Below are 72,089 nucleotides of genomic sequence, written 5' to 3'. Positions count from 1 at the left end.
TCTTATTGCATTCTTTGAGGAAGTCACGAGACAGGTTGACGAGGGTCGAGCAGTGGATGCGGTGTACATGGACTTCAGCGAGGTATTTGATCAGGTTCCCCATGGCAGGCTCATTAATAAAGCCAGGAGGTATGGGATACAGGGTGATTTGGCTGTCTGGATTCAGAATTGGTTGGCTGACAGGAGGCAGAGAGTGGTTGTAGATGGTAAGTATTCTGCCTGGAGGTCAGTGCTGAGTGGTGTCCCGCAAGGCTCTGTTCTTGGGCCTCTGCTGATTGTAGTTTGTATGAATGACTTGGACGAGGAGGTTGAGGGGTGGGTTAGTATGTTTGCTGATGACACAAAGGTTGGAGGTGCCGTTGATAGTATTGAGGGCGATTGCAGGCTTCAGCGAGACATTGACAGTATGCAGAGGTGGGCTGAGAAATGGCAGATAGAGTTCAACCTGTATAAATGCGAAGTGATGCATTTTGGAAGGTTGAACTTAAATGCTGAATATAGGATTAAAGGCAGGATTCTCGGCGCTGTGGAGAAACAGTGGGATCTTGGTGTTCAAGTGCATAGCTCCCTCAAAGTTGCCACACAAGTGGATCAGGTTGTTAAGAAGGCATATGGTGTTTTGGCTTTCATTAACAGGGGGATCGAGTTTAAGAGCCGCGAGGTTATGCTGCAGCTGTACAAAACCCTGGTGAGACCACACTTGGATTATTGTGTCCAGTTCTGGTCGTCCTGTTATAGGAAAGATGTGGAGGCTTTGGAGAGGATGCAAAGGAGGCTTTCCAGGAGCTGCCTGGACTGGAGGGCTTGTCTTACGAGGAGAGGTTGACTGAGCTTGGACTTTGCTCTCTGGAGAGAAGGAGGAAGAGAGGTGACCTGATCACAAGATAATGAGAGGCATGGATAGAGTCGATAGGCAGAGACTTTTCCCCAGGCCAGGTTTGCCTGCCTTGAGGGGTCATAGTTTGAAGGTGGTCGGAGGAAGGTATAGAGGAGACGTCAGAGGGAGGTTCTTCACCCAGAGAGTTGTGAGCGCATGGAATAGTTTACCAGTGGTAGTCGTGGAAGCGGAGTCGGTAGTGACATTTAAGCAACTCCTGGACATGCACGTGGACAGCAGTGAATTGAGGGGAATGTAGGTTAGGTTATTTTATTTTTGGATTAGGAATATTCCACGGCACAACATCGTGGGCTGAAGGGCCTGCACTATGCTGTGCTTTTCTATGTTCTATGTAGTTATAATCAGAGGCAGTATAGTTAGGGGAATGAACACTGTTCGTTGTGACTAGGATCGAGAGTCTCGAAAGTAGTGTTGCCTGCCTGGTGCCCAGGTTCAGGGTATTCCATCTCAGCAACAAAGGAACATGAAGTGGGAGGAGTAGAAATCCAGCTATCGTGGTACACACATGTACCATTGATATGGAAGAAAGAGGAAAGAGGTTCTGCTGAGGGATTATGAGCACTGAGGTGAGAAAGCAGAACCCGAAAGGTTATAATCTCTGGATTCTTATCTGAGCAATTTGGCACGGTGTGAACAAAATTAAAGATGTAAATGCATTGTTCAAATGGTGGCATGGCAGAAATGTGTTTGAATTCATGGGACATTGGCATCGCTTTGGGGAAGGAGGAAGTTGTTCCGGTGGTACAGACTCGACCAGAATCATTTTGGGACAAGTGTCCTGGCAAAAGACATAGCTAGGTCTCGGGGTAGGGCATTAAAGTAAAAAGTGTGGAGTGGGTGAGTTCAGTTGCATGGAAAATTATGGAAAAAGTTAGAAGCTGGTAAGTGCTCAGCAAAGTTTCCAGAGCAAGTAATAGGACAAAAAGTATGGAAATGGTCAGGAGTCTCCTTTCAGGTGCAGCAAACAAGAAGAGTGTCCACCCTGGAAATGCCAGACTGAAGGTCTTGTATTTAATTGCAGGGAGTGTATGAAACAAAGTGAATGAGTTTGTGGTGCCGATTGAAATTGACAGATACATTGTTCTGGGTGTCACAGAGAGGTGGTTGTTAGGGGATACGTTTTGGCAACTAAATATCCAATGATACATGCCCTCTAGAAAGAACAGGCGAATGGACAGAGATGTCAGGGTTGGCTTGTCAGTAAGAAATGAGGTAGCGCTGAAGGAACCACAGCTCTTGAGCTTGTTTATTAATGACTTGGAGGAAAGAGGTGAATGTGCTGTGGCTAAATTAGTAGATGACTCAAAAATATTAGAAAGACAAGGCATGACACAGAAACAGAGATTTACCAGGATGTTACTTGGATTGGAATGTATGAGGTATAAGGAGGCTTTGGTGGAAATGTTGTATAATAATAAATGCAATGAGACCAACCATGATTTCACCGAATGGTGGAGGAAATTCAATGTGCCAAATGACATTTTTAGTGAGTCTTGTTGTTTGACAATGCATTGGTAAAGGTGTTTTTTTTTCTCTCTTGGATGAGATGTAAAAATGAAATGTGCACCCTTCCTTTTGATCTGGAAATAAATAATTGTTCTGAACGATTTCCATTGACTGGTAGCAATCTGACAAGCATGACGATGTAAAGAGATTCTTCGCTTCTTTTTAATTGTAAAGTTATACTTTGGAATTAATTAAGCATATATTAAATTCATCACTGCATCTCCAAAAGTGCTCTTGTATGATAACAACATTTGAAAGAACACTCTTCAATGGTGGTGATTTTCAGTTGCCATAACACACGTGAAATTACATTGTTGGCCAATCTGTCCATGATTATTTCATGATCTTACGTTTCAAACAGACAAGGAAATATTGGTGATGCAATGAAGAACTTGATGATAAAATATAATTGCTGTTAGAGTTTCCTCTTGCAAGAAATATTCGCAACAAATTGACTGGTCAAGGAAATGGGACACTGACTGAGTACTTTGAATGTTGAAGTGATTCCTAAAATGAAAATTATGACCTTGATGATTACTCTTGCATGCAGATTTGAAGAGAATATTTTAAAATATCCTCTAGGTTAGTGGTTCAGGCATAAAAGTGTCACATGTATATTTATGTATATACATGTACATGTGTAATCTGAAAAGAAAATGAATATAAATCACTTGTTACAAGGTGAGAATGAGCTATTCAGATAGTCAGAACTGCCAATGTTCGTGTCTGAGATAACACATTGTAGAGCTGGAGGAACACAACAGGGCAGGCAGCATCAGAAGCTCAAGAAAGTTGAGGGTTTGGGTTAGGACCCTTCCTCCAAAATGGAGGGTGGAAGGGAGCTCAGAAACAAATAGCGTGGAGAGGGAGGAGGTGCTGGGGAAGGTAGGTGGGATGGCGATAAGTGAGTACGATCCAGATTGGAACAGATTTCCCCCAGCAGGTATTGAATACAAATTCCAAATCACTGTCAAAATCTTGGTGACTGTGAACATTCATGTTTTTTGTCTGTGTGTTTCAGTAATTGCATGACAGTTTGAATGGTTCGGTGAGCGTGAGGAACCTATGGACTCTCACACACCAAGATGGAATTTAGTTCGAAGAGTGACTCCTCTTCAAAGTACTTACTTGCTTTTAAAATATTGACCATTTCTGCTGTCTAGTTGAACAAATTTAGCTTAATACTGCTTCAATAGGAATGAGTGTTTAATAGGAACATATTTGTGAAACTTACAGTTCCTCAAGTTTTAGCATAAACTGGTGGAGACTTTCCGTGCTTGCAAAAAGGCTCACCTCTCCAATAATACCGAAGGAAAATTGGAGTTTAAAAGTACACCCCCTCCACCCTCCTCCTCCTCCTCCCACCTCCCTCCTCCTCCTTTTCCCTCCACCCTCCTCCTCCTCCCCCACCCTCCTCCTCCTCCCCCACCCTCCTCCTCCTCTTCTCCCACCCTCCTCCTTCTTTACCCCCCACCCCCTGCTCCTTTCCTCCCCCACCCCCTGCTCCTTTCCTCCCCCACCCCCTGCTCCTTTCCTCCCCCACCCCCTGCTCCTTTCCTCCCCGACCCCCTGCTCCTTTGCTCCCCCGCCCCTTTCCCCCCGCCCCTTTCCCCCCGCCCCTTTCCCCCCGGCCCCTTTCCCCCCCGCCCCTTTCCCCCCCGCCCCTCCCCCCCGCCCCTTCCCCCCCGCCCCTTCCCCCCGCCCCTTCCCCCCGCCCGTTCCCCCCCGCCCGTTCCCCCCCGCCCGTTCCCCCCCGCCCGTTCCCCCCCGCCCCTTCCCCCCCGCCCGTTCCCCCCCGCCCCTTCCCCCCCGCCCCTTCCCCCCCGCCCCTTCCCCCCGCCCCTTCCCCCCGCCCCTTTCGCCCCCGCCCCTTTCGCCCCCGCCCCTTTCGCCCCCGCCCCTTTCGCCCCCGCCCCCTTTCCCCCCGCCCCCTTTCCCCCCGCCCCCTTTCCCCCCGCCCCCTTTCCCCCCGCCCCCTTTCCCCCCGCCCCCTTTCCCCCCCACCCCCTCCTCCATTCCCCCCCAGCCCCGTCCTCCTTTCCCCCCAGCCACCTCCTCCTTCCCCCCCCCACCCTCCTCCTTCTTTCCCCCGCCACCCTCCTCCTCCTCTCTCGCACCCTCCCCCTCTCTCGCACCCTCCCCCTCTCTCGCACCCTCCCCCTCTCTCGCACCCTCCCCCTCTCTCGCACCCTCCCGCTCTCTCGCACCCTCCCGCTCTCTCGCACCCTCCCGCTCTCTCGCACCCTCCCCCTCTCTCGCACCCTCCCCCTCTCTCGCACCCTCCCCCTCTCTCGAACCCTCCCCCTCTCTCGAACCCTCCCCCTCTCTCGCACCCTCATGCTCTCTCGCACCCTCTCCCTCTCTCGCACCCTCTCCCTCTCTCGCACCCTCCCCCTCTCTCGCACCCTCCCCCTCTCTCGCACCCTCCCCCTCTCTCGCACCCTCCCGCTCTCTCGCACCCTCCCGCTCTCTCGCACCCTCCCACAGGCAGGCAGAGACAGGGAGACTGGCAGGCAGAGACAGACAGAGGCTGGCAGAGACAGTCAGGCACAAGCAGGCGGACAGTCAGTCAGACGGGCAGAGACAGTCAGGCACAGGCAGGCAGACAGACAGACAGGCAGAGACAGGCAGGCAGAGACAGGCAGACAGGCAGACAGGCAGACAGGCAGGCAGAGACAGGCAGACCGGCAAAGGTAGGCAGAGACAGGCAGGCAGACAGAAACAGACGGAGGCAAGCAGGTGGAGACAGACAGAGGCCAGCAGAGACAGTCAGACACAAGCAGGCAGACAAACAGACAGAGACAGTCAGGCAGGCAGAGACAGACAAACCGGCAGAGACAGTCAGACAGAGACAGGCAGGCAGACAGAAGCAGACGGAGGCAGGCAGACAGACACACAGAGACAGGCAGATAGACAGAGACAGGCAGATAGACAGAGACAGGCAGATAGACAGAGACAGGCAGTCAGACACAGGCAGACTGTCAGACAGATACAGGAAGACAGAGACAGATGCAGGCAGAGACAGATGGAGGCAGAGGCAGATGGAGGCAGAGGCAGATGGAGGCAGAGGCAGATGCAGGCAGAGTCAGATGCAGGCAGAGTCAGATGCAGGCAGAGACAGATGCAGGCAGAGACAGATGCAGGCAGAGACAGATGCAGGCAGAGACAGAAGCAGGCAGAGACAGATGCAGGCAGAGACAGATGCAGGCAGAGACAGATGCAGCTAGAGACAGATGCAGTTAGAGACAGATGCAGACAGAGACAGACAGGCAGAGACAGATGCAGGCAGAGACAGATGCAGGCAGAGACAGTCAGGCAGAGACAGATGCAGGCAGAGGCAGATGCAGACAGAGGCAGATGCAGACAGAGGCAGACAGGCAGAGACAGATGCAGGCAGAGACAGTCAGGCAGACAGAGACCTTTTTAAAATTAACAAGAATATGTGATTAACACACTTAATAGCTGCGACCGAGTGTGATTTAAAAGAATGCTGATTACCAGAAGTTAAATAGGGGTTGTAAGATCCACTATTTGAAACGATTAAAGAGCCAATTCGATTGTACTTTGGATTTGGGTGCAATGAGAATGCACGTCGGTTGAAAGAGACTGATGTTTTAGTTTAAACTGTTCTGAGTCCTGCTTCATAAATATAAAGGAGGGCTTCATAACTTATAAAGCTGCTGTTCCTCCACCATTGTTCTGCAGAAATTACTGAATCAAACGACAGAGTATGACCAGCATCATAAGATAGGAGTAGAAGTAAGGCCATTCGGCCAATCAAGTCCACTCCGCCATTTAAATCATGGCTGATGGGCATTTCAACACCACTTCCCTCAACTCTCCCTGTAGCCCTTGACTCCTTTGGAGATCAAGAATTTGTTGATCTCTGCCTGGAAGGCATCCAACGTCCCGGCCTCCACTGCACTCTGCGGCAATGTATTCACAAGCCCACCACTCTCTGGCTGAAGACGTGTCATCTCATTTCAGTTTTAAATTTACCCCCTCTAATTTTAAGGCTGTGCCCACGGGTCCTAGTCTCCCCGCCTAACGGAAACAACTTCCTAGCGTCCACCCCTTCTAAACCATACATTATCACTGACGGTTCCCTAGTTAGATTTGACATATTGCATTTGAGAAGGAAATGGCCTGTTTCCATCATTCCAGAGCACTTTTCTTAATTATTGTATTTATTTGTCGGCCCAATAAAGGAATTAATTTTATTTGATAGCTCAATAAGTTGAAACTGTAATCGAAGTTAGTTTTCTTCCTCCTTTGTAGTGGATCTGTTGGAGTTGCACACAGCACAACACGTCTTTGATCGACACAAATTGACACAAAACGAGCAACTTCTAAATGTAACTGAAGTAATCAACTGTTTAACGTCCATTTATGATGGTTTGGAACAAAATCACAAAGACTAGGTCCATGTGTCACTCTGTGTCAACATGTGTCTGAACTGGCTGCTGAACGTCTTTGATACGTATGTATGATTTACACTTGAATGTAGTATGTTTAGATTGTCCTAAGGTGCATTAAACTGCATCCTACATTTTGGATTTTGATCAGTTAAGTAAATGTGAAGATTGTCAACTGATTAAAATCACTCCTAGTATTGTTGACATAAGGTTTCAGTATGTTCTAATTTCATTTCAGTGCAAGTGATAAAGTAGTTGAAAGTTTTAGCGACTTTTGTTTTAAATCATAAAATTGAAACTGATATAGAACATAGAACGTAGAACAGTACAGCACAGAACAGGCCCTTCAGCCCACGATGTTGTGCCGACCATATACTTTTGATTCCATTTGGTCAGATCTGTACAGGATCATGGAGACATCTTGACACTCTGATTGTAATGCTCTTCACGGTGACAAATGTTAGTGCTGGAGAAAGACGTGTATAAAGTACACAATATGAACATCATCCAGTTAATGTCAAGGAATAAACAGCCAGATGCAGAATAAGTTTTTATGTGACCCTCAATCTCGTAGAGTCATACAGCATAGAAACACCATGTCTATGCCTCCCAACAAACACCAAACTACACTAATCTCATTTATCTACACTTGGTCCATAGCCTACTTTGACCTAGCATTTTAAATGCTCATCCCAGATGCTTTTTAAATGTTGAGAATACCTGCCTCAACTACCCTCTCAGGCAGCGTGCTCCATATGTCCACTTTGCTGATGAAAAAGCTTTTCCTCAGACTTCCTCCAAAGCATTTAATCCTCACCTTAAACTTGTGCCATCTGGTCTTAGACACATGTGCCATGGTGAAAGGATTCTCACAATGTATTCTGCCAGGGCCTGTCATAATTTTTTCTGCCTCAATCAGATCCCAACCCCCACCTCAGCTTCCTCTGCTACAAGAAACACAAATCCAGCATACCAGTCTATCTCGTAACTGAGACTTTTTAATCTAGCCAGTATCTTGAAGAGCATTAACTTTGCCATTGTGGTATTTTCCAGACTAATTGTCGTTCAGCTTATCTCAGTCAGATTGTTTAGTCAACTCCATTTCGGAATAATGTGATGCACTTCACTTGGAAATGTATTAAGACTGTGACAGTATATTGGGGAATCCTTGCAAGCGGAGAGATTTTTATTTTCTTTCAGTCCAAGCTGGATATAATTCTAGGATTTGGAGATGAACGTCCAGGGTTAAACCTCCGGTGTCCTTCTATCCACCCCAAATCACCTCCAATTTTCCATTTATATAAAATTGAGCTTTGTTTGCATGAGGTGTGTTCCAATATTAAATTGTTATTGCGACTGTAAATTTTGACATTCTTCATTAGGTACGTACCCTTCATATTGATAGCGGCTCAAGGTGCTTCAGGGTGTCAAAACCAAAATGTTGCATTTTCCAGTGAAATTGTAGACATTGAGCTGAAATTCTCGCGAGGGAGCACTGAACGGCATGCATTATTTCTGAGTACCGCCCTCATTAATACTTATTCCATTTTTGTACCTGCCAGACAGAAACTAGACGCTCAGAATTAGCGAAATGAAATTCTGAGTGGGTGTGTGATGCTTGCACATTGCTCAATGCTCCTCTGGACCTCCAGCTTGGGCAGTAGTCACCAGCATCTGCAGCCACACCCATCAGTAGCACCCCATGTCCACAGTTTTGACATGTGGCATGTTCCAGCCTCAGCACATCATGGCACATCTCAGATCTGCTTTCAGTACTCTTCTGTACTTCATTGCTGCATTTTGGATTGCAGCAGCCCCCCTCATTGCAGTGCTACTGCCAGGGCACTTTTATATGCAGGGACAGGCACCCATTCGTGTATTGGGTCACGTTACACATCAGGACACCTTGCTTGAGCTCTCCACTCTCATTTTGTCCCTGCATGAATGCTAACAGCTCCTCTGCCTTGTCTTCATTTGCTTTGTCTTTTTATGGGTTGCCCCCTCCGCCACATCTCTCAGACTCATAACACTAGTATGTTGATTAACCTTTTGGCATCGAGACAAAGCCAGACAGCTTGTCATGTTTGTCAACAGTCATCAATCAAAGGAGTGGGTGTGTTGCCGTTCAGCACCGTGATATGTTGATCTCACACCTGCAGCATGTGCCAGCTGCAGAAGCACAGAACGCGTTGCATTGTCTCCAACCACATGGTCGTTCTTCAGGTTCTGAGGGGAATGGTCTGTAGTCAAGGGAGGCAGTTCCAGGCAGCAGATCGAGGTAACTCCAGGGCATTGTCTGATATCACTCGAGGGGCTTGGATGCAATCAGTTGGCTGCTCAGGATGATCATGGTCAGGACACTGCCCTCATAGGTTGTGAGAAGTCAAACGTTAGACACCTCACTACCTGTGTTGGCTCTTTCTGCCCTACGGTGGGCTGTTTTTCCTGGAATGAAACAAAGGGAGTGATTGAGTGAGATGAAATGAGCTGGTGCATTTGTTAGTGCTCATGTATGTTTGGGAAGGGAGGTGAGGTCTCCTGGGTGAGAGCAAGAGGCACAGAGAACATAGAGGATTAATAGCCTTGGGCCCTCAAGTAGGCGAGAGCAAGTGAAGACAGACATTGAATGCTTTGGTGAGAATGGTATTACATGAGCTGTGCTGAAGGGTGGTGCAGAATTAGAGAGAGTGTGAACGTGAGGTAGCACAGACCAATGATACCAGTCACGGTTGGACGTAGAGCAGTTTTTCCGCCGTCTTCGCCTCCATGCCTACTTCTTCAACCGGGAACCTAACCCTCCTTCCACTGACCCCTTTACCCGCTTCCAACACAAGTCCTCCTCCTGGACACCACCCCCAGGCCTCCTACCCTCCCTCGACCTCTTCATCTCCAACTGCCATCGAGACGTTAACTGCCTCAACCTCTCCACCCCTCTCACCCACTCCAACCTCTCCCCCGCAGAACGGGCAGCCCTCCGCTCCCTCCGCTCCAACCCCAACCTCACCATCAAACCAGCAGACAAGGGTGGCGCAGTGGTAGTATGGCGCACTGACCTCTACATCGCCGAGGCCAGACGCCAACTCTCCGACACCACCTCCTACCGTCCCCTCGATCATGACCCCACACCCACATGACCAAACCATCATCTCCAACACCATTCACGACCTCATCACCTCAGGGGACCTCCCACCCACATCCTCCAACCTCATTGTTCCCCAACCCCGCACGGCCCGTTTCTATCTCCTTCCCAAAATCCACAAACCTGCCTGCCCTGGTCGACCCATCGTCTCAGCCTGTTCCTGCCCCACCGAACTCATCTCCACCTATCTGGACTCCATTTTCTCCCCTTTGGTCCAGGAACTCCCCACCTACGTCCGTGACACCACCCACGCCCTCCACCTCCTCCAGGACTTCCAATTCCCTGGCCCCCAACACCTCATATTCACCATGGACGTCCAGTCCCTGTACACCTGCATTCCGCATGCAGATGGCATCAAAGCCCTCTGCTTCTTCCTGTCCCGCAGGCCCGACCAGTCCCCCTCCACCGACGCTCTCATCCGCCTAGCTGAACTCGTCCTCACCCTCAACAACTTCTCTTTTGACTCCTCCCACTTCCTACAGACTAAGGGGGTGGCCATGGGCACCCGCATGGGCCCCAGCTATGCCTGCCTCTTTGTAGGTTACGTGGAACAGTCCCTCTTCCGTACCTACACAGGCCCCAAACCGCACCTCTTCCTCCGGTACATTGATGACTGTATCGGCGCCGCCTCTTGCTCCCCAGAGGAGCTCGAACAGTTCATCCACTTCACCAACACCTTCCACCGCAACCTTCAGTTCACCTGGGCCATCTCCAGCACATCCCTCACCTTCCTGGACCTCTGTCTCCATCTCAGGCAACCAGCTTGTAACTGATGTCCGTTTCAAGCCCACCGACTCCCACAGCTACCTAGAATACACCTCCTCCCACCCACCCTCCTGCAAAAATTCCATTCCCTATTCTCAATTCCTCCGCCTCCGCCGCATCTGCTCCCACGATAAGACATTCCACTCCCGCACATCCCAGATGTCCAAGTTCTTCTAGGACAGCAACTTTCCCCCCACAGTGATCGAGAACGCCCTTGACCGCGTCTCCCGTATTTCCCGCAGCACATCCCTCACACCCCGCCCCCGCCACAACCGCCCTAAGAGGATCCCCCTCGTTCTCACACACCACCCTCCCAACCTCCGGATACAACGCATCATCCTCCGACACTTTCGCCATTTACAATCCGACCGCACCACCCAAGACATTTTTCCATCCCCACCCCTGTCTGCTTTCCGGAGAGACCACTCTCTCCGTGACTCCCTTGTTCGCTCCACACTGCCCACCAACCCCACCACACCCGGCCCCTTCCCCTGCAACCGCAGGAAATGCTACACTTGCCCCCACACCTCCTCCCTCACCCCTATCCCAGGCCCCAAGATGACATTCCACATCAAGCAGAGGTTCACCTGCACATCTGCCAATGTGATATACTGCATCCACTGTACCCGGTGCGGCTTCCTCTACATTGGGGAAACCAAGCGGAGGCTTGGAGACCGCTTTGCAGAACACCTCCGCTCAGTTCGGAACAAACAACTGCACCTCCCAGTCGCAAACCATTTCCACTCCCCCTCCCATTCTCTAGATGACATGTCCATCATGGGCCTCCTGCACTGCCACAATGATGCCACCCGAAGGTTGCAGGAACAGCAACTCATATTCTGCCTGGCAACCCTGCAGCCTAATGGTATCAATGTGGACTTCACCAGTTTCAAAATCTCCCCTTCCCCTACTGCATCCCTAAACCAGCCCAGTTCGTCCCCTCCCCCCACTGCACCACACAACCAGCCCAGCTCTTGCCCCCCACCCACTGCATCCCAAAACCAGTCCAACCTGTCTCTGCCTCCCTGACCAGTTCTTCCTCTCACCCATCCCTTCCTCCCACCCCAAGCCGCACCCCCATCTACCTACTAATCTCATCCCACCTCCTTGACCTGTCCGTCTTCCCTGGACTGACCTATCCCCTCCCTACCTCCCCACCTATATTCTCTCCACCTACCTTCTTTACTCTCCATCTTCGGTCCGCCTCCCCCTCTCTCCCTTTTTATTCCAGTTCCCTCTCCCCATACCCCTCTCCGATGAAGGGTCTAGGCCCAAAACGTCAGCTTTTGTGCTCCTGAGATGCTGCTTGGCCTGCTGTGTTCATCCAGCCTCACATTTTATTATCTTGGAATTCTCCAGCATCTGCAGTTCCCATTACCTCCAATGAGGCTCCTCTTCTGTTGGAGCAGAGGTCACTGATCTTGCAGCACTGCTGTATGGCTCTTTTGGTGGTTGAGACTGCATTGACACTGGACAGACTCAGATGAGTCTGGCCGAGTCTTGTGTCGTGGCCTCCTGTGCTTGTCTTTGGGAAAGAGGACAGTCCTCCACTGCACCAATCCATCCACCAGGATTTCCAGGTCTCCAACTGTAAAGTAAGGTGCTAATTTCCCCTTTCCTGCCCTGTCTGGGACAAATGCTATGAACTGTATAAGGCAGTTCTGGATTCTGGGCATTTAACTGGTTCACAATAGCCTTTAAACATGGCACTAGTGCCAGTAATACCAGGATGTTTCATTGGTGGCAAACACTTGCAGTTACGATGAGTGGAAAACTAACGAGCCTCAGCTGAGAGAGGCACAACAGGAGCATTGTTGCTGGTTATTGAAAAGGTTTGCAACAACAGAGTGAGAAAATTTGTTAGGTGTTTTGGAGAGATACTGTCCTTGCAGTGCAATAAAAATAACACTGAACTGATTCACTCCAGTGTTTTGGACCTTCAGATTTCAGAACAGAATTAGACCATTCAGCCCATTGAGTGGGATCTATCATTCTCAACCTCCTGTGTCCTTACTAAGCAAGAACATGTCTATCTATGCCTGAAATCAACTCTGACTTGGCTTCCACAGCTTTCTGCATCAATGAGTTCCACAGATTCACAACTTTCTGACTGAAGAAATTCTTCCTCAACTCCATCCTGAAGGGTGGTCCCTTTGACTCTGAGGCTGTGCCCTCAGGTCCTGGTCTCTCCTACTTGTGGAAACATCATCTCCATGTCCACTCTATCCAGGCCTGAATTACCTTCAGTGTGACCCCCTTCATCCTTCTGAACTCCATCAAGTACAGGCCCAGAGTTCTCAGCCACTCCTCACTTCATCCCCAGGATAATGTTTGAGAACCTCATCTAGACCCTGACAAAGGCCAGCACATCCTTCCTTAGATAGATGGCCAAAAACTGCTCTTAATATTCCAAATGCAATATGACCAGAGCCTTACACAGCCTCAGCAATACATCTCTGCTCTTGTATTTTTGCCGTCTTGAAATGAATGCTGACATTGCGTTTGCCTTCCCAACTGCCAACTGAAACTGCATGTTAAAAGAATCCTGAATTGGGTCATCTTTGTGCTTCAGATTTCTGAAGCCTTTCCCAATTTAGAACATAGTCTATGCCTGTACTTCCACTTCTCCACAGACTCTCTGTGACCTCCCCACTTCCTCAACACTACTTGCCTCTCCACCTATCATAGAACATAGAACACAGAAAATAGAACAGTACAGCACAGAACAGGCCCTTCAGCCCACGATGTTGTGCCGACCATTGATCCTCATGTATGCACCCTCAAATTTCTGTGACCATATGCATGTCCAGCAGTCTCTTAAATGACCCCAATGACCTTGCTTCCACAACTGCTGCTGGCAACGCATTCCATGTCCTCACAACTCTGTGTAAAGAACCCACCTCTGACATCCCCTCTCTACTTTCCTCCAACCAGCTTAAAACTATGGCCCCTCGTGTTAACCTTTTCTGCCCTGGAAAATAGTCTCTGGCTATCAACGCTATCTATGCCTCTCATTATCTTGTATACCTCAATTAGGTCCCCTCTCCTCCTCCTTTTCTCCAATGAAAAGAGACCGAGCTCAGTCAACCTCTCTTCATAAGATTAGCCCTCCAAGCCAGGCAGCATCCTGGTAAACCTCTTCTGAACCCTCTCCAAAGCATCCACATCTTTCCTATAATAGGGCGACCATAACTGGACGCAGTATTCGAAGTGCGGTCTAACCAAAGTTTTATAGAGCTGCAACAAGATCTCACGACTCTTCAACTCAATCCCCCTGTTAATGAAAGCCAAAACACCATATGCTTTCTTAACAACCCTGTCCACTTGGGTGGCCATTTTAAGGGATCTCTGTATCTGCACATCAAGATCCCTCTGTTCCTCCACACTGCCAAGAATCCTATCCCTAATCCTGTACTCATCTTTCAAATTCGATCTTCCAAAATGCATCACCTTGCATTTATCCAGGTTGAACTCCATCTGCCACCTCTCAGCCCATCTCTGCATCCTGTCAATGTCCCGCTGCAGCCTACAACAGCCCTCTACACTGTCAACGACACCTCCGACCTTTGTGTCGTCTGCAAACTTGCTGACCCATCCTTCAATCCCCTCATCCAAGTCATGAATAAAAATTACAAACAGTAGAGGCCCAAGGACAGAGCCCTGTGGAACCCCACTCACCACTGACTTCCAGGCAGAATATTTTCCTTCTCCTTGTCTTTCTGTTATGCCCCGAGGGAAAAAGCAATGAAAGTGCCGCTAATTTTTTGCACGGCGAGCTGCTGAATATTAACCAGTCTCTCACCATTGCCATCACCTTGCCCTTGTGAAGACAGACATGGATAAAGTTCTCAAAGCTGATAGAAAATTGAAAGCCCTCACATCCTGTGACGATGGTAAGTTTCCTTTGTTGAAAAAAAAATGCTTGCAGTTTAATTGGCATAATAAAGACCACAGTGGCTCTGGTTAACACTGCTGCCTCACGGCACCAGCAACTTGGGTTCACTTCCACCCTTTGGTGTGTGTGGAGTTTGCACGTTCTCCATGTGTCTGCATGGGTTTTCTCCGGGTGCTCCAGTTTCCTCCCACAGTCAAAAGATGTGCAACATAGGTGGATTGGTCATGCTAAATTTCCCAAGGTGTTCAGTGATGTGTATGTTAGATGAGTTATAGGTGGATGGGTCTGGGTGGGATGCTGTGAGGGGCAGTGTGGACATGTTGGGCTGACGGACGTGTTTCCACGCTGTAAGGATTCTCTGATTCATGATTCTATGATCTTACTGAGCGCAAAGGTACAATATTGGCTGGTCATATTTGTCTCACCTCTTCACACATGGACAGTAAAGCTTTAATTTCAGTTTCTATGTTTTTGCAACGTGTCTGCTGTCTATAACAAGGCTGACTATATCTCCTTCTCTAATGCGCATCTCCTGTCCCCTAACACCAGGAGGTGACACTTGCTTTTCACTTAGTACAATCAGTAAAACAATAGCCTCCATATCACATCCAGCGGCTTCTCTTAACGCTCACATACTGTTCTTTTTTAGCTCCAGGTATTGACTGCTCGTCATTTCTTATTCCTCATCTCATCTCTCTCTCACACACTGTCTCTCTCGCTCTCTGTCTGTATCTCTCCTCTCCCTATTCTCCCCCAACACTTGACTCAGGCACAAACAGAAGTTCACGGTCACACTATGTTGCACATGCATATCCTATCCCTCATGCACAAACGTACTATCCACACACAGACACAGACACACACACACAGAGGCACACACGCACGCACAGGCACACAGTCACATTCTCACTCATTCATAGTCCATACTGTCACATAATCATGCATGGTCTTGCACACATTCCGTGGCACACTTGCATGCCCTGTCGTAGGATCTTTTGCCAATGTTCATACTCTCAACACACAGACACACGCACACTCCCACAAAACTCTCCCTCACAAACTTCGGCTTACAAGTTCACTTCCTCTCAAGCTCACTCGCTCTCACAGACACACTCACTCCCTCATGCATGCTGCAACACTCCCTTTTGTGCTGACTCTCGTTTACACACTCTCGAGCACAGTCACTGGCGCACACATTCTGTCGTGCGCACGCTCACACTTTCATGCACTGTCTTTGCACTCTTGAACACAATCATATGCTCACCTCTCTCTTGCACACAGTCAATTTGATTTGAGTCATCATTATCACATGTGCCTAGGTACAGAGAAAAGTTTTGTTATGCACGCAGTATAGACAGATCATACCATACAAGGTGCATTAGTGAAATGGAACATAGTGACAGCTACAGAGAGCGAGATCAAAATTAGATTTAAAATTTTAAGTGTTCTACTCAGATGTGCAGGAACAGCGGTGAAGAAGCTGTTCTGGGATCTGTTCACACGTGAATACTAAGTTTTTGACATCTTCCCTTCAGAAAAGGGTAGAAGAGAGTGTAATTGGGGGGTGAGAAAGGCCTTTGATTATGTCAGTTGCTTTCCTGAGGCAGCGGTAAGTATAGGTGGATTCAATGAATGGAAGGCTGATTTGCATGGTGGACTATGTTATTTTCATGACTCTGGAGTTTGTTGTTTTCTTAGGAAGAGCAGCTGCCATACCATGCTGTGATATGCATCCAGATAGGATGCTTTCTCTGGTACATCAATGAAAGTTGCCCTTTATATTTGAATTGCCTTAGCCTCCTGGGAAGTAGACACATTGGTGTGCTTTTTTGCCCATTGCGACAATCTGGGTGGACCAGATTTTTCACAGTCATTGATGTGACTCCATTATGGCGTGTTAACCAGGTCAACCATGTCATTTAGCGTATCCTGAAGGAGGAGGACCGTAAGACACAGCTCAATGTACACATTGGTAAGATGAGTGATGAGGTCTTGCATCAAGCGTTCCGAGAGCTAGGCAGTGGGTTAAATAGCAGGACCTGTAAAGTTGTAATCTCTGGATTATTCCTGGTGCCACATGCTGAGAAGGCAAGAAAAAGGGGAAGAAAACAGATGAATGCTTGGCTCAAGTGTTTGTGTTTGGGGGGGGATTTAGACACTTGGATCTGAAGGACAATTTGTGGGGATGGTATATCCTCTACAAGTGGGCTAGTCTGCAGCTGAACCAGAAAGGAACCAAAATCCTTGCACGAGGGTTTGCTAATGTGGTGAGGAATTTAAGCGAGAGGCCTGCAAGCAGTGGGCAATGGAAGAGCAGGTAATTCACTGAGGGGTGAGAAACTAATAAAATAAAGATTATATTAGGGGATTTGAACTTCACAACATTAATTGAGATAACATAAAAGTTTGACTTGGGAAATAATTCTTTAAATACATTTGAGAGATGATTTAACATCAACATGTAGACGAGCTTGTAAGGGACAGTGCAATGCTGGACCTATTTCTGGGACACAAAGCCAGTGTTCAGGGTGACAGTGGCGAAGTGCATAAGTCCCTGTGACCATGACAACAGACTTTTCAACATGGGAGAGGAGATCTGTTTAAAAAAAATGTTTTTGGCTTAGGGTAAGGCATATTTTATTGAAACCAGGCAGGATCTGGGTAAAATATTTTGGGAAGTGACTTGCGGGCGAATCTACAGCTGTATAGTTGGATACGTCCAGAAAAGGAACTGGGAGAGTAAAGGCCAGTTATATTCCGTTTTGGGTGAAATTTATGATCAACAAGCCTGGAGAACCCTGGATCTTGAGGGATGTTCAGGACATGTTTATGACAAGTGCAAAGGGAGCAAATGAATGGATGACTAGTGACGTATAAAAATGAAGCATGAAGAAACGGTGGTGGCCAAGATTGGAAAGAATATCAAGATATTCTACAGGCATATCAAGCAGGAGAATAACCAGGGAAAGAGTAGGGCCAATTAGAAACCGTGGTGTACGAGGGGTGATGGGGCAATCTGTGTTTGGAAGTGAAGGGCATTGATACAGTAGACAAGTGCCTCCCATCTGTCCTCCCTTCAAGGAGGAGCATTGAATTGTATAAAGCAGGAAGATGCAGTGTGAAATTGAAATTATTGGCTGGTTTAAAAGTGAACAAATCCCCAGTTGTTTCCAAGACTGCTGTGGGAGAAGAGAAAGAAAATCTCTTCAGAGATAGTAGGAACTGCAGAGGTAGCACAGAACAATGAGGCTCTTCCTCTGTTGGAGCAGAGGTCATTGATCTTGCAGCACTGCTGGATGGTTCTTTCGGTGGTTGAGACTGCATTGACACTGGACAGCCTCAGATCAGTCTGGCCGAGTCTTGTGTCGTGGTCTCCTGTGCTTGTCCTTGGGAAAGAGGACAGTCCTCCACTGCACCAATCCATCCACCAGGACCTCCAGGTCCCTAGCTGTAAAATAAGTTGCTAATTTCCCCTTTCCTGCCCTGTCTCATACAGTTCATAGCATTTGTCTAAGGCAGTTCTGGATTCTGAGCATTTTACTGGTTCACAATATCCATTAAACGTGGCACCAGTGACAGTAATACCGGGATGGTCCAGTTACGATGAGTGGGAGAACTAACTAGCGTCGGCTGAGAGAGGCACAACAGGAGCATTGTTGCTAGTTATTGAATAGGTTTGCCACAACAGAGTGAGAAAATTTGTTAGGTGTTTTGGAGAGATACTGTCCTTGCAGTGCAATAAAAATGACACTGAACTGATTCATTCCAGTGTTTTAGATCTGAAGATTGAAGAACAGAATTAGACCATTCAGCCCATTGAGTGGGATCTATCATTCTCAATCCCATTCTCCTTTGTCCATACTAAGCAAGAACATATCTATCTATGCCTGAAATCAACTCTGACTTGGCCACCACAGGTTTCTGCATCAACGAGTTCCACAGATTCACAACTTTCTGACTGAATAAATTCCTCCTCATCTCCATCCTGAAGGGTGGTCCCTTTGACTCTGAGGCTGTGCCCTCAGGTCCTGGCCTCTCCTACTCGTGGAAACCTCATCTCCATGTCCACTCTATCCAGGCCTAAATTACCTTCAGTGTGATCCCCTTCGTCCTTCTAAACTCCATCGAGTACAGACCCAGAGTTCTCAGCCACTCCTCACATGACAGTGCCTTCATCCCCAGGATTATGTTTGAGAACCTCCTCTCGACCCTGACAAAGGCCAGCACATCTTCCTTAGATAGATGGCCAAAAACTGCTCTTAATATTACAAATGCAATGGGACCAGAGCCTTACACAGCCTCAGCAATACATCTCTGCTCTTGTATTTTTGCCGTCTTGAAATGAATGCTGACATTGCATTTGCCTTCCCAACTGCCAACTGAACCTGCATGTTAAAAGAATCCTGAACTGGGTGATCTTTGTGCTTCAGATTTCTGAAGCCTTTCCCCATTTATCAAATAGCCTATGCCTGTACTGCCACTTCTCTACAGACTCTCTGTGACCTCCCCACTTCCTCAACACTACTTGCTACTCCACCTATCGAAATGTCATCTGCAAACTTCGCAACAACCCCCTGTGGAGAACAATACCATCAGTTCCATTGTCAAGATTGCTAATGTATAACGTGAGTGGCTGTAGTCTGAACTCTGATGACTGCGGAACTCCTGTAGTTGCTGGCTGCCATCCTGAAAAAGACCCTTTTATTGCCACTCTCTGCATTCTGCCAGTTAGCCGATCCTGTATCCATGCCAGTGCCCACTCCCTAACACCATAAGCTCTTTTTTTTTTTAATTTTGAAGCCTCCTGTGTGGCACCTTGTCAAAGGCTTTCTGGAAATCCAAACAGATAAAGTTCAATGGCTCTCTTTTGTTTTTCACTCACTGGTTACCTTCTCAAAGAATCTAACAGAGACCTTCCCTTGACAAAGTTGTGTTTTCTCAGCCCAATTTAGCATGTATTTCCAAGTATTACCATGTCCTTCCAAGTACTTTCCGGTCTCATCCTTAATAATGGATTCTAAAATCTGACCTAATGACCAGTGCTAGGCTAACAAGTCTATAATTTCTCACCTTTTGCCTCCCTCCATTTTAAACAGGGGTGTTATATTTGCCATTTTGTACTCCTTTGGGACCCACCCTGACTCCAGTAGTTCCTGAAAGATCATCAATACCTGCGTGGTCTTCTCACTGAACTCCTTCAGAACTCTGGGGGGCAGTCCATCTGGTCCATGTAATTTACCGTCTTCTCGGAATTATAGAATTCCTACAGTGCGGAAAGAGGCCATTGGGTCTGTACCATCTCCGCAAAGAAAATCCCACCAAGACCCAGCCCTGTACTGTTTCCCCGCAAGCTCGCATTTGCCATGGCTGATCCACCTTGCCTGCACATATTTGGACTGTGGAAGGAAATCAGAACACCTGTCCGAGACGCGTGCAGACATGGGGAGAATGTACAAATTTCACACAGACCCTTTAGCTTCCCCTGTACCTTCTGCTTTGTGATGGCCACCACACTCACTTCTGCTTCAGACTCCCTTAAAGGTCTAATACTGGTGCCTTCCAACCTGAAGACTGATGCAAAATATTTGTTCAGTTCCTCTGGCATTTCTTTGTTTCCCAACGCTACTTATTTGGCCCCTCTTGAAATTTTCTTTGGATTTTCAGGGGTGTTTTACAATAAGAATATCTACTTTATTGTGTTGACAAATGGATTGTTTAGATCATCACAGAAACAATAAGCAAAATTCATCAGTATTCTCATTTAACAATCATATATATATTAATATCACAATCAATGCATTTCCATCAGGTAAGCACGTAGCTGGAACTTTCTAACCCGGCAGTTTTCACTTTTCATTTCTCAGATTTCACTCTGGGACAGAATAGTTGATGTTGACACACTGTTCATTAAAAATAGCATCCATTGTATTTTTCCCCATGTTGTAGCTCGTGGATTTGTGTAACCTTAACACATAGAGTCCATTTTCATTTTTTATTACTTTAGTGATTTCAGGTGTTACGTTCAGAAGGGTACCATGCTGCAATTCTAGCCTGCTGTTTGCAGAGTAATCCCAATGTGGAAGATTTTGAAAAGGATGTAAATTTCCCTAATTTACCTGTCTTTTAGATCCAAACTGATGGAGACCACAGTCCAGATTTCTGTTCTTAACAAGAATGCCTATTTATGACAACTGCATAGATTCTAGCTACAGACAGATATTTATAAACATTGGACACATAGCTGTACAAATTAAAGCTGTAAGCCCCCTGTAAACTCATCTTGCTGCAAACGAACATCGATGGTAGAGGGATAAAACATGGAAATTATAGGTGTAAAAAAAGCTTAAGTAAGCTGTTCAGTGGTCCCTGTTCACAGGATTTGTGAAGATGATCTTGAGAATATCAAGCAAATGAATAAATATCCCAGAGTGCCTTATTATCTATTAAAACATGTGTTGATGATATGGCATTGCTATGATCATAACAGAGAACATTGTCCAATTTCCTATGAACATTACCATAGTTTTCATTTGTATTCTCCATGTCGGGAACATACTTAATTGGTACTTTACTGACTAAGTGACCTTTGCTCATCTACAGTGTTCAGTTGCAAACAGCCAATATTTTATTATTCTAATTTCGTAACTTTGGTTTGGAATTTTGTCATAGGAAATGTATTTCACTTATGTTACTCTGCAAAATTGTAGCCAATCCTCCATTGGCAAAGAAACACACAACGACAGAAGTTAATAAAAGAAAGAACTGCATTTATGTAGCACATTTTATGGACTCGGGCATAAAATGTACTTCATACGCAGCTGAAGTGCTTTTGAAATGTCGTCACTGATGTAGCATAAGAAAACATGTCGTATTTAAAATAGTCAGAAGCAAAGAAATATGACATAATAAAGAAATAACAAATAGTAAAATATGAAATTATGAATATAAAGAAATATAAAATCTTCAGCCCCTTGTGAGTGGAGACATAGAATCAGGAGATGCATGGTCAGTATGGAGCCCACCAGGGAGGAGGCAATTCTGGATCTGGTGTTGTGCAAAGAACCGGATTTGATCAGAGACCTTGAAGTAAAGAAGCCATTAGGAAGTAGTGACGATAATATGATAAGTTTTAATCAGCAATTTGAGACGGAGAAGGGAGAATCGGAAGTGTCAGTATTGTATGAACTATGGAGCTATGAGGGTGGAGCTGGCCAAAGTTCAATGGTTCAATACCGTAGCAGGGATGGCAGTGGAACAACAATGGCAGGTATTTCTGGATATAATGCAAAAGGTGCAGGATCAGTCCATTCCAAAGAATAAGAAAGATCCTAAGGGGAGGCGGGGGCGGCCGTGGCTGACGAGGGAAGTTAAGGACTGTATAAAGATAAAAGAGAAGAAGTATAACAGAGCAAAGATGAGCGGGAAGCCGGAGGACTGGGAAGCTTTTAAAGAGCAACAGAAGATCACTGAAAAGGCAATACGCAGAGAAAAAAATGAGGTACGAACGAAAACTGACCAAAAATATTAAGGAGGATAGTAAGGATAACAAAGTGTGGAGCTGGATGAACACAGCAGGCCAAGCAGCATCTCAGGAGCACAAAAGCTGACGTTTCGGGCCTGGGTGTAGGGTCTTGGCCCGAAACGTCAGCTTTTGTGCTCCTGAGATGCTGCCTGGCCTGCTGCGTTCATCCAGCTCCACACTTTGTTATCTTGGATTCTCCAGCATCTGCAGTTCCCATTATCAAGGAGGATAGTAAATGGTATGTGGGAAAAAAAATGGTTAAGACTAGAATTGGGCCCTTGAAGACAAATGAGTGAATTTATTATGGGGAACAAGGAAATGGCAGAAGAGTTGAATAGGTACTTTGGATCTGTCTTCACTCGGGAAGACACAAGCAATCTCCCAGATGTAATAATGGCTGAAGGATGTAGGGTAATGGATGAACTGAAGGGTATTTATATTCGGCAGGTAATGGTGTTGGATAGACTGTTAGGTCTGAAGGCTTATAAGTCCTCGGGACCTGATGGTCTGCATCCCAGGGTACTTAAGGAGGTGGCTCTAGAAATCGTGAACACATTGGTAATCATTTTCCAATGTTCTCTAGATTCAGGATCAGTTCCTGCGGATTGGAGGGTGGCTAATGTTGTCCCACTTTTCAAGAAAGGAGGGAGAGAGAAAAGAGGAAATTACAGACTGGTTCGCCGGACGTCAATGGTGGGAACGATGCTGGAGTGAATTATAAAAGATGAAATTCCAACTCATTTGGATAGCCGTAACAGGATAGGTCAGAGTCAGCAAAGAATTACAAAGTGGAAATTGTGCTGGACGTATCTTCTGGAATTTTTTGAGGATGTAACTATGATGTTGGACAAGGGAGAACCAGTGGATGGAGTGGACCAGGACTTTCAGAAAGCCTTTGATAAAGTCCCACATATGAGATCAGTGAGCAAAATTAGGGCACATGGTATTGGGGGCAAAATACTGGCTTGGACTAAAAAATGGCTGGCTGACAGGAAGCAAAGAGTAGTGATAAACGGGTCCCTTTTGGAATGGCAGGCGGTGACCAATAGGGTACCACAAGGTTCAGTGCTGGGACTGCAGCTGTTTACAATATACATTAATGATATAGATGAAGGCTCTAAAAGTAATATTAGCAAATTTGCCAATGACACAAAGCTGGGCGGCAGTGTGAAATGTGAGGAGGATGTTATGAGAATATAGGGTGACTTGGACAGGCTAGGTGAGTGGACGGATGCATGGCAGATGCAGTTTAATGTGGATAAATGTGTGGTTATCCACTTTGGTGGAAAGAGCAGGAAGGCAGATTACTATCTAAATGGAGTCAAGTTTGGTAAAGGGGAAGTACAACGAGATCTAGGTGTTCTTGTACAGAAATCAATGAAAGCAAGCATGTCGGTACAGCAGGCAGTGAAGAAAGCTAATGGCATGCTGGCCTTCATAACAAGAGGAATTGAGTATAGGAGCAAAGAGGTCCTTCTGCCGCTGTACAGGGACCTGGCTCAGAAGGATGAGAGTGGGTCTGATTGAGATGTATAAGATTATTAAAGTTTTGGACACTCTGGAGGCAGGAAGCATGTTTCTGCTGATGGGTGAGTCCAGAACCAGAGGACACAGTTTAAAAATAAGGGGTAGGGCATTTCGAACAGAGTTGAGGAAAATCTTCTTCACCCAGACAGTGGTGGATGTATGGAATGCACAGCCCCAGAAGGCAATGGAGGCCCAAGTCTCTGGATACTTTCAAGAAAGAGATGAATAGAGTTCTTAAAGATAGTGGAATCAAGGGTTATGGGGATAAGGCAGGGACAGGATACTGATTGTGGAGATCAGCCATGATTATAATGAATGGTGGTGCTGGCTCCAAGGGCTGAATGGCCTTATCCTGCACCTGTTGTCTGTTGTAAAAGTTAATTGTATAAGAATGATTAAGACGGTCCCATATTTCTGGTGTTGGCAGCTTGTTCAGATAGGGAAAACATGGTTGATCTTGATTCCGCTCCTATTTGTTACACAGAAGCCTCTTCGAGCAACAATTCTTGAATGTTGATGGGACGTTGTCACACAGGTAGATTATCGTGATCACTTGTTGAAAATGGATAGCAGCTAGTAGTTCACTTTCCTCTCAACCAGTGACCAGTAGGCAATGGTCAAACAGTACCTAACCCAGAGGCCACAAGCTCCCCTAAGACATGATGTCAGTTGAGCCTCATGAAAAACTACCTGCAGATGGACTATCTGTAGATTAGACATGGTATTAAATCTCACATATACTACTCTCAACCGTTTCAATCGAAGTGTTTATCACTCGTTGCATCGAAACAGATCACACAAACTGAAATGGCATATGCACAAATACCAACATACAAGTTCTATATCGTGGCATTTTGTTCAAAGTTGTATTTATAAAATGATAGGGTGAAGTCTAATCTTCACATCATATTAAGATGCTATAGAAATCTATGGAAGTGAGAAATTTGTTTTTTGATTCAATACATGTCTGACAAATGACAATTCAAAGAGATCTTTGTTTCAGCTGGAGTGGGTCGTTGAGTCGGCCTCATTGGGGGCATTTAAGTGACTATTAGACAGGCATATGGATGGTAATATAAGATAGGGGTGGAGGTTAGATGGACCTGAGGTTTCGGATAAAGGTTCGGCACACCATCGTGGGCTGAAGGGCCTGTACTGTTCGATGTTCTATGTATCTTATGCTGTATTCAAATGAGTAAAGTCAGTCAGTGACATTCTGCAACTTCCTTTTCCAGGGGTATGAGTGGAAGAATCAGAGTGCTTTCTTTGAAAATTTGTCTTGATGTGTCGATCCAAGGGTCATCTGGAGGAAAAATACAAGTGTCAGTACTAAATCTGTCATTGCTGATACACATGTAAACTGTAGGTTTAACTGGAGGTAAACTTTGTTTAACAAACTAGCACACTCAATAAACTGACAAAAATTATACACTAGATGTTTACTGTATTCTCCTAATCTCTGTGATGTCTGGTGAGGGTGCACGTGAGAAGGCTCTCTGCCAGTAAGTTTGAGTTAAGGCAAAGTTGCATCATTACTGAAGTTATTTATGCTGCAGATGAAGTATAACAATGATGTGTGTATCCCATGCATCATGTTCCTATTATTGAGTGTGTGTTTTTTGTGTGTGTGGACCGATTGATCAAATGGAATTGTTGATTATTCAGCACATTCCTGGGACCACAGGTGCTGTTTTACAAAAGGTTTGCTGTATTAGTATATTTCTGTATTTAGTCACTGCCACGATGAATGTTAAGTCATAACTTGGTCTGTGCAGAATCTGCACAGTGCATTCCTGCTGGATAAATGATGCACTACATATGTATGATGCCATTGCTTCTCAATGACACCAACTTAGCAGCTGTTTTTGTGACCAATAATGTTTTCATCATTAGAATACTGGGAAAAGTATTTGGAAGTGTTGTATGACTCTACTGCTCACTTGCAGCAGTGATAACACTTAATGTGAGGCCATGTTTTTGCCCACTTGTGCTGTTTGTCAACAATGCATCTCACAAACTAATGGGCATATTTTTTTGAAAGCTGGTACGTACAGGTATGGTCCAAGGAAGAACTGATTAGTTTTTGCCAGATCCAAATTTATTTCTCTATTTTTTAAAGCATCAGTTAAAATTGGTCGGATAGGCAAATGATCATCTTTCTGGAATATTGTTGATTGATTTCGAATGTTGTGGATTGTGTCAGCCCTGACAGTAGAATTTGTCATAACTATCAAAACATGAGCAGATTTTTGAGAGCAGATTATCAAATTGGCCTGAAGCTTTCTCAGTGAGGTAGAAGCTTCTAATAAAAGGATTTATTTTATCGGCCTTGCATTTACAAAGAATCAGTCAAGTGGAGAAATGCCTCCTAGAAAAGTTGTGTAATTCTAGACTCAAGGATATTTTTTGCACAGGAGGAGGCCGTGCGGTCTGTCGTTACTGCACTGCTCAACAAAGATCTGTCTACATTGAACTCAGAGTACATTGATTTCCTTTTTGATTGTTTGGCCCATAGCCCTGGAGCCTATGGCAACACAAGTGAACATCTAAATACTGCTTAAATATTCAGACACTTTCTGAATCAGTCACACTTGTTCAGTCAGTGAGCTCAGGACTCCCACCACACTGGGAAAATAGGTTCTCCTCAACTCCCCTCCTCGCCTTTTACCTGTGAACTTCAATCTGTGTCCCCTGTTTATTGACATGTCTACGAATGGAAAAAGCAGCTTCCAGTTATCCTTTCTATGCCCTTCAAAATCTTAAAAACCTTTACCAGGTCCCCTTGTCTGCTCCAATCTTGGCATCGGTCAAACGGGCAGGTCAGTGGCAGATTGATATAGCCTGAAGAAGGAATAATATAAGAGAGACTTAATGTGGCAAAACCTGTCGTGCCGGATGGAGGTCAGCAATGGCAGCCAGCAGTGAAGTCCACTGGCAAGGATGGGCGGGCCTCAGCCCAGCACAGGGGAACACAAACCGTCACGGGGGAAGCCTCGTTCAGAGTGTCTGCAAATTTGTGGCTTCAGAAAGGACTGTAATGTTTGACTTTTTAAATTTTTGTTTTTATTTTTCTACTGTTATACTAAGAAGACTGTCGTGCTGAACTTTTAAACTTATTCATTTATTTTTATAACATAGAGCATGGAACGGTACAGCACAGTACAGGCCCTTCGGCCCACGATGTTGTACCGAACTTTTACCCTCATCCTAACGTCTATCTAACCTCCACCCCTACCTTATAATGTCATCCATGTGCTTGTCTAATAGCCGACGAAATGCCCCTAATGAGGCTGACTCCACGACCCTCTCCGGCATTGCATTCCACTCCCCTAAGACTCTGATTAAAGAAAGATGGATAAATTTTCTACTTCCGCAACTAAAATTTCATACCTCGGGACTTTGTCCCTGAGGTGGCACCGTCTGAGGTGGCATTGTACTCTTGTACGCTGTATTGAATACATGTGATAATAAAACCTAAATCTCAATCTAATGCATCGCAGGACACTGGGAAGCTTAGAGGAGAAAAGGGATCCTGGGGTGATTGTTCATGAATTCCTGAAGGGGTCAGGTCAGGCTAGTAAGGGTTGTTACAAAGACATATGGGACATCTCCCTTTATCATTCGTGGCACAGATTGTAAGAACGGGCAGGCCACTTTGGAGCTGTTTCAAAGTTTGGTTAGGCCACAGCTGGAGTCGTGAGTGGCATTTTGGTCACCACCCATTAGGAAGGATGTGATTGCACTGGAGGGAATCAAAAGTATGTTGCATGTGTTGGAGCATTTTAGCTGTGAAGAAAGGCTGGAAAAAGTCAGATTATTTTCTGTGAAGCAGAGAAGGTTTGCGGGTTGAGTGGAGGTCCTGATAGAGGCATATAAGAATATGAGAGGTATAGATAGGTTGAGTAGAAAGCATTGTTCCCCTTAGTTAAAGCATCAATAACAACAGGGCATAATTTTAAAGACAAAGACGGGAAATTTAGAGGAGGTTTGAGGAAAATCATTTTCATCCAGAGTGTGGTGAAGGTCTGGAATGCATTGCCTGGGAGGGAAGTTGAAACAGGAAACCTCACAACTTTTGAAAAGTACTTGGATGAGCACTTGAAATGTTGTAATATTTAAGAGAATGGTCCAGTGTGTAAAAATGGGACTAGTATATGTCGCAGTGTATTTTCAGAGGTACATCCTTAGTGGGCCGTGGGACCTCTTCTGTGCTGTATGATTCCATGAGAACCCCCAGCCCAGGCAGCATCTTGGTTTTTCAGTAATCTCCAGGATCACACCCTTCATAGTGTGATCCCCTGCCTTGTTAGCCCTCCCAAGTTCGTTCGATCACACTTTTCCTGGTTGAGTTCCAATTGCTGTGCCCAGCTGACCAGTCTGTTGATCTCCTCCTGAAGTTTAGCCTTCCTGTCTGTCAACCAATTTTGGATCCAGTGTGCCACTTTGCCTTTGATCCCATGGCTGTTATTTACATGACCATTCCATCGATATCCTCCTCACTAAATTAGTCATTCGCTAGCGACACGGTCATACACACTGTATTTAAGCCCAAACGATGAATCTAGTTGACAAATTTCAAGGGTCCTTGTGGCAAGCCCTGCACAAGCCCAATCAAAGCACACATCCTGTCACATAGATATCCCTTTACCATCAATCACCCTGTGCTCTCTGCCTCAGCCAGTTTTGGCTCCAGTGTGCCTCTTTGCCTTTGATTCGTTGACTGTTGTTTTCTTGATCAGTCTGCCAAGGGGTCTTTACTAAGTCCACATCGAATGCATAAGCTCATCAACTTTCCAACATCTCCTCAAAAAAGGATCAAATTTCTGAAATATGACCTCATCTTAACAAATCCATCCTGACTATCCCTGATTAATTCATGCAAGTACATTCTACCCCTAAGAATGCCTCTTTGTAGCTTCTCCAGTGCTGAGATTATTCTGACTGGCCTTTAATTTGCTGGTCTGTTCCTCTCTCTGTTTGTTAATAGTAGAACAATGTTCATAGACCTTCATTACTTCATTTCTGATTGGCAAGGGTTTGAAAATTGCTGCCAGGGGCCCAGATATCTCCTCCCTCACTTCCCTTGCGAGCTGGTATACATTTAGAACATAGAACATAGAACATAGAACAGTACAGCACAGAACAGGCCCTTCAGCCCACAATGTTGTGCCGACCATTGATCCTCATGGATGCACCCTCAAATTTCTGTGACCATATGCATGTCCAGCAGTCTCTTAAATGACCCCAATGACCTTGCTTCCACAACTGCTGCTGGCAACGCATTCCATGCTCTCACAACTCTCTGCGTAAAGAACCTGCCTCTGACATCCCCTCTATACTTTCCACCAACCAGCTTAAAACTATGACCCCTCGTGCTAGCCATTTCTGCCCTGGGAAATAGTCTCTGGCTATCGACTCTATCTATGCCTCTCATTATCTTGTATACCTCAATTAGGTCCCCTCTCCTCCTCCTTTTCTCCAATGAAAAGAGACCGAGCTCAGTCAACCTCTCTTCATAAGATAAGCCCTCCAGTCCAGGCAGCATCCTGGTAAACCTCCTCTGAACCCTCTCCAAAGCATCCACATCTTTCCTATAATAGGGCGCCCAGAACTGGACGCAGTATTCCAAGTGCGGTCTAACCAAAGTTTTATAGAGCTGCAACAAGATCTCACGACTCTTAAACTCAATCCCCCTGTTAATGAAAGCCAAAACACCATATGCTTTCTTAACAACCCTGTCCACTTGGGTGGCCATTTTAAGGGATCTATGTATCTGCACACCAAGATCCCTCTGTTCCTCCACGCTGCCAAGAATCCTATCCTTAATCCTGTACTCAGCTTTCAAATTCGACCTTCCAAAATGCATCACCTCGCATTTATCCAGGTTGAACTCCATCTGCCACCTCTCAGCCCATCTCTGCATCCTGTCAATGTCCCGCTGCAGCCTACAACAGCCCTCTACACTGTCAACGACACCTCCGACCTTTGTGTCGTCTGCAAACTTGCTGACCCATCCTTCAATTCCCTCGTCCAAGTCATTAATAAAAATTACAAACAGTAGAGGCCCAAGGACAGAGCCCTGTGGAACCCCACTCACCACTGACTTCCAGGCAGAATATTTTCCTTCTACTACCACTCGCTGTCTTCTGTTGGCCAGCCAATTCTGTATCCAAGCAGCTAAGTTCCCCTGTATCCCATTCCTCCTGACCTTCTGAATGAGCCTTCCATGGGGAACCTTATCAAATGCCTTACTGAAGTCCATATACACCACATCCACAGCTTGACCCTCATCAACCTTACTAGTCACATCCTCAAAAAACTCGATAAGGTTCGTAAGGCATGACCTACCCCTCACAAAGCCGTGTTGACTGTATTTGATCAAGCCATGCTCTTCCAGATGGTCATAAATCTTATCCCTCAGAATCCTTTCTAACACCTTGCAGACGACAGACGTGAGACTTACCGGTCTATAATTGCCGGGGATTTCCCTATTTCCTTTCTTGAAGAGAGGAATTACATTTGCCTCTCTCCAGTCCTCAGGTACGACTCCAGTGGAGAGCGAGGATGCAAAGATCTTCGCAAGTGGCGAAGCAATTGCATTTCTCGCTTCCCAAAGCAGCCGAGGACAAATCTGATCCGGGCCTGGCGACTTGTCAATCTTAATGTTTGACAAAATTTTCAGTACATCAGCTTCCTCTATCTCTATCCATTCCAGCATGCACACCTGCTCTTCAAAGGTTTCATTCACTACACAGGTCGTTTCTTTCGTAAAGACAGAAGCAAAAAACTCATTTAGGGCTTCCCCTACCTCCTCAGGCTCCACACACAAGTTCCCTATGCTATCCCTGATCGGCCCTACTCTTTCTTTGACCATTCTCTTATTCCTCACGTAAGTGTAAAATGCCTTTGTGTTTTCCCGGATTCCTTCTGCCAAGCCTTTCTCGTGCCCCCTCCTGGCTCTCCTCAGACCATTTTTGAGCTCCTTCCTTGCCTGCATGTAATCCTCTCTAGCTGAACTTGACCCTAGCTTCCTCCACCTTATGTAAGCTACCTTCTTCCTTTTCACTAGAAGCTCCACCGCTCTCGTCATCCAAGGTTCCTTTATCTTACCCCGTCTTGCCTGTCTCAGAGGGACATATTTACTCATCACTCCCAACAACTGTTCCTTAAACCATCTCCACATGTCTATAGTTCCCTTACCATGGAACAACTGCTCCCAGTCCATGCTTCCTAACTCGTGTCTAATCGCATCATAGTTTCCTCTTCCCCAATTAAATATCCTCCCATTCTGCCTAATCCTCTCCTTCTCCATAGCTATGTAGAATGAGAGAGTGTTATGGTCACTATCACCAAAATGCTCTCCCACCACAAGATCTGATACCTGCCCCGGCTCGTTTCCGAGCACCAAGTCTAGAAAGGCCTCTCCCCTCGTCGGCCTGTCAACGTACTGCGTTAGGAAACCCTCCTGAACACACCTTACAAAAACAGCTCCATTCAAATCTTCTGCTCGGAGGAGGTTCCAATCAATATTAGGAAAGTTAAAGTCACCCATTACAACAACCCTACTGCGTCCACACTTTTCCAAAATCTGTCGACCTATGCTTTCTACAATCTCCCTGCTGCTATTGGGGGGCCTGTAGTAAACCCCTAACGAGGTGACTACTCCCTTGCTGTTCCTAATTTCCACCCATACTGACTCAGTAGGCAGATCTTCCTCGACAATGGAAGCTTCTGTAGCTGTGATACCCTCTCTGATTAGTAGTGCTACACCCCCTCCTCTTTTTCCCCCCTCCCTATTCTTTTTAAATGTTCTAAACCCTGGAATATCCAGCAACCATTCCAGCCCATGAGAAACCCATGTCTCTGTTATGGCCACAACATCATAGCACCAGGTACTGATCCATGCTCTAAGTTCATCACTTTTATTCCTGATACTCCTTGCATTAAAGCAAACACACTTTAACCGATCCCTTGGTTCCTTCCCAGGAAAATCCTTCCCACTAGCTGGTCTACCTCTTGCTACTGCCTCACCTGCATCAACGCTCACCTCTGGTATACAGCTCAGGTTCCCACCCCCCTGCCATACTAGTTTAAACCCTCTCGAACTACTCGAGCAAACCTTCCACCCAGGACATTGGTCCCCTTCCAGTTCAGATGCAACCCGTCCTTCTTGTACAGGTCCCACCTTCCCCAGAAGGCATCCCAATTATCAACATATCTGAAACCCTCCCTCCTACACCAGCTGCGTAGCCACGTGTTCAGCTGCGCCCGCTCCCTGTTCCTCACCTCGCTATCTCGTGGCACCGGTAGTAAACCAGAGAACACTACTCTGTTCGTCCTGCTCTGCAGCTTCCATCCTAACTCCCTGAAATCACTTTTTATATCCTCAAACCTATTTCTGGCTATATCATTTGTGCCAATATGTAACACGATTTCTGGCTGTTCACCCTCCCCTTTCAGAACTTTATACACCCGATCGGAGACGTCCCGGACCCTGGCACCAGGGAGGCAACATACCTTCCGGGAATCCCGATCTTGCCCACAAAATCTCCTGTCGATTCCCCTAACTATCGAGTCCCCTACCACGAGTACTTTTCTATTCTGCCCCCTTCCCTTCTTTGCCACAGTGTCAGGCTCAGTGCCAGAGAACTGACTACTATGGCTTTCCTCTGGTAGGTCAACCCCCCCAGCAGTATCCAAAACGGTATACTTATTGCTGAGGGGAATGCCCACAGGGGATCTCTGCACTGTCTGTCTGTCCCCTTTCCTCCCCCTAACTGTAACCCATCTATCCTCGTCCTGAGCCTTAGGAGTGACCAACTCCCGATAACTCCTCTCAATTACCCCCTCTGCCTCCCGAATGATCCGTAGTTCATCCAGCTCCAGCTCCATTTCCCTAACACGGTTTTCAAGGAGCTGTAGCTGGGTGCACTTCCCGCAGATGTAGCCAGCGGAGACGTGTGCCACATCTCCCAACTGCCACATTTTGCAGGAGGAGCAAGCAACTGCCCTAGCATCCATACCCCACTTATCTGAACACCCACTCAATACTAAAGCAGAAAGCTCACTTCAAGTAATAATAACAAATTAATAACAAACTTATGTTCAATAGAGAAAGTTTAGAATGAACCTTACCTTATTAACTAGGTTAGAGGAGGAGGGCGGGTGGGAGACACTACAGTTGTAGAGTCTCGGATTCAGCCACCTTGCTGATATATATGGTCACTGCTTTCCTTCCCGGCTGCCCCTCTGGTCCTCGTCACTTCCTCTGATGCTCCCGCTCCTTCTCTGAAAGAGGAAAAAAAAACACCGCTGCCCGCTACCGGTAAGTAATTTTAAAAATAAACTGCTTTACCTTAGCTGCAGTCTTCCGGGTCCGTCTTGCCTCCGCTGCTGCTCGCACTCAAAAAGGCCGTTGGCGTCGAAGGGTGAGTATTTATACTCACTGCTTTCCTTCCCGGCTGCCCCTCTGGTCCTCGTCACTTCCTCTGATGCTCCCGCTCCTTCTCTGAAAGAGGAAAAAAAAACACCGCTGCCCGCTACCGGTAAGTAATTTTAAAAATAAACTGCTTTACCTTAGCTGCAGTCTTCCGGGTCCGTCTTGCCTCCGCTGCTGCTCGCACTCAAAAAGGCCGTTGGCGTCGAAGGGTGAGTATTTATACTCACTGCTTTCCTTCCCGGCTGCCCCTCTGGTCCTCGTCACTTCCTCTGATGCTCCCGCTCCTTCTCTGAAAGAGGAAAAAAAAACACCGCTGCCCGCTACCGGTAAGTAATTTTAAAAATAAACTGCTTTACCTTAGCTGCAGTCTTCCGGGTCCGTCTTGCCTCCGCTGCTGCTCGCACTCAAAAAAAAAGAAAAAAAAAGAAAAAAAAAAGCTAGGCCTGCGGATGTATCCACTTGTAAAGTTGCTAAACCAGCTGCGTCTCCCTGTGTCTTTACCTCTGATGTTCCTAGGTCCTCTGCCCTGATATCTATACTTGCAGTGTCCTTTTCCATTGTAAAGATTGACACAAAATATTCATTGAGGGCAGTGCCCATGTTTTCCAGGTCCACACAAACTGTACATCTCTGTGAAACGAATGAGGAGATATTCGAGAGTTTTGAGATTTACAATCAAGAAAGAAATTGACCAAATGACTTCCTTGGACAACATACATTGTCCATTGTTGTAAACAAACAGAAGTTTTTGTTTCCACAGTTGTTTGCAAATAGCCAATCAAGATCATAAAATAATGTTTTAAGATAATTTACAAAGCAAGGCAATTGAGGAAGATGTATTGGATGTATTGAACTCTCAACTACCTCTCTTAAGTTTAGGAATATCAATATTTTTCTTCTGAATAACTTTTGCAGATCTCTTCAAACAAGTAGCTGAACCCACAGATTTATGTGACCAACGAAGCCTGAGCCTTTTGCTTCACAATGCAGTCCAGATCCCTCGGCAGCTCGGTGAGGTACCTTCATTTGGAGGCAGAAACATTGAACCAAGTGTCTGCAGTTGCTTCCAACATGTAAGTGTGCTCTGCGCCAATTCAATAGGTCAAGCGGGTCTACTTGCCAGTGTGAATTTTGTGCTCATTTTCGGTTTGAATTAGTTCCAGAGGCCAACATGTACCACGACTAATCCAAGGCTATCATGTTTATAAATAGTCAATGTTTGTATTAAATTAATGATTAAAAACAATGTCAGAAACCCCAGTGATAGTGTATTAGATATCACTGAGGATAGCGGATGTAAACTTGACATAATTAGTCATGCAGCTGATCTTTTATTTCCCTCTCGGGCCAGAACAAAAACAGAGATTGATATTAAACACTTTGTAGAGTGGATGAGATTGGAGCCTCGATCCATGGTCTGGCTGCCTGTTCTACACCATGTGGCAGCTGCTGAAACTGCAAAACATCAGGCGAAGTGTAACATCTGCAAAGAGTACCCATTCGTAGGTTTCAGGTGAGATGTGCAAACCAGCAGAAAGTTAGTGGGAGTTAGTTTTTAAAGAAAGCTTTAACTTTAGATGTTCTATTAGAAACTCGATCAGTCAACAACACAACTGAAATCATCAAAAATCCCAACAAACTCATGGACCAGAGAAGTAATTAGGACAAATTAAGTATCAACTTCTTTAACTTAATTTTTTGTGAGAGGTGAGTGCTGCATGCTTTTGGTATTTTGTTCACCGTTGCATTGATCACAGACACTGTGGCTCAGAATGGATTGTGACTTGACTTCCGGTTGGTTCTGTAATTTGCAATTATTGAGAATTTACAGAAAGGCCTTTTTATTAGTCCTGTAATCAGTGTGTGTGCATCCTATGAAAGTGATTGCTGTGTTGTTGCTAAATGATCGATAAAACTTCTTGTCCATAATTAGTAAATTAAATTGCATATTTGGACTGGATTTCTAAGGGGTAAATTGACCCTTTTCAGTTAACTATTCTCCTACATTTCTAAGATTGGCCATCTTGGAGAAGGTGCGTGTTACTGCCATTGATCTGATCAAACAACTCCCTGTCTAAGAAGAACTGGAGTGAGACCCCAACTGTGGATGAAACTATGACTGCCATAACTAAGTAAAGAGCAACAGCGACCCGGAGTCAATTGAATTCCATCTGAAGCTTGAGGAATGGTGGCCTAACTCTGAAGGCCAAGATCTGTTAGCTTTTCATGGACTATGAGGAACAGGGCAGGATTTCACAAAATCTTTAAGATGCCATATCTTATACAAAACTGAAGGAGAAATGTCAGATTGCTCAAAGAACCATGGGATCACCAGCCTTTCCATTGCTGGGAAGATTCTGGCAAGGTTACTTCTGAATAGGTTTATACCACCATGGCGAATGAAAACCTTCCATGCGAAGGGAACTTTGTGAAAATGTTGGAGACAGAGCAGGACCAATTTACAATAATGATTCCAGGGTTGAGATATCTCATTATGAAAATTGATTAGAGGAATTGGGACAGCTTTCCTCGAAGATGCTGAGACTTAGAAGAGATTATTTTGAATCTTGCAAAATCATTTGAAATCTGGTCAGAGTAGACGAGGGGAAGACTTTCCTACTTGTGACAGAATTGAGAATAAGATGCAGAGGTTTGAAGTGATTGACTACAGAAGTAACTGCAGTGTAAGAAATAGCTTTATCACAGTCTATAGAATGCATTACCTAGAGGAGGCAGTTTCGGTAAAAGATGCAAGAAAGCGTTAGTTGATTAATTAAAGAGAAATAATGTGCAGGTTAAGGAAAAGGCACTAATTTGTGACATGTATTTGGAGAGCTAGTTCAAACATGATGGACCAAATGGCTTCCTTTTATTGTGATTTGAACTTAAAATTCATGAAAAGTAAAGTGTAATTGGCTCTGGGACACGGTGGAAAAGGATAAGGTAAACAGGACATGAGTGATCGGAGACTTGATAGTTGGAGGGGCAGATAGGAGATTTTGTAGCCGCAATCAGGAATCCAAACACAGAACTTGCATGAATGAACAAAGAAGAGGAATCGATTCAGTTGCCTCCAGTGAAGACTGTGACCACACCTTCACCCGCTGTGGGAGAATCTGCCTGATATGAATGAACCACCCACCAATAGGTCCGCAACCAATAAACACAACTTTCCTCGAGTGTTCATCCAGTGAGAAGCACCAAGAGGAAGGCAGCCTTTTTCCGACATTTTGTCAGCTTGACCATTTGGGAAGAGAGCCCCCCTTCTCTGACATTCTGTTCTATAAAGATCAAATGTATTGGTTCCTGATGTTGCATGAGGCCAGTGAACTTCCACAATTCTACCACACTGTTACTTCCAAATCTATTTCTTTCCTTAACATCTCCTCAATGTTTCATCTTCTCAATCTACCGTCTGTCTGTATTTCTTCCGACTGTTGTTCAGAAAAGTAATTCCTTTCATCCCTTTCACTTCCAAATTATGTTTGTTCCTCACGGAAACTGGTATTCTGCTTCAGTTTATCTATTGCCTCGAAAATTCTGGACTAATCTGTAATTGACAGTGAGTTTCCTGTTAGCAGTGCTATTTATAAGAGGATTAACTGAACTTAACCACTTCAGTGCGTAATTTAATATTGCCTTGCATAGCTCCAAAAATTTTAAGAGCCTGCTGTTTGTACTTTTATGTTGGTTTTCATGGCTATTTAGTTTCTGCTCAAACATTTATGACTGCTTGCTGAGTCTCAGAGTTTGGCTTCATGACAGGAATCTGAAGGCAATATTCTCTGTTTTGCACCATCTCATCATATTGATGACCTGCATTCTGTCTGCAGTTCCATCCATTCATCTGTTGATAATTTCACACAACATTGATCAAGTCCTTCCATTTCATTATGACATTTTCCATTCTTGCAAGGGATTTGGCTATCACCGGTGAAGTTATCATTTGTTGTCCTTCGCTAATTGCCGTTGAACTGAGTGGATGGCTGGGCGGGTGGTTCAGAGCTACCTACATTGCTGTGGCTCTGCAGCCACATGTAGATCAGATGGGGTAAGGATGATCGAATACTCCCCGAAAGGACATGAGTGGATCAGATGGATTTTTACCAACAATTGTTGATAGTTTCATGATAGCGTTACTGGAAATGACTCTTAGTTCTGGGTATTTTTTTAATGAAATGTAAATTTGACCAGCTACAGTGTTTGAACATGAACCTACATTCTCCAGAGCATCAGCCTGGGTCTCTGGATTTTTAGTTCAATGTATTTGCCACTTGCCCACTGTCTCTCAGCCATTATTACAGTTAATTTCTTGACTTTTTTTTCTCTTTGCTTGGAGAACTTCCCTTCTGCAGTCTGAGCTGAAAATGTGTATCCTCCTCGTTTATTGTGGCCTTTACAGCTTCACATGTTACAATCGCTGCTTGTCAGATTGACCTTTTCCAGGAAGATTCTGGCAAGGTTACTTCTAAATAGGTTTATGCCACCGTGGCAGATGAAAACCTTCCATACAATGGGAACGTTGTGAATACGTTGGATGCAGAGCAGAAGCAATTTACAATAATTCCAGGGATGTGATATCCCATTATGAAAATCGACTGGGGGAGTTGGGACAGTTTTCCTCGACTTTGCTAGCATTTGTTTCTCCCCACATAATTTGCCGTTTCTTCAAAATAAAAAAAAATACATAATTTAACTACTTAACTTGCATTCCTTCGATGGTTAAAAATATCCAAACAAAAATGAACATTTCTCTTACTACTTGTTCTTCCTTTATAGGTACCGCAGCCTCAAACACTTGAATTATGACATGTGCCGAAGCTGTTTCTTTTCGGGGCGCACGTCAAAGGGGCACAAGTTACATTACCCAGTGGTGGAGAACTGCACTCCAGTGAGTAATGTATTATTCCACTTGATAGAATTGTTCCAATCTGTCGAAACTTAGGGATTTTACCATTTAAATACAATCTTCCCTCAAAGTTGAAGTAGTTTGCTAAAATGATAAAAGGCCAACAGCTTAAATCAGGCTTCAATACCAGGAATACAATATTGTGCAGAAGCTCTTTGATGTCAAGTTGAGGCTCAAGGAGGGATATGTCATCATGCCCACCCTTTTCTCCAACTTTGTCACCACCATTCTTAATCTCATCAAGAACAAGCTTCCCAGTGACTTGGATAGGATGGATGGAAAACCTTTTCACCTCAACCAGTTAAAATCACGGAAGAAAATGACACTGACCTCGCTTATGGAGCTTCAGTATGTGGTTCACAATGTCATTTCCACTCTCAGAAGTCTTCAAATCTCCCTTCAGGCTTTTGCAAAAGTATACTGAAGAATTAGCCTCAACCTTAAATTTGCCACCCAGGTTGATGGGGTTGTTAAGAAGGCATACGGTGTGTTAGGCTTCATTGGTAGAGGGATTGAGTTTCGGAGCCATGAGGGCATGTTGCAGCTGTACAAAACTCTGGTGCAGCTGCACTTGGAGTATTACGTACAGTTCTGGTCGCAGCATCATAGGAAGGATGTGGAAGCATTGGAAAGGGTGCAGAGGAGATTTACCAGGATGTTACCTGGTATGGAGGGAAGGCGTTATGAGGAAAGGCTGAGGGACTTGAGGCTGTTTTCGTTCGAGAGAAGAAGATTAACAGGTGACTTAATAGAACCATACAAGATGATCAGAGGATTAGATAGGGTGGACAGTGAGAGTCTTTTGGCTCGGATGGCCATGTTTGACACGGTCAGGGGGCATAGCTTTAAATTGAGGGGTGATAGATATAGGACAGAAGTCAGAGGTAGGTTCTTTACTTGGAGAGTAGTAAGGGCATGGAATGCCCTGCCTGCAACAGTAGTAGACTTGCCAACTTTAAGGGCATTTAAATGGTCGTTGGATAAACATATGGATGATAATGGAATAGTGTAGGTTTGATGGGCTTCAGGTTGGTTTCACAACATCAAGGCCGAAAGGGCCTGTACTGGGCTGTTATGTTCTATGTTCGAACCTCAAGATGACTCAAATCCTTTACCAATCTCAAGTTGTGGCCCATTTTTTCATCAAAATTAATGGAGAAATCCTCCCAAATGTAGAACATTTCCCTTACATGGGTCGCTCTCTCTCTTTTAAGGCTGACATCGATACAGAGGTTCTAACATTACGTCCAATCTGCGAGTGGCACCTTTGGCCTCCTAAGGATGAGAATGCTCAATTGTGACATCTGTGCTGATCGCAAGATCCTTGAGTTCAAGGCATGCATCGTTCAGCCTCTCCTATATGACTGTGAAACCTGGATAACATCCAGCTGCCACTTCAAGACCCTTTCAGCACAGTTTTGTCATGGATTCTCCACATGAGCTAGGAGGAAAAACCTCCTAGCATCAGCATTGACGCCATGATGATTTGAAACAAACCCCATTGGGCTGGCCATGTACTTTGGATGCCTAAGTTATGACTACCAAAGTAAATTTTTGCCAACTGATTTCAAAGACCTTGAAATGTTCCTTCAAGAAATACTACATCGAGGTCAAAGTATGGGATACCCCCATTCAGAAGAAACCAACTTGGGGGAATCTCCTGTCTGAAGACACATAATTCTTTATGAACACAGGCAAGAAGTTGAAGTGTGGGAAAGGAACTGGAGAAAGGAATGCTAGTGTTCTCAAGGCCAAGACCACTTCCATCACCCTGAAAGACCTGCTAAACGTGTGGCTCTAGTTCAGGCTAATCAACCCGCACAGAGCTCATGACCCGTGATACGGAATTTCCTAGCTGGGCAATCATACTCATCAGCCAGTGATGGCTCTTAATATTGTGCAGAATATAATTTGATCTCAAACAAGTACTGTATGTAGCTTTGAGCATTGCTATGGAAAGACCAGGTTTTATAGAATAATCAGAATGGTGCTGCATGAGAAACTGGAATTAAGAGGAGGTAGGTGATACTTAATTTTTATTTGTTTCTGGGCCACTGGCATCGCTAACTGGGGCAGCATTTATTTCCCATCCTTAGTTAGCCTTGTAATTATTGAATCATTGTAGTCCATGTGCTGTAGGTAGACTCAGTCAGTCAGGGGTGAATTTCCAGGACTTTGACCCAGTGATAGTGAAAGAACAGCAATATATTTCCAAGTTGAGATGGTGAGTGGCTTCGACACAGGGTCTTGTTGGTGGTGCTGTTCTCATATATCTGTTACACTTGCCCTTGCAGCTGAAATTTGTCATAGGTTTGGAAAGTCCGATCTCAGGATCTTTTGCAGATTTCTCAGCGCATCTCACAGATGGTACACACTGCTGCTAATGAGCACTGGAGGGAGTAGGCTGCTTTTTACTGGATGGTGTTGAACTTATTGAGTGCTTTTGTATCTGCACCCATCTAGGCAAATGGGGATTATTCCATCATTCTTCTGACTTGTTCCATGTAGCTGGTAGACAGGCTTGGGGAATCAGGAGGTGAGTTACTTGATGCAGTAATCCGAGCTTTGGGCCTGCTCCTGTAGCCACTGCATTTAAATAGGAAGTCCAGTTGAATTTCTGTTCACTGGTAAAACCCGGGATTTTGATAGCGGACAATTCAGTGATGGTTACACCATTGAATGTCAAGGGACAATTTATAGATTTTCTCCTACTGGAGATGGTCATTACCTGGTATTTGTGTAGTATAATTGCGACTTGCCACTTAGCAGCCCAAGCCGAGATATCGTTCTGGCCTTGTTGCATTTGGACATGGACAGGTTCGGTATCTGAGCAGTGGTGAATGATGCTGAATATTCTGCTATCACTGGTGAACATGCCCAATTCTGACCTTATGATGGAGACAAGGTCATTGATAAAGCAGCTGAAGATGGTTAGGCTTAGGACTGTACCTTCAGGACCTCCTGCAGCTGACCTCCAACAACCAAAATGCCTCCCATTAGGAGAGGCGATGACCTAATGGTATTATGACAAGACTATTAATCCAAGCACTCAGGTAATGTTCTGAGGACCTGGTTCAAATTCCACGATGGCACATAATTCCAGATTTTCATTGAATTCAAATTCCATTAAGAGTCTAATGATGATCGTAAATCCATTGCCAATTGTTGGAAAAACCCATCTGATTCACTTATGTTGTTTAGGGAAGGAAACTGGGCTAGGCCTGGTGTGGCCTACATGGAACTCCAGATATCAGTTAGGCAATTTGGGATGGGCAATAAAAGCTGGTCTAACCAGCAATGCCCTCTTTCCCATGAAAGAATGAAAAAGCATCGTCCTCTGTGCAGATATTATTCGAACCAGTGGTGAGTTTCTGCTGGATTCCCATCAGCTCCAGTTTTGGTAGCGCTCCTTGATGCCACACTCGGTCAAATGTAGCCATCCTTAGCTCACCTCCGGAATTCAAGTCTTTTGACCATGTTTGAACAACAGCTGTAATGAAGTCAGGAACTGATGAGGTAGCAGAATTGAGGATTTTGTCTCGGGATCTGAGGGATGTGGCAAATCGAGATTTCCAGAAAGAATTTGACCAGTTGCTGCATAAAAAAGTGAACCAGAAGGTTAGATCCAAGGGGATTAAGGGTAGAATATTGGTTTGAATAAAGGCCTGGCTAACTGACAGATAGCTGAGGGTCAGGATAAATGAGTCTTTGTCCGGATGGTGAATTGTTACGAGTGGGGTGCTGCGGGGTTCAGTTCTCTGACCTCAACTATTTGTCTCTGCTTACATATCATTTGTATATGTTACAAAGTGTAATGTAACAGAATGCATGGATGATTCTGAAAGAGGTGGGAAAACAGCCTGTGATGTGAAATAGAACATACACAGCTGAATATTGATAGGCGAGGAGAATGGACCAGAATCTGGCAAGTGGTTAATGTGGATAAGCATGAGGCTTGCCTATTTTGTCCAGGAAAAAAAGGGCAAATTATTATTTAAATGGAGGGAAGATTCAAAGTGTGTCAGTGCAAAGTTGTCTGGCTGTCTTTGTGCATGAATAGCTGAAAGTTGGTATGCGGGTTAGGCATAGCACAAGGAAGACAGATGGCATTTATCACAAAAGGACTGGATCATTAAAGTAACAAAGTGTTTTTCCGAACACATTGGGTGTTGGTGAGACCAGAGTCTTGTGTCCAGTTTTGATCCCCTCACTGAGGATGAATGCGTTTGCACTGGAGGCAGTTCAGAGGAGGTTGAACTGATTGATTCCAGGGATGAAAGGGCTGTCATATGAGAAGTGGCTGAGTAGCTTGGGCTTGGACTTGCTGGTGTTGGAAAGAATGAGCGGGGTGGTTCTGATTGAGGTATATAAAATAGTAAAGGGGATTGAAAAGATTGGCATTGAGCAAATGTTCTGCATTGTGGGACATTCTTAAACAAGAAGCTGTAGCTATCGAGTGAGGCATGGCATGTACAAAATAGAGACGAGGAGTGGGTTGTGAATCTATGGAATTCATTGCCCCTGAATGCAATGGAGGCAGCACCAATCGACCGATTCAAGAAAGAAATAAATATGTTTCTGATGAAAAATAGGGAGAAAGGGCCATGGGGAGCAGGCAGGAGAGTGGAGTTGAGATCAGGAAAAGATCAGCAACCACGACTAACAAGATAAGTCAAGGACAGGATGAAAGCAAAAGAAAAAGCATAAAATGTGTTGCGGTTAGTGGGAAGCCAGTGAATTGGGAAGCCTTTCGAAAACTAGCAGCGGACAGGTAAAAAGGTAATAAGGGGGAAGATGATGAAATATGAGGGCAATATGAATGAGGGTAATATTAAAAAAAATTGCAGGAGTTTCTTTCAGCTATAAAAGGTAAGAGAGAGGCAAGAGTACAAATAAAGAGAACAAAGAAAATTACAGCGCAGGAACAGGCCCTTCGGCCCTCCGAGCCTATGCCGATCGAGATCCTCTGTCTAACCTGCCATCTATTTCCTAAGGGTCTGTGTCCATTTGCTCCCCGCCCATCCATGTACCTGTCCATAAGACCATAAGACATAGGAGTGGAAGTAAGGCCATTCGACCCATCAAGCCCACTCCGCCATTTAAATCATGGCTGATGGGCATTTCAACACCACCTCCCCGCACTCTCCCCGTAGCCGTTGATTCCTTATGAGATCAAGAATTTGTCGATCTCTGCCTTGAAGGCATCCAACGTCCCGGCCTCCATGCACTCTGTGGCAATGAATTCCACAAGCCCACCACTCTCTGGCTGAAGAAATGTCATCTCCTTTCAGTTTTAAATTTACCCCTCTAATTTTAAGGCTGTGCCCACGTGTCCTAGTCTCGCCGCCGAACGGATTCCTAGCGTCCACCCCTTCTAAACCATAGATTATCTTGTAAGTTTCTAAATCTCCCCTCAACCTTCTAAACTCTAACGAGGACAATCCCAGGATCCTTCGCCGTTCATCATACGTTAAACCTACCATTCCAGGGATCATCCGTGTGAATCTTCGCTGGACACGAACCAGGGCTAGTCTGTCCTTCCTGAGGTGTGGGGCTCAAAATTGGATACAATATTCTAAATGGGGTCTAACTAGAGCCTTATAAAGCCTCAGAAGCACATCGCTGCTTTTATATTCCAACTCTCTTGAGATAAACGACAACATTACATTCTCTTTCTTAATTATGGACTCGACCTTCAAGTTAACTTGTACAGAATCCTGGACCACACTCCCAGATCCCTTTGCACTTCTGATTTGCGAATTTTCTCACCGTTTAGAAAATAGTCCATGCCTGTATTCTTTTTTCCAAAGTGCAAAACCTCACATTTACTCACATTCAATTTCATCAGCCATTTCCTGGACCACTCTTCCAAACTGTCGAAATCTTTCTGCAGCTTCCCCACCTCCTCAGCACGGCCTGTCTGTCCACCTATGTTCGTATCATCGGAAAACTTTGCCAGAATGCCCCCAGTCCCTTCATCCAGATCATTCATGTATATGGTGAACAGCTGTGGCCCCAACACTGAACCCTGCGGGACACCGCTCGACACTGGTTGCCATTCCGAAAAAGAGCCTTTTAACCCAACTCTCTGCCTTCTGTCAGACAGCCAATCCTCAATCCAAGCTCACGTGGAACACCATGGGCCATCACCTCGTTCAGCAGCCTCCCGTGAGGCACTGTATCAAAGGCCTTTTGGAAGTCTAGATCGATCACATCTACTGGGTTTCCCTGGTCTAACATACTTGTTACCTCTTCAAACAATTCTAATAGGCACGAACTCCCCTTACTAAATCCATGCTGACTTGTTTTAATCTGACCCTGCACTTCCGGGAATTTAGAAATGTCATCCTTGACAATGGATTCGAGAATTTTACCAACTACCAAAGTTAGGCTAATCGGCCTATAATTTTCCATCTTTTGCCTTGATCCTTTCTTAAACAAGGGAGTTACAAGAGCAATTTTGCAATCATTTGGGACTTTCCCTGACTCCAGTGAATTTTGAAAGATCACGACCAAAGCCTCCGCTATTTCCTCAGCCACCTCCCACTGAACTCTAGGATGTAGCCCATCGGGGCCAGGAGATTTATCAAATTTTAGACCCTTTAGCTTTTCTAGCACTTTCTCTTTTGTAATGCCTACCGTATTCAACTCTGCCCTCTGGCTCTCCCGAATTGTTGGCATACTACTCATGTATTCCACTGTGAAGGCTGACGCAAAGTACTTATGAAGTTCTTCAGCTATTTCCTTATCTCCCGTCACAGGCCTTCCTGAATCAATTTGGAGCGGCCCAATATCTACCCTTGCCTCTCGTTTGTTTCTTATGTATTGAAAGAAGCTTTGACTATCATTTCTAATAATACGAGCTAGCCTACCTTCATATATGATCTTCTCCTTCCTTGTTGCTCTCTTTGTTATCCTCTGTCTGTTTTTGTAGCCTTCCCAATCTTCTGATTTCCCAGTGCTCTTGGCCACTTTATAGGCTGTCTCTTTTTCTTTGATATATTTCCTGACTTCCTTTGTCAGCCATGGCTGTCTCATCCCACCCCAGATATTCTTTGTTTTCTTTGGAATGAACCTCTGTCCTGTGTCCTCAATTACACCTATAAACTCCTGCCATTGTTGGTCTCCTGTCTTCCCCGCTAGGCTCTGCTTCCAGTCGATTTTCATCAATTCCTCTCTCATGCCCCTGTAATTACCTTTATTTAACTGTAATACCATTCCATCCGTTTTTGCCTTCTCTCTTTCAAACTGCAGACCGAACTCTACTGTATTATGATCGCTGCCTCCTACGTGTTCCCTTACTTTAAGGTCTTTTATAAAGTCTGGTTCATTACATAGCACAAAGCCCAGAATAGCCTGTTCCCTTGTGGGGTCCATCACAAGCTGTTCCAAAAAGCCATACTGCAAACATTCCATGAATTCTCTTTCTTTGGATCCACCAGCAACATTATTCACCCAATCCACCTGCATGTTGAAGTCCCCCATGATCACCGTGACCTTGCCTTTCTGACATGCCCTATTTATTTCTCGGTGCATCTTGCGCCCCGGTCCTGATCACTGTTAGGAGGTCTGTACATAACTCCCATTCCAGTTTTTTTTGCCTTTGTGTTTCCTCAATTCCACCCACACAGACTCCACATCTTCTGACCCTGTGTCGTTTAGTGCCGTAGATCTAATTCCATTCTTAACTAACAAGGCAACCCCACCCCCTCTGCCCACCTCCCTGTCTTTTTGATGTGTTGTGAATCCTTGGATATTTAACTGCCAGCCCTGAGCTCCCTGCAACCATGTCTCTGTGATGCCTACCACATCATAATCATTCAAGAGGATTTGTGCTGTTAATTCATCTACTTTGTTGCGAATGCTAAGAGCATTTAGATGAAGTGTCTTAATGCTAGCTTTCTTATCATTATGAGAGAGGTTGGAAATCCTAAGATGTCTTAAGTTATCCTTCCTTTTTGCTGTATTCCTAGTCTGCCTCGAGCTTAAATCCACCTGTACTCATGCTATCCTGTTGCTTATCTTTCCATTTAACTCCATACTCCCTGTCTCTTTCACTTCCCCTTCCCCCCGACTCACGAGTTTAAAGCCCTACTGACCACCCTATTTATCTTTTTCGCTAGAACACTGGTTCCAGATCGGTTCAGGTGGAGACCGTCCCAACGGTACAGACCCCCCCGGTTCCAAAACTGATGCCAATGCCCCATGAAATGAAATCCCTCTTTCCCACACCAATCCCTTACCAATGTGTTGACTTCCCTAACTTTCTTTTCCCTACTCCAATTGGCACGTGGCTTGGGCAGTAATCCAGAGATTATGACCCTTGAGGACCTGTACTTCAATTTCTTTCCTCGTGTTTCATAATCCCTGAACTGGTCCTCTACCCTAGCTTTGCCCATGTCGTTAGTCCCAACGTGGACCACAACAACTGGATCCTCCCCCTCCCGCTCTAATATCCTTTCAACCCGGTTGGAGATGTCCCGCACCCTGGCACCGGGCAGGCAACACACCATGCGGGTCTCCCGATGCGGCTTGCACAGGATACTATCTGTCCCTCTAATTATAGAATCCCCGATAACACCTACCTGTCTTTTTGCTCCCCCCCCCCTTGAATGACCTTGTGCCCCACGGTGCCATGGTCAGCTGGCTCATCCTGTCCACAGTCCATTTCCTCAACCGTACAGGGAGCAAGAATCTCATACCTGTTGCAGTTGTCTGTCCGGACAGATCTGAAAAGATACTGACGTGTCTGCGTCTACCACCTCCGCTGGCACCGCGTTCCAGGCACCCACCACCCTCTGTGTAGAGAACTTTCCACACATATCTCCCATAAACGTTCGTACTCTCACTCTGAACTCATGACCCCTAGTCCCCCACTCTGGGGGGGAAAAAACTCATGAGTCCCCCACTCTGGGGGGGAAAAAGCTTCTTGCTATCCACCCTGTCTATCCCCTCATGATTTTGTAGACCTCAATCAGGTCCCCCCTAATCACCATCTTTCTCATGAAAATAATCCTATTCTACTCAACCTCTCTTCATAGCTAGCATCCTCCATACCAGGCAACATCCTGGTGAACCTCCACTGCACCCTGTCCAAAGCGTCCGCGTCCTTTTGGGAATGTACACAGTACTCTAAATGTGGCTGAACCAAAGTCTCATACAACTGTACATGACCTGCCAACTCTTGTCCTCAATACCCCATCCGATGAAGGAAAGCATGCCGTATGCCTTCTTGACCACCCTATTGACCTGGCTTGCCACCTTCAGGGAACAATGGACCTGAACACCCAGATCTCTCTGTTCATCACTTTTCCCTAGGACTTTACCATTTACTGCATAGTTCACCCTTGAATTAAATCTTCCAAAATGCATCACCTCGCATTTGCCCGGATTGAACTCCATCTGACATTTATCTGCCACACTCTCGAGTCTATTTATATTCTGCTGTAATCTCTGACAGTCCCCCTCACTTTCTGCTGCTCCACCAATCTTAGTGTCATCTGCAAACTTGCTGATCAGATGACCTACACCTTCCTCCAAATCATTTACGCATATCACAAAACAACAGTGGTCCCAGCACAGAACCTTGTGGAACACCACTGGTCACAGGTGTCCAATTTGAGAAAATCCTTTCTACCACTACTCTCTGTCTCCTGTTGCCTAGCCCATTTTTTTTTGTGTCCGTCGAGCGAGCGCACCCTTGACCCCATGCGACTTGGCTTTCCCCATCAGCCTGCCATGGGGAACCTTGTCAAACGCCTTACTGAAGTCCATGTAAATGACGTCTACAGCCTTTCCCTTTCAATCAACTTTGTCATGTCGTCAAAGAATTCTATAAAGTTGGTAAGACATGACCTTCCCTGCACAAAACCATGTTGCCTATCACTGATAAGCTGATGTGCTTCCAAATGGGAATAGATCCTATCCCTCAGTACCTTCTCCAGTAGCTTCCCAACCACTGACATCAGTCTCACCGGTCGATAATTACCTGGATTATCCTTGCTACCCTTCTTGAACAAGGCGACAACATTAGCAAGTCTCCAGTCCTCCGGGACCTCACCCGTGTCTCAGGATGCTGCAAAGATATCTGTTAAGGCCCCGGCTACTTCCTGTCTCGCTTCCCTCAATAACCTGGGATAGATCCCCACCTTAATGCCTTTTAGGAGACCCAACACTTCCTCCTTCCTTGTGTCAACTTGACCTCGAGTAAGCAAATGTCTATCCCTCACATCACCATCTGTCATGCCCCTCCCCTTCATCAATACCGATGCAAAGTATTCGTTAAGAATGTCACCCATTTTCTCTGACTCAGTGCATAACTTTCCTTCTTTGTCCTTAAGTGGGCCAATCCTTTCTCTAGTTACCCTCTTGCTCTTTATATATGAATAAAAGGCTTTGGGATTTTCCTTAACCATGCTTGCCAGCAATATCTCATGTCTACTCTTCGCCCTCTTAATCCCTTGTTTCAGATGCGCTCAAAATTCCCCGTGTTCTTCCAAAGCTTCATCTCTCTTAAGTCGCCTCTAATCTATGCTTCCTTTTTGCTCTTGGCTAGTCTCACAATTTCACCTGTCATCCATGGTTCCCGAATCTTGCCTTTTCTGTTGCTGATTTTCACAGGAACATGTCTCTCCTGCATACTAATCAACCGCTCTTTAAAAGCCTCCCATATATCAAATGTGGATTTACCTTCAAACATTTTCTCCTGATCTAAATTCCACAGATGCTACTGAACCTTGGTATAGTTGGCCTTCCCCCAGTTTAGAACTCTTCCTTTAGGACCACTCCCATCCTTGTCCATGAGTATTGTAAAACTTAGGGAATTGAGGTCGCTATTTCCAAAGTCGTCCCCTCCTGTAATTTCAACCACCAGGCAGGTTCATTCCCCAACACCAGGTCCAGTATGGCCCCTTGCCGAGTTGGACTACGCACACACTGCTCTAGAAAACCCTCCTGGACACACCTTACAAATTCTGCTCCATCTTGCCTCCTAGTTCTGAGTGAATCCCAGTCAATGTTGGGATAATTAAAATCTCCCATCACCACCACCCTGTTTCTCCAACACCTTTCCATTATCTGTTTACATATTTGTACCTCTATCTCACGCTCGCTGTAGGGAGGCCTGTAGTACAGCCCCAACATTGTTACTGCATCCTTCCTATTTCTGAGTTCTACCCATATTGCCTCAATGCTTGAGCCCTCCATGGGGCCCTCGTTCAGTACAGCTGTGATATGGTCTTCGACCAGTATTGCAACTAACATTAAATAGTAGACAGTAGATCACTGGAAAACGTGGCTGAAGAATCAGTATGAGGAATGAAGAAATGGAAGAGGAACTGAACAAGTACTTTGTATCAGTCTTCATGGTGGAAAACACCAATCGCATACTAGAACTTTGAGAGTTAGGGGCAGTGGTGAATATAATAGCCGTAACTAAGGAAAAGGTGCTGGGGAAGCAGAAAAGTCTGAAGGTGGACCAATCACCCCTGGACCAGATGGACTGTACTGGAGACTTCTGAAGGAGATAGCTGAAGAAATTGTTGAGGCATTAGTGGTGATCTTTCAGGAATCACTGGTGATAGGGAGGATCTTGGGGGCTTGGAAAATGGCTAATGCAACACCCCTGTTTAAGAAAAGAGAGAGACAGAAGAAGGGAAATTATAGGTCAGTTAGCCTGACCTCAATCATTGGTAAGATTTTAGAGTCCGTTCTTAAGGTTGAGATTGCAGAGACCTTGGAAGTAAATGACAAAATCGGGCTGATTCAGCATAGCTTCATCGAGGGGAAGTTATACCTGACAAATCTGTTAGAATTCTTTGAGTAGAAAGTGGGCAAGTTAGACAAAAGGGAGCCAGTGAATGGGATTTGTTTGGATTTCCAGAATGCTGTTGAGAAGGTATCAAATAAGATGAGAGCCCATAGTGTTTGGGCAAGTTACTGCCATTGACATTGAGCATTGGCTGACTGGCAGAAGGCAGAGAGTGTAGATAAAGGGGTCTTTTACAGGATGGCAGCTGGTGACGAGTAGAGTCCCACAGGGATCAATGTTGGTACCACAACAGTTCATGTAATACATTGATGCTATGGATGAAGCAACTGAGACATTTTTGCTGAGTTTACAGTTGGCACAGTGACAGATGGAGGGAGAGATAGCAGTGAGGAAGTTGCAGAAGGACTTGCATAGACTCTGAGAGTGGGCAAAGAAGTGGCAGACAGAATACTGTGTGGGACACTGTGAGGTTATGTGCTTTGGTAGTAAAAATGGAGGCATAGATTATTTTCTAAATGAGAAAGGGCATTTGAAGTCTGAAGCACAACTGTCCCTCGTTGCCTTTGAGAAGGTAGTAGTGAGTTTCCTTCTTGAACTGCTACAAGTACATTTGCTCAAGATAGATACAATGCCACTAGGGAGGGAATTTTGGATTTTGACCCAGCGTGTTATCAGCTGAGCCTGAACATTGTCCACGTCAATCTGCACAAAACAACCCTTTTTTTACCCCTGGAATTAACGTTGTGAACGTTCTGAAAACCGCTGTTGTAAGCATATCTTAATAGGCTTAATAGACCAAAACTGTAAGCTTGTTCAAAGTCCTCTTCAGGTTAACATGCAGGTTCAGTTGACAGTTAGGAATGTAAATGCAATGTTAGCATTCATTTCAAGAGGGCTGGAATACAAGTGCAGGAATGTACTGCTGAGGCTGTATATGGCTCTGGTCAGACCCTATTTGGAACATTGTGACCAATGTTTGGCTCCATATCGAAACAAGGAGTCTGCCAGTTCTTTGCCCACTCACCTAGCCTGTCCAAGTCCTTCTGCAGCTTCCCCACTTCCTCACTACTATTTGTCCCTCCATCTGCTGACATTGGAGGGAGTCCAGAGGAAGTTGGCAAGAATCATTCTGAGTATGACGAGCTTGTCTTACGAGGAGTGGTTCAGGACTCTGGGTCTGTACTCGGTGGAGTTTAGAAGGATGAGGGGAGAATGTGGAGAGGCCTGGAGAGACATGGATGTGGGGAAGATGTTTCCATGAGTAGGAGAGACTTAAATCTTTGGGCACACCCTCAGAGTCGAATGGATAACCCTTTAGAACTGAGATGAGGAATTTCTTCAGCCAGTGGATGGTGAATCTGTGGAATTCATTGTTGCGGAAGGCTGTGAAGGCCAAGTCATTGAGTCTGTTGAAGATATGAGTTGGATAGGCTCTTGGTTAGTAAGGGGATCAAGAGTTAGGGGGAGAAAGCGGGAGATTGGATGGTGGAGCAGAGAGTCAGTTGCAACTGCTAAAATATTGAGGCTGGGATTTCAGCAAAGGTAATGTTGAGGGGGGACGGTTAGATGCTCACTTGTCGGAGCTGGTCATTATCTGTCACTTATATGGACGTTTTTTTTGAAAACTCTGTTGTGGATGTGGGCATCACTGGCTCGGCCAGCATTTATTATCTGTCCCTAGTTGCCCTTAGGAAGGTAGTGGTGAGCTGCCTTCTTGAACTGCTACAAGTACATTTGCTTTCGGTAGATACAATACATTAGGGAGGGGATTTCTGAGAACGCTGTTGTAAGCATATCCTAGCTTAATAGGCCAAAACTGTACGCTGTGCACCTTGAGTGGCGTCACCAGTCTTGTGTGGAAAGATTTTCACTCCTCCCCTCCTTGAAATAAAGATTTGCACCTCACGTGCCTTCTAAAATACATGCTGTGCATAGAAGCTAAATTTTTGTGCTTCATGTACATGCCTCTTGCTGCGTTCTGCTGGGATCTTTTAAGAATCTAGAAAAGATTACAGCCAATACATCCATTTGGGCAGCACGGTGACTCAGTGGTTAGCTCTGCAGCCTCACGGCGCCAGGGGCCCGGGTTCGACTCCAGCCTCGGGTAACTGTCTGTGCGGAGTTTGCACATTCTCCCTGTGTCTGCATGGGTTTCCTCCATGTGCTCCAATTTCCTCCCACAGTCCAAAGATGTGCAGGCGAGGTGGATCGGACATGCTAAATCGCCGGTAGTGTTCAGGGGTGTGTGTGGGTTATAGGGGTGGGATGGGATGCTGCAAGGGGCGATGTGGACTTGTTGGTCCGACGGACCTGTTTCCACACTGTAGGGAACCGAATCTAATCTAATGTCTGCAGTCAACTCTTATAATCCTCCATGTTATCATCTAATTTAGTCTGAAGGGATGCCTGACAACTAATGAAGTGAGGGAACAGGTTTTATGTCTGTATTAATTGAGGATGAATTGATTGTGAGTTGGCTGTATAAATATGGGAGCTGGTAATTAGGGGTTGACGTTTATGGAGTATTTTTAAAAGAAATAAAGCTCTGATGGTACGATGTTGGGTTGGACTCTTTGCATACCTGGAATCCAATTCTTCAGGTCCAGGGAACCTATTAACTTAGTCTTCTCAGTTTTCCTCAATGTTTTCTTGAGGATTTCCTTCTCCCTTTCGCTCCCTACTTTTCGCCCATTGGTTTTTTTTTGTATGTTTTCTACTGTGAAATCAGATAGAAAATATTGGTTCAAAGCTTGTGCCATTACCATCAATTCCCCAGTCTCACCCTCTCATGAGCCATTATTCACTGTATTTACTCTTTTCCTTTTTATAGATTTGTGGAAGCTTTTACTGTATTTATATTAATGTCTCCCTCATTATTATTTTGGTCATCTTTTTTTCACATCTGAAATAGTTTCAGTTCCACAATTTTCCAATCTTTCTTTCAATTTATACTATCTTTAACTTTCTTAGATAGCAACAGATGGCACCATGGTGCATTCTAGCTGTACATCCTTTCATTCTAAATTGACAATATTTTTGTTCAGAGTTATGAAATATCCCCTGAAACATCTGCCATTGCTTCTCTATGGTCTTTTAAACTATTTTCCCAGTTCAACTCTGCCTTTATACTCCTGAGTTATCTTCATTGAAAGTTAAAGATATTAAACAGTTTCAGACCAAATTCTCATCCTCGTCCTTGATGTAAAATTCTACCACATCCTGATCATTCTTATCCAGAGAATCCTGTACTATGTTATGGTTGATGAGTTGTATCGCAAAACATACTACCAGGTCTAAAATATCTTAAAACTGTACCACTGGAACCAAGCAGGGATTAAGACTCCAAATGCACTCTATGAATATATCCTGAGGGGTAGATAACTGTTCTTAACATCAAGGTGCCATTCAACCAAATATGACGTCAAGGAGCCGTCGCAAAGCTGCAGTCAGTAAGAATCAGGTGAAAAACCCTCTGCTGGCTGGAACCTTACCATAAAGGAAGTGGTTGTGGTTGTTGGAAGTCAGTTGCCCCAACTCCAAAGCATCACTGCGGGGGTTACGTAAATTTGTGCCCTGAGCTCAACCATCTTCAACTGTTTCATCAAATGCCAAATGCCATCCCTCCGTCAGAATGCCATACGTGGGGATGTTCTCAGTTGATTGTGTCATGTTCAGCACCACTCATAGCTCCTCAGATGCTGAAGTAGTCCATGTCCACGGAACATAAGTGATGAGAAGCAAGTGGTAGTTGTGCTGTGCAACTTACGGGCAATGAACGTCACCATTAAGGAGAATCTAACCATTGCCCCATGACTTACACTCCTTTACTGCCAATATGCTGAGGCTTATCAGGTTTCCAGAAACTGAATTGGACCAAACTTGTAATTATTGTGACGACAAGAGCAGGTCAGAGGTTAAGAATTCTGCAGTGAATAATGAGCCCCCTACCTACACAAAGCCTGTCCACCATCTATAAAGCCCAAGTCAGGAATGTAATCTCCACTGGTCAGGACTGGTGCAGCTCCATCAACACTCAGGAAGCTTGAATCATATGGACAAAGCAGCCTGTTGGATTGGTACCCCACCCACCACCTTCAACATCTGTTCTATCATCAGTAATGTATAATTAGTGCCCCATGCAAGTTTCCCTCCAAGCCACACACACTATCCTGACTCGGAACTATATCGCTGTTCATTAATAGTCATTGAGTGAAGATTCTGGAGCTTCTTTCTGAACAGCACTACTCTAAGGACTGCAGTTATTCAAGAAGGCAGCTCACCACCACCTTCTCCAGGGTAATTGGGCTTAGCCAGCAACATCCACATCCCGTGAATAAAAAAGAATCTTCCAGGCTATCTGTGCCAATTGGGTTCACAGTTTATGATAACATCTTTCTTACAAGATCCCATTACTTCTTGGTCTATCGACTGTATGCTATCCTGGACTGTACCTTCTGTCAGGGGATCTATGAATCTGAAACTGTCACAGCTGTGACTTCTTTCCTTTGCTGTTCCTTATCTCTACCCAAACTGATTGTCTATTTTGCCTGGGAGCCAGTTGGCTGGTTTGTAATTCAGAGTGATACCAACAGCCTGGGATCCGACACTGTCTGAAGTTACAATGAAGGAATCTTCTTCTCAACCTCTCTCCTCATCTGAGGTGTGGTAACCTTCAATTTCAACCACCTCCAGTTATCTCTCTCGACTGTGAGAGCAGACCTGTGGTCCCATCTGGGACTATAGTGACTTTGAATCTCCAAACCAAGATAATTTCTCACCAATGTATTGATCTCATCTTTGACACAAGACAAAAAAACAAACAAATTAAACCCAATGAGATGAATTTTGGATCACTGGATTACATGGCATAATTGGACAACAAAATGCACTATTGTTAAAATAATTCGGAATTCAACCAGAAAGGCCACTAATGTGAATCCTGGATCTGTGTATCATTTGAAATTATTTAATTGGATAGTTTCAGTATTTGGCCACAAGATGGAGAAATCTGCTGAGGTGATGTACCCAGAAGATAGAAAGATGATAGAAATGTTTGGAGAGATATGGGCCAAGCACAGGCAGGTGGAACTAGTTCAGTTTGGGATTGTGATCAGCATAGGCTGGTTGGACCAAAGGATCTGTTTTCATGCTGTATGACTCTATGAAACTCAAGCTTAATTGTCCGAAACTCACATTCAGACATATCTAACCTTGATCATAATCTTACAGAAAGATAGCCGACTTTATCCCTCAGAGTTGCAGACTCTTCAATTTTACATCCTCAAAGACATTTAGCAGGAATAGCATGGATTATAGAGTGAGTTGAGTAGATTGGTTCATTATTAATTCTTAACTAAATTTGATTTATTTTACATTTTTAGACAACATCAGGTGAAGATGTGCGTGATTTCACCAAGGTGCTGAAAAATAACTTCAGATCAAAGAAATACTTTGCCAAACATCCTCGCTTGGGTTATTTACCACTACAAACAGTCCTAGAAGGTGAGAACCTTGAGATGTAAGTTTATTGATGTGAGATTTACTAATGTATCAATGCCCATTTGGGGGTTGACAAATATTGCAGCATTATTCGTTCTGCAGCTTAGCAGGAGAGTGAGGTTGTCCATTTGCGCCGATATCAGAAGTACACAATACAAGAACAAGAGGGGCTTAACTGATAGCATCGGTCCTCTCGCCTTCAAAACAGTGTAGTTACTCAGAGTGCATCTGCTGTGGACTTGTTGATACTGTCACTAACGTGCAACCTTCCTTGATATCTTTCTCTGTCCTCCAGTTCTGTCTTTTAAAAACTACAATCAATTACCCTCTCCTCAAAAGGAAAGAACCTTTGGCTGAACAGAGAACAAAGAACAGTACAGGCCCTTCGGCCCACGATGTTATGCCGACCTATTATCCCACTCATATCAAACTACCCTGCATACCCTTCATTTTACTATCCTTCATGTGCCGATCCAAGAGTCGTTTAAAAGTCTTGAAATGTATCTGACTGCACTACCACTGCTAGCAGCGCATTCCACACACCCGCCACTCTCTGTGTAAAGAACCTACCTCTGACATCTCCCCTATTCCTTCCTCCAGTCACCTTAAAATTTCTCCCCCTCGTAATAGTCATTTCTGCCCTGGGAAAAAAAATCTGACTATCCACTCCAGCTATGCCTCTCATCATCTTGCATACCTCTATCAAGTCACCTCTCATTCTTCTTTGCTCCAATGGAAAAAGTCCTCGCCCCCTCAATGTTTCATCATAAGACGTGCCGTCCATTCCATGCAGCATCCTGCTAAATCTCCTCTGCACCCTCTCTAAAGCTTCCACATCCTTCCTATAATGAAGCAACCAGAATTGAACTCAATATTCCAAGCGCTGCTCCATCCCCACAAACTAATGCTCGATTCCAAATCCCTTTTCTCTTGATGCTTTAAATTCAATGCTGTCTTTCGTGTAATTTCATATTTGAATTCACTGGTCCTGAGCCGCTCGCGGCGATGTGCCCCCGCGGTCCTGCTACAGTGCTTTGAGATGGAAACAAACATGACTGATGAAGGTCCACCAGTTGATGTAGTACGTTTAGATTTCAAAAAAGCATTTGATAAATTACAACTCATAAGGTGACTCAAAAGAAAGCAGCCCATGGGTTCAAGGGTAGTATATTAGGATGGACAGAGGACTGCATCGCAAACAGAAGTAGAGAAGGGGCAGCAGGATGGTAACTTATAACTGGTGTCCGGCCACAGGGTCCCTGCTGCGGAGGCCGTACACCTAATGTTGCCTGGGTTGATTTCGGAAATGGAGGAGGGGATTGCCATGCTTAGGAATGTTGGGCGGATGGGATTTATAAGATTGAGAGAAATCTTATTTTTTCAGCATTTAAGATTCTTAAGAGGCTTGATAGTGTATATCCGTAGAGAATGCTCCCATTTGTGAAATATTTTATGACCAGAGGCCACATTTTCATATTAGTTGCCTGTTAATTCAGGGGAAGAATTACTTCTTTCAGGTGGTAGCAATCTATTCAACACTTTAGCAGAGAAGGTTTTCGAGGTAATGCCATCAATTATATGCTAGGCTGAGATGGCCTGTTTAATTTTCAAATCAAAAAACAACAATAATGAGGAAAGGGTAGTCTTCACAGTGGAAGATACTTCAAGGATCCCCTTATCCCTGTATTCTTTAGTAATGAATTAAATACATCACTACCACACCATCACTACCATTACAGAAGTAGTAGTATACAATCTAATGGAGTAAAAGCAGATCAGACTCTTTGCCCTGATGGTTTACTTTCTATGATTCCAAACAAAGGAGCTTCAGAGTTGGTGTATGCATTGATTGTAATTTCTGAAAAAGGTTTCGATTCTCGAGAAGCATCTGAGGGCTGGAAAACTGCCGATGTGACATCCCTATTTAAAAAGGAGAGAGGCAAATTGTTGGAAATATGTGGCAATCAACTGTGAAGAAAATAATAGCAGGACATTTGGAAAATCAGAATCTAATCAAACAGAATCACCATAGCCTGACGAAAGAGAAATTATGTCTGGCTAATTTGTTTGGGTTTTTCGAGGAAGTCCCAACCAGAATTAGTAGAGGAAAACCAGTAAATGTGTTGTATTTGGACTTTGAGCAAGCATTTGAGAATGTACTCAAAAGTAATAAGCTAAGAGCTGAGGTTTTGAAGGTAGTATATTGCTATGGATCAGTATGCTTTGCATGGCCAGGAAGGAGAGATCACATCTACAGTGAAATGCACCAAGTGAATAGATATTTTGGGGAATTTGGTGGCAATGTGGTAAGTCAGTGCAGAGGGTAAGAGGTGCTATTTGCTTGCTTTTTTTGCCTGATCGTTGGTCAGCTTTTTTTTTGAGACAGGGCAAATTGAAGCCAGAAGCGGGGACCCAGAAGGTGAACCCGGTTCATTGGTTGGTGATAGCTACTGGTTTAAGAATCTATTATCGGTAACTTTCAGATTGAAAGTAAATCGGAGAAATATATACAGGCTACAAACTAATGTTTTTAAATCAAATTAAGATTTAAGTAATTGAAATGGAGATGCCAGGCCAATGATGATTTAAACCTCCATGACAGGGGAGTGGTCAGACACCATACTCCAGCTCAGGGTTGATGAACTGGAATCTCAGTTTCGACCAATCAACAAATCATGCGGGGGAGAGTTACCAGGGAATGCTCTGTTTCCGGAGGCAGTCACACACCTTAGATTAACTACCTGAAGCTCGGTCAGTGGCCAGGGACGTGAGACTGTGACTAAGGACAGGGCAGGTGGAAGGATCCAGGATGTTGTGCAGAAGGAACGTTGGCCTTTGATCTTATCGAACAGGTTTGAGATTCTTTCTTCCTGTGTGGATGAGAGGTCAGGGTATATGGAAGATGAGTAAACTGACTATAGCACGGTGGTACAGGGGGACATTCAAGAGGGGATAAAAAGTGAAATGTAGTTATAATCAGAGGTAGTATAGTTAGCGGAATGAACATTGTTGGTTGTGACTAGGATCGAGAGTCTCGAAAGTAGTGTTGCCTGCCTGGCGCCCAGGTTTAGGATATTCCGTCTTGGCTACCAAGGAATTTGAAGTGGGAGGTGTAGAAATCCAGCTATCGTGGTGGACACAGGTACCATTGATATGGAAGAAAGAGGAAAGAGGTTCTGCTGAGGGATTATGAGCATTGAGGTGCTGAGTGAGAAGGCAGAACCAAAAGGTAATAATCTCGGGATTCTTATCTGAGCAATTTGGCACGGTGTGAACAAAACTGAAGATGTCAATGCATAGTTCAAATGATGGCATGGCAGAAATGTGTTTGAATTCATGGGACATTGGCATTGGTATGGGGAAGGAGGGAGTTGTTCCGGTGGCATAGGCTTGATGAGAATCATATTGGGACAAGTATCCTGGCAAAAGACATAGCTAGGTCTGGGGGTAGGGCATCAAAGTGAAAAGTGTGGAGCGGGTGAGTCCAGTTGCATGGAAAAAGTTAGAAGCTAGTAAGTGCTCAGCAAAGTTTCCAGAGCAAGTAATAGGACAAAAAGTATGGAAATAGTCAGGAGTCTCATTTCAGGTGCAGCAGATAAGAAGGGTGGCCGTAAATGCCAGACTGAAGGTCTTTTATTTAATTGTAGGGAGTGTATAAAACAAAGTGAATGAGTTTGTGGTGCAGATTGAAATTGACAGATGTATTGTTCTGGGTATCACAGACATGTGGTTGTAAGGGGATAAGTGTTGGGAACTAAATATCCAATGATACATGTCCTATAGAAAGAACAGACAAACGGACAGAGATGCCAGGGTTGGCTTGTGAGTAAGAAATGGGGCAACGCTGAAGGAACCACAGGTCTTGAGCTTGTTTATTAATGACTTGGAGGAAGAGGTGAATGTGCTGTGGCTAAATTTGTAGATGACTCAAAAATATTTGGAAAGACAAGGCATGGCACAGAAACAGAGATTTACCAGGATGTTACTTGGATTGGAATGTATTAGCTTTCAGGAGGGCTTGGTGGCAATGTTGTACAATAATAAATGTAATGAGATCAACCATGATCTCACCGAATGGTGGAGGAAATTCAAGGGCCAAATGACTTTTTGAGTGAGTCTTGTTGTTTGACAATGAATTCGTAAAGGTGTTTTTTTTTGTCTCTTGGATGAGATGTAAAAATGAAATGTGTACGCTTCCTTTTCATCTGGCAATAAATAATCGTTCTGAACGATTTCCATTGACTAGTGGCAATCTGACAAGCATCACGATGTAAAGAGATTCTTAGCTTCTTTTTAATTGTCAAGTTATTCTTTGGAATTAATTCAGCATATATTTTTGCATCTCAGGAATTATATTCATCACTGCATCTCAAAAAGTACTCTGTTGTATGATAACAGCATTTTAAAGAACACTCTTCAATGGTTGTGATTTTCAGTTGCCATAACACACATTAAATTACATTGTTGGCCAATCTGTCCATGATTATTTCATTGTCTTACATTTCAAACAGACAAGGAAATATTGGTGATGCAATGAAGAGTTTGATGATAAAATATAATTACTGTTACGGTTTCCTCGTGGACGAAATATTCTCATCAAATTGACTGGTCAAGGAAATGGGACACTGACTGTGAGTACTTTGAGTGTTTAAGTGATTCCTAAAATGAAAATTATGACCTTGATTTCTCTTGCATGCAGATATGAAGAGACTATTTTAAAAATCCTCTCGGTTCGTGGTTCAGGCATAAAGGTGTCACATGTATATTTATGTATATACATGTACATGTGTAATCTGAAAAGAAAATGACGATAAATCACTTGTTACAAGGTGAGAATGAGTTATCCAGATAGTAAGAACTGCCAAAGTTGGTGTCTGAGATAACACATTGTGGAGCTGGGGGAAAGCAGGCAGCATCAGAGGCTCAAGAAAGTTGATGTTTTGGGTCAGGACCCTTCCTCCAAAATGGAGGGTGGACGGGAGCTCAGAAACAAATAGTGTGGAGAGGGAGGAGGTGCTGGGGAAGGTAGGTGGGATGGTGATAAATGAGTACTATCCAGATTGGAACAGATTTACCCCAGAAGGTATTGAATACAAGTTCCAAATCACTCTCAAAATCCTAGTGACTGTTAACATTCATGTTTTTTTTGTCTGTGTGTTTCAGTAGTTGCATGTCAGTTTGAATGGTTCATTGAGAGTGAGGAACCTATGGACTCACACACACCAACATGGAATTTAATTCAAAGAGTGACTCCTCTTCAAAGTACTTAGTCGCTTTTAAAATCTTGACCATTTCTGCTGTCTAGTTGAGCAAGTGTAGCTGAATACTGCTTCGATTGGAATTAGTGTTTAATAGGAACATATTTGTGAAACTTACAGTTCCTCAAGCTTTAGCATAAACTGGTGGAGACTTTCGGCGCTTGCAAAAAGGCTCACCTCTCTGTTAATACTGAAGGAAAATTGGAGTTTAAAAGTAAGTTCATCCGGTGTCAGGGAATGAAATGTTAATGTTGACTTGAATATAATTTTTTAAAAAGTAATATATTTGTGTAGCACTAAACTCAAATTAAAATTTGGATATGCCAGTTGACTCCTGTTTGACACTGTATGGAATGGCGGTGACATCAGATTCAGTGATGATTGAGAATCTAAAGAATATGAGGATAAGATTTAACATCCAAATATCATTGAACTCTTCAAGGAATGTATTACTGGAAAAGGGGGAAAGCATGTATGTCTATTAGAATTGAATACACTCTGAAGGCGGTGGCACAGATGAAACAGACCTGTGTGCTAAAACTTATCACAAATTTCACATTGAATGGAGCAGTTTAAACAGGCTGGAGGAAGCAGACATGCCAGTGCAAACTTTTGAATTTGTGCATTCTGTTCATAAACATCAGCAAAATTGTGGGAACCTGTTTATTCTTTCTCTTTTATTGCACAGAACCATACGATTACACTAATTTTGATTTGGAATTTAAAGATTATGAGCCCTGTCCGTTTGACTCGCAGTTTGGTACCATAGGTTGGTACGATCTTCGTTCAAGAAGGAAGAGGGATGTTCCAGACACAGAAAATTGTCAAACCATTTACTACAAAGTCTGTTTCTGCTTAGTATTAATTAATGCAGTTAACATTTTCAGATCGACATGATTGCAGAATGGAGTCAATAAAACAAATTCCATCTGATATTCAACATAAATTTTAAGTTTGGAATAACAAGCTCACAAGAAAGATGACCTGGTTTTAGGTATCACTTGGGACCACAGACTAACAGACAAAGGAACAAAGCAAAACGACTCTGCGATTTGATGTAGAAACTCCTGACTCCGAAGCCTGCAGCCGCCCTCCAATTCTCAAGTCAGAAGTGTGTCAATGATGGTGCAGATCCAACAACACTGGAAACGATCTTGAGTCTAGACCAAAGCAGCCCCTTGATTGGCACCGTATCCATTCTCTCCACAACTAACTCCAAGACACAATAATGTGTCCATATACAAGATGCACTGCCACATTTTTTTCCAACTATTCTTACACCCACCTTTCCAGACTTAGAAAACTCATCTTCAAGGTCAAGGACATCAGACATGGTAGCACTAATCCCAGTAAAAATCACCTCCAAGCTACTCTCAAACTGATTTGGAAATGAATGATTGTTCCTGAGTCAATATTAGTAATCTCTTTTGGAACAGTATTGTGGGCCTGTCTACAGCAACATGAAGCTGTTCAAGAAGTCAATTTGTGCTGGACAATCAGCAACAGCTATGTCTCATTAAAGAATAAATAAATCGGAAAGAAATCCATCTGAGAGTCACAAGCAAATGGGTAACTTTTTTTTGTTCACTCTGCAGCTCGTGGGCTATTACCAATTTTGACAATGACAAATGAAGCTTTTGTTTGGTTTGCTATTGATAGCAACTGTCCACAAAATAAAAACAATTGGCATCAGAGATAATGGGAAGTGCAGATGCTGGAGAATCCAAGATTACAAAGTGTGGAGCTGGATGAACACAGCAGGCCAAGCAGCATCTCAGGAGCACAAAAGCTGACGTTTCGGACCTAGACCCTTCTTCAGAAAAGAGGGAGGAGGAGAGGGCTCTGAAAGAAATAGGGAGAGGGGAAGGCAGATTGAAGATGGATAGAGGGGAAGATAGGTGCAGAGGAGACAGACAAGCAATAAGGAAGGAGAGGATCAAATACGAAGGTAGGCTAGCTAGTCATATCAGAAATCATAGTAACAGCTTCTTTCAATACATAAGAAACAAACGTGAGGCAAAAGTAGACACTGGGCCACTCCAAATTGATGCTGGAAGGCAAGTGGTGGGAGATAAGGAAGTAGCTGAAGAACTTAATAAGTACTTTGCGTCAGTCTTCACAGTGGAAGACATGAGTAATATGCCAACAATTAGGGAGAGCCAGGGGGCAGAGCTGAGGATGGTAGGAATTACAAAAGAGCAAGTGCTAGAAGAGCTAAAAGGTCTAAAAATTGATAAATCTCCTGGCCCCGATGGGCTATATCCTAGAGTTCTGAGGAAGGTGGCTGAGGAAATAGCAGAGGCTTTGGCTATGATCTTTCAAAAGTCACTGTAGTCAGGGAAAGTCCCAGATGATTGGAAAATTGCTGTTGTAACTCCCTTGTTTAAGAAAGGATCAAGGCAAAAGATGGAAAATTACAGGCCGATTAGCCTGACCTCGGTAGTTGATTAAAATTCTTGAATCATTGTCAAGGATGAGATTTCGAAATTCCTGGAAGTGCAGGGTCAAATTAGAACAAGTCAGCATGGATTTAGTCAGGGGAGGTCGTGCCTGAAAAACCTGTTAGAATTCTTTGAAGAGGTAACAGGTATGTTAGACCAGGGAAACCCAGCGGATGTTATCTATCAAGACTTCCAACAGGCCTTTGATAAGGTGTCTCACAGGAGGCTGCTGAGCAACGTGAGGGCCCATGGTGTTCGAGGTGAGATACTGGCCTGGATTGAGGATTGGCTGTCTGACAGAAGGCAGAGAGTTGGGATTAAGGGCTCTTTTTCAGAATGGCAACCAGTGACGATTGGTGTCCCGCAGGGTTCAGTGGTGGGGCCGCTGCTGTTCACCTTATATGTTAATGATCTGGATGAAGGGACTGGGGGCATTCTGGCGAAGTTTTCCGATGATACGAAGATAGGTAGACAGGCAGGTAGTACTGAGGAGGTGGAGAGGCGGCAGTAAGATTGAGACAGTTTAGGAGAGTGCTCCAGGAAATGGCTGATGAAATTCAATGTGAGTAAATGTGAGGTTTTTCACTTTGGTAAAAAGAATACAGACATGGAATATTTTCTAAATGGTGAGAAAATTCGTAAAGCAGAAGTACAAAAGGATCTGGAATTCTTGGTCCAGGATTCTCTAAAAGTTAACTTGCAGGTAGAGTCCATGATTAAGAAAGCGAATGTAATGTTGTTGTTTACCTCAAGAGGGTTGGAATATAGAAGCAGTGATGTGCTTCTGAGGCTTTATAAAGGTCTAGTTAGGCCCCATTGAGAATACCGTGACCAATGTTGGGCCCCACACCTCAGAAAGGACATACTAGCCCTGGAGCGTGTCCAGCGGAGATTCACACGGATGATCCCTGGAATGGTAGGTTTGACATACGACGAACGGCTAAGGATCCTGGGATTGTACTCATTAGAGCTGAGAAGGTTGAGGGGAGATCTAATAGAAACTTACGAGATAACGTGTGGCTTAGAAGGGGTGGACGCTAGGAAGTTGTTTCTGTTACGCTAGGAGACTAGGACCCGTGGGCACAGCCTTAAAATTAGAGGGGGTAAATTTAAAACGGAAATGAGATGACTTTTGTTAAGACAGAGAGTGGCGGGCTTGTGAAATTCATTGCCACGGAGTGCAGTGGGGGCCGGGACGTTGGATGCCTTCAAGGCAGAGATCAACAAATTCTTGATCTCACAGGAATCAAGGGCGACGGGGAGCGTGCTGGGAAGTGGAGTTGAAATGCCCATGAGCCATGATTTAAATGGCGGAGTGGACTTGATGGGTCGAATGGCCCTACTTAGACTCATATCTTATGGTCTTAAGTTAAAGGGTCGGACATGAAGCCAATAGAGGTGAGTGTAGGTGGGGAGAGGTCAGTCTGGGGAGGACAGACAGGTCAAGGGGGCGGGAAGCGGTTAGTAGGTCAGGAATGGGGGTTTGGCTTGAGCTGGGAGGAGGGGATCGGGGAGAGGAAGAGCAGATTAGGAACGTGGGGACAAGCTGGGCTGGTTTTGGGATGCAGTGGTGGGAGGGGAGATTTTGAAGCTTGTGAAGTCCACATTGATACCATTGGGCTGCAGAGTTCCCAAGTCTCAGTTAAGGAAGGACAATAAACACTGGTCAGTCAGTCATACATCGAACAAAAAAAGTTTATTTTTTAAAAAAAATAGGATGCATCTGTCAATCAAGTGGCCAAGTATTATCGAGTTTTGAGAAGATTTTTAGCTCAGGATTGAGGTTTTGGATGTAAGATTGCTCACTGAGCTGGAAGGTTAGTTTTCAGATGATTCGTCACCATTCCAGGCAAAATCATCAGTGAGCCTCCAGTGAAGCGCTGGTGTTCGGTCCCGCTTTCTATTCAAGTGTTTAGGTTTCCTTGGGTTGGTCATGTTATTTCCTGTTCTTTGGCTCCAAATCCATCTACCATCCTCAGAGAAAATGTGTTCTCCCGAGTGTAGTTTGTGTATGGAATGAACTGCCAGAGGAGTGCCAGAGGCTATTATAATCACAGTATTTAAAAGTCACCTGCATGGACACATGAATAGGAAGGGTCTGTAGGGATATGGGCAACATGCTGGCAAATGGAACTAGTCATTTATGATATCTGGTCAGCATGGAGGAGTTGGACTGAAGGGTCTGTTTCCCTGCTGCACAACTCTACGACTCTGTCTTTGTCTCTTTGTGTGTCTCTCTCTCGCCCTCGCTCCCCCCTCCCATTTTCTCCAAACCCACCCCTCGCCACACACACAATCTCTGTCTCTCCATCTCTCTGTGTGTGCCTCACTCTGTGTCATTGTCTCTCTCTCTCTCTGTTGTCTTGTCTCTGCCACCTCGCTGTGCACTTCTGTCTCTCTTTCTTTCTCTTTCACTCTGTCTCTTGTGTGTGTGTGTGCGTGTGTGTGTGTGTGTGTGTGCGCGCTCCTCTCTGTCTCTCGTCTTGTCTCTGCCTCCCTCTGTGTGTGTCTCTGCCGTTGTCTCTCCCCTGTCTCTCCGTCTCTCCCTGTGAACTTCTCCCTCTCCCCTGCCCCCGCCCCCGGCGCTCTGTCTTTCTCTGTGTCTCTCTTCCTCTCGCCGTGTGTTTATCTATCCGTGCATCTCCACCCGCTCAGCAGGCAGCATTGAGTTTTTTTTTTAAAGTTTAAAAATCTGTTTAAACCCAACCCATCCGCAATCAGACTGCATTTCTAATTCTCTCTCTCACACACACAGTCTGTCTCTTTCTCCTTCTCAGTCAATCCCCTTCCTCTCCTGTTCCTTCTCACGCCTTTCCCCCCCCCCCCTCTGCCTCGGTGACGAGTCCACTGTCTGGAACCCTTTTCCCGGGAGGGGACTGAGGACCCAGCTGTTCTGCATCGGGATCAGCGGACCACGATCCCGGACCCCTACAGCCTCCAGCATGACCACTGGGCGAGGAGCAGGCATCCAGGCTGCTGGAGCGCTCGCTGCTCAGTGGCTTGGCCCTACGCCGCCTTGGCCGGGAGCGTGGATCCGAGGTGGGAGAAGGCCTCTTCGCCCGGCTCCTGGGCACAGCTACCTGCCTGAACAATAAAATGTGAGGCTGGATGAACACAGCAGGCCAAGATCTTGGATTCTCCAGCATCTGCAGTTTCCACTATCTCTGGTACCTGCCTGAACAGCTGCCTGGCACCGAACCCACCCCCTCTCCTCCCCTCCTCTCTCCCCGCCCCCTCCTCCCTTCCCCACCCGCCCCTCCTCCTTCCCCCCAACCCCCTCCTCCTACCCCCCGCCCCCTCCTCCTGCTCCCTCCCTCCATTCATCCATTCCTTCCTCCTGTCAGTCCTCGCTCCCTCCCTCCAGCCATCCATTCCTCCCTCGCTCCAGCCGTCGCACCCTCCCTCCCTCACTCCAGTCAGTCAAAACAACAAAGAAAATTACAGCACAGGAACAGGCCCTTCAGCCCTCCAAGCTGCGCCGACCAAGATTCTCTGTCTGACCAGTCACCTATTTTCTCACGGTCTGTGTCCATTTGCTCCCTGCCCGTCCGTGTACCTGTCCAAATATATCTTAAAAGATGCTAATGTGCCTGCGTTGCCCACCTCTGCTGGCAATGCGTTCCAGGTGCCCACCAACCTCTGTGTAAAGAACTTGCCATGCATATCTCCCCTAAATTTTCCTCCTCTCGTCCACGTCCTTTTGGTAATGGACACAGTACTCTAAATGTGGCCGAACCACAGTCCGATACAACTGCAACATGACCTGCCAACTCTTGTACTCAATACCCTGTCCAATGAAGGAAAGCATGCCATATGCCGCCTTGACCACCCTATTGACCTGCATTGTCACTTTGAGGGAACAATGGACCTGAACACCCAGATCTCTCTGTTCATCAATTTCCCCCAAAACTTTTCCATTTACTGTTTCGTTTGCCCTTGAATTTGATCTTCCAAAATGCATCACCTCGCATTTGCCTGGATTGAACTCCATCTGCCATTTATCTGCCCAACTCTCCAGTCTATCTCTGTTCTGTTGTAATCTCTGATAGTCCCCTTCACTATCTGCTTCTCCATTCCTCCCTTGTAGTGCGATTAGGCAAGACTTAGGAGGCATAGAATGGGTTAGCAAAATGCAGGGGATGGGGACAATTGAATTGTGGAGCTGGTTTAAGGAACAGATATTGCGTGTCCTTGTGAGGTACGTCCCTGTCAGGCAAGGAGGAAGCAATAAGCTAAGGGAACCGTGGTTTACTAAAAAAATTGTATCTCTTGTTCAGCAGAAGAGGGAGGCTGATGTGACGAGACCAGATGGTTCAGATGAGGTGATGGAGAGCTACAGATTAGCTGGGGAGGATTTAAAGAGAGAGTTAAGAAGAGCAAGGAGGGTACATGAGCAGACATTGGCAGGTAAATAAAGGAGAGCCCTAAAGCTTTCTATAGGTATGTGAGGAATAAGAGGATGACTGGGCTAGGCAAAGGGCCAGTCAAAGACAGAAGTGGGAAGTTGTGTGTGGACGCTGTGGAGATTGGAGAGGTGCGAAATGAATATTTCTCATCTGTTTTCACTGAGCGACAGGAGAATATTGCAGAGGAGGTGACTGAGTTACGGGCTACTAGAATTGAAAAGGTTACGGTTAGTAAGGATGAAGTGTTATCAATTTGACAACGTGTGAAGGTAGATAAAACCCCTGGGCCTGATGGGATTTTTCCGAGGATTGTCTGGGAAGCTAGGGAGGAGGTGGTGGAGCCTTTGGCCTTGATCTTGGAGTCCTCATTGTCTACAGATTTAGTACCAGAGGACTGGAGAAGTGCAAATGTTGTGCCCTTGTTCAAGAGGGGCAGTAAGAATGACCCAGGCAATTAAAGACCTGTGAGCCTTACGTCTGTTGTAGGAAAAATTTTGGAAAGGATTATAAGAGATAGGATTTATAATCATCTCGAAAGCAACAATGAGATTGGAGATAGTCAACATGGATTTGTCAAGGGCAGGTCGTGTCTCACAAACTTCATTGAGTGTTTTGAGAAGGTGACCAATCATGTGGATGAGGGTCGGGCAGTTGGCGTGGTGTACATGGACTTGAGTAAAGCCTTTGATAAGTTTCCCCATGGTAGGCTATTGGAGAAAATACAGAGGCACGGGATTGAGGGAGATTTAGCCATTTGGATTAGAAACTAGCTTTCAGTAAGAAGGCAATGAGTGGTGGTTGATGGAAAATATTCAGCCTGGAGTCTGATTACTAGTGGTGTGTCTCAAGGATCTGTTTTGAGACCACTGCTGTTGTCATTTTTATAAATGACTTGGATGCAGGCATTGGTGGATGGGTTAGTAAGTTTGCAGATGACACTAAAGACAATGGAGTGGTGGACATTGTGGATGAATGTTGCAGGTTGAAGGGAGACTTGGATAAACTGCAAAATTGGGCCGAAAGGTGGCAAATGGAGATTAATACGGATAAATGTGAGGTGATTCACTTTGGGAGGAATAATAGGAAGGCAGGACACCGGGTCAACAGAAAGATTCTTGGTAGTGGAGATGAACAGAGGGATCTTGGTGTCCATGTACATAGGTTCCTGAAAACTGCCCCCCAGGTTGATAGTGCTGTTCAGAAGTCTGATGGTGTTTTAGGTTGCATTGGTAGAGGGATTGAGTTGCGGAGACGTGATGTCATTCTGCAACTCTGCAAAACGCTAGTGCGGCCTCGCTTTGAATATTGCATGGTCGCTCCATGACAGGAAGGATGTGGAATCGTTGCAACAGGTGCAGAGGAGATTTACCAGGATGTTGCCTGGTCTGGAGCGAAGGTCTTATGAAGAAAGGCTGAGGAACTTGGGTGTGTTCTCATTGGAGAGAAGGAGGCTGAGAGGGGATTTAGTAGAGACATACAAGATGATCAGTGGATTAGATAGGGTGGACAGTGAGAGTCTTTTTCCGAGGATGATGACTTCAGCTGGTACAAGGGGGCACAGCTACACATTGAGGGGTGATGGATTTAAGACAGATGTCAGAGGCAAGTTCTTTCCTCAGAGAGTGGTACGGGGGTGGAATGCTCTGCCTGCCAATGTAGTTAACTCAGCCACATGAAGGGCATTTAAACAGCCCTTGGATAAGCATATGGATGCTGATGGGACAGTGTAGGGGAATGGACTTAGATTAGTTCACAGGTCAGCGCAACATGGAGGGCCAAAGGGCCTGTTCTGCGCTGTGTTGTTCCATGTACTATTACAGTTCACAGATCACATTTAACACTAAAATGAGTGGTAGAGTAAAGAGGATAATGAAAATCTGCAGATGGACACAAAGTTTAAGTGAATGGACAAGGGTCTTGCAGATGGAGTGCAATGATGGTAAATGTGAGGCTATCCATTTTGGTAGCAATTAGGGCAAAATGGAGTATTACTTAAATGGTGAAAAATTGTAGCATGCTGCTATGCAGAGGGAGCTGGGCAACCTTGTGTATGAATCACAGAACGTTTGCAGATGCAGCTGGTAATTGAGGCAACAAATGGAATAGTGTCCCTTATAGCTCGAGTGATGCAGTTTAAAAATCGGGAGGGGATGCTCCAGTTGTATAGGGTGCTGGTAAAGCTTGATGTAGAGTAGTTTGTACAGTTTTAGTCTCCTCACTTTAGAAAGGATGTGCTGGCACTGGAGGGGGTGCAAAGGAGCTTCACAAGAATGATTCCAGAATTGAAAATGTTGCTGTATGGGGAGAGATTGAGGAGACTAGGATTGCACTCACTGAAACTTCGAAGAATGAGGGGTGTTCTAATAGCAACTTTTAAAATGATGAAAGAAATAGATAGGAAAGAAACACGGAAGTTGTTTCCACTGATGGGTGAAATTACAACTGGGGGGCACAGCCTCAAAATAAGGGTGAACAGATTTAAGACTGAGTTGAGGATGAGCTGCTTCATCCAAAGGGTTGTGAATCTGTGGAATTCTCTGCTCAGTGAAACAGTTGAGGTTCCCTGATTGAATGTTTGAAAGGCCAAGACAGATAGATCTTTGAACAGGAAAGGAATTGAGGGTTATGGTGAATGGCGTTGTAAGTGGAGCTGAGTCCGCACAAAGATCAGCCATGACCTTATTGAATGGCGGAGTGAGCTGAAAGAGACAGATGACCTACTCCTGCTTTATTTCTTATGTCCGTATGTCCTTAGATTGCCATCCTTGTCATTCCTCCTTCCCTGGAATAGGCCATTTCGGAACGCTGATCAGTAGGTCTTTAAATAACTCCCGTGTATCAAATGTCGACTTGTTCAATAAAAGCTCCTCCCAATGAATACTGCTCAGCTCCTACCTAATACTCCTTCCCCCAATTTAGTAGCTTCCCACAAGTTCCTGATTGTTCATAGCTATCTTAAAATGTAAGGCGAGGCGATCACCCCGTTTGAAGAAGCTCCTGGTTCAGTGTTTTTCCCCATGTGGGAGTCAGCTGCAGGTTTTCTTGTTCCAAGCTTGGGGAGGAAATGGCCCAGTGGTGGTATTGCTGGACTGTTAATTCAGAGATTTAGATAACATTCTGGGGACCTGTGTTCAAATCACAGCACAGCAGATGGTGGAATTTGAATTGAACATAAAAGAAAATCATGAATGAAGAATCTAATGATGACCATGAATCCATTGCCAAATGTCAGAAAAACCCAACTGCTTCACTGATGTCCTTTAGAAAAGCAAACTGCCATCCTTACGAGGTCTGGCCTACTTGTGACTGAAGACCCACAGCCATATGATTGACTCTGAACTGTCCCCTGGGCAACGAGGGATGGACAATAAACACTGCGTAGCTAGTGGTGTCCTCCTCCCATTAACAAATAAATAAAATTGGATTCTACATTTTCTGATTGAAGATTGTTTCTTGTTCTCTCAGTAATTTCATCGCTTACAGTCAGTTTCCCTCCTGCCTGTCTTTTTGGAATGTCACGTAGCCCTGCACATTTACCTCCAGTGTTGATCTCCTTATAGCCATGTCTTTGTAATAGCTCTCAAATCATGCCCGTCAACCTGTATGTGTGCTCTTAATTTGTTGATTTTGTTCTGAATACAATGAGCACGCAAGCAAAGAGTCATTAATTTAGCTTTATAACTTTATATGACCTCTTGACACTATTTACAGCTGTTTTCTGTTTCTACATGCTGTCTTTTCCAGTCCCATGCTGAGTATTGTTATCCCAATAGTTCTTTAATGTCAGTGTGTGTGTATTCCTGGGCGAATATGCTCGTGTGGTCTACGGAGTTGTGGAGGTCGCAGTTCTAGGACAGCCATTTCATAGGCCTCTGCTGCAGCTAAGAAGAAAAGACAATCTCTTGCTCTGAGCTCTGCAAACCAGGGCGATGTCAAAAAGAAACAAGGTCAAAAGAGTTTCAACCAGAATCTCAAAATTAACTGCTGAATTCATATCAGCATTACAGGGATCGCCCAACTTAGTGGCCACAACATCCCACTTTCTATTCTTCACAAACAATCCAAATTCTGAACTATCCGTATCCCTCTTAACATTTATGTTTTTTGAGCTAATTTCTTGTGTCTAACTTGTGCATATTTGTGGTGCCTTATGACTTCTTGCGTTTAGCAATTGATAAACTCACTCTCTCTTGAATTGAGTAAAACCTAGTTTTATCGGATCCCCAGTGTGGAAACAGGCCATTCAGTTCCACAAGTCCACAGCAACCCTACAAAGAGCATCCCACCCAGACCCATCCCCATTCCCTGCTCTATCCCTGTCAGCCTGCATTTCCAATGGCGAATATACCTAACCTCCACATCCGTGGGCAATGTGGGTAATTCAGCATTCCCAATCCACCTAACCTACATGTTTCTGGACTGGTCAAAACAATGATTCGATATGAATTAGTTAGAATGCAGCTGTTGACTGTCATCTTCCATCCATGTGTTGGAGCGAGATTTAACATTCAAGATCAAAAATGAAACACTTGAACAAGGTAGTTCAAATTGCGGTTGTTGACTTGCTCGCCAAGTTGGCTTGTTTTCATTGAGACGTTTCGTCACCATGATCAATGACATCATCACTAGAGCCTCCAAGAAAACAATGTTACTCTACTCTGTCTGGAATTTATACTGTCCGGTCTGTTACCATGAGTACT

Source organism: Stegostoma tigrinum, unplaced genomic scaffold, assembly GCF_030684315.1.
Source record: "Stegostoma tigrinum isolate sSteTig4 unplaced genomic scaffold, sSteTig4.hap1 scaffold_55, whole genome shotgun sequence".
NCBI classification, from domain to species: domain Eukaryota; kingdom Metazoa; phylum Chordata; class Chondrichthyes; order Orectolobiformes; family Stegostomatidae; genus Stegostoma; species Stegostoma tigrinum.
The sequence above is the reverse complement of the archived record's forward strand: the minus strand, read 5'-3'. Positions refer to the sequence as shown.